Source organism: Bombyx mandarina, chromosome A1 (genome assembly GCF_030267445.1).
Source record: "Bombyx mandarina strain Sakado chromosome A1, ASM3026744v2".
NCBI lineage: Eukaryota > Metazoa > Arthropoda > Insecta > Lepidoptera > Bombycidae > Bombyx > Bombyx mandarina.
This window is the reverse complement of record NC_143234.1, coordinates 1,377,252-1,449,340: the sequence shown is the minus strand read 5'-3', so window position 1 is coordinate 1,449,340 and position 72,089 is coordinate 1,377,252. Positions and strand designations below refer to the sequence as shown.

At 44.5% G+C, this 72,089-nt stretch overlaps 2 protein-coding genes and 1 pseudogene across 3 annotated transcripts; all 3 read left to right on the top strand.

Annotated features, from left to right (window-relative positions):
• The first annotated feature begins 19,940 nt into the window (after positions 1–19,940).
• LOC149499458 (uncharacterized) lies at positions 19,941–20,711 on the top strand (annotated as a pseudogene).
• A 24,057-nt stretch (positions 20,712–44,768) lies between these two features.
• LOC114245000 (uncharacterized) lies at positions 44,769–60,406 on the top strand. Its single transcript, XM_089739606.1, has 2 exons — positions 44,769–44,892; positions 58,507–60,406. Exons 1-2 carry the CDS (start codon positions 44,857–44,859, stop codon positions 60,160–60,162), a joined length of 1,692 nt encoding a protein of 563 aa, XP_089595732.1. The 5' UTR covers positions 44,769–44,856; the 3' UTR covers positions 60,163–60,406.
• On the top strand, positions 50,466–53,105 carry LOC149499457 (E3 SUMO-protein ligase ZBED1-like). Of its 2 annotated transcripts, none has more exons than XM_089739255.1 (2): positions 50,466–50,625; positions 51,051–53,105. In XM_089739255.1, the coding sequence occupies exon 2, from the start codon at positions 51,056–51,058 to the stop codon at positions 52,952–52,954; it is 1,899 nt and encodes a 632-aa protein (XP_089595381.1). In that variant the 5' UTR covers positions 50,466–50,625; positions 51,051–51,055; the 3' UTR covers positions 52,955–53,105. The 2 variants fall into 2 exon arrangements, with proteins under 2 accessions (XP_089595381.1, XP_089595380.1); XM_089739254.1 differs by having other exon boundaries at positions 50,492–50,634.
• Positions 60,407–72,089: the final 11,683 nt, after the last annotated feature.

Genomic DNA, 72,089 nt, shown 5'->3' with positions numbered 1-72,089 from the left:
CCGGCGTCACGACTACCTGTGGTCGGGAGGCGGTCGCGGACTTGGTTTGCTTCGTCACAGAGCTCCGGGACTCCACGACGCGAGTACGCTTTTTACCGCGCGTTACAGTTTGGAACCCATCCGAGGTTCCGGGTTGAGGGCTAGTCGCGGACTCGAAGTCCATCTCCGATTCGGTATCGGAGCCTGAACTAGACGCTATTGAGGTCGCGACGGACGAAACTGACGTGATTGACGCGGGCGCGGGGGTAGCGGGGGCGGGGGCGTTAGACGCTACGGCGGCGGCGTGCGTACGTGCGCTTGAACACGGACCGGCGGCGGGGCACGCGAGGCATGCCTGCGAGGCATGTTTGGTGACGGCGGCGAGAGATGCGGGGGGAGAATATTTACTAAATGAGGCCCTATAGGCTTCGAATTCGGGCGCGATTGACGGATATTTTTCCCGAATGAAGTCGATGAAAAGTTTTTCCTCCATCTTTACGTGATTTTCGCCCGGGGGGGGCGGCCCCGGGACTTAAACACGCGCTCGCCTTGCGGCGAGGCCCCTGCGTCGGTAACACTAAATTGGCCGAAGCGATTCGAGGAATTTTAGAAATTTTAGGAATAGAATAAATAGAATAGAATTAGAGTGAATAGAACCACTGCACAGTTCCCGGGCGGCAATGCCTTGCAATTAGGCGCAGGTACAAATTCCGAGAAACACTTGGGCCACAGATGTGCCACGAACAATGATCTATTATCACCGGTAGTCACTTCCGACAAAACAATGAGCACGTCCACGCGCGTCGGTTGCTCAAATCGGAATGTGAGCGCACATGAAGGGCCACACTATGCGAGGAATGGCGACGGCTTACAAAGCGCACCACCACCCGGACTGATGACCACGACCACTCTGCCAAAAACCCAAACGAATAAGAAAAAAGAAATATTATAGGCCCTCGGCGTTTTGAAGCTCGATAAAATGATTAGGACACATTTCCAAAATGACACCTAAAAAGCGACACTGAAGCAAGAAACAAATATTTACGTATATAGGATTTAGCATGGGTGAGAACGAGATAGAGTGATGTTGAAGGTTTCACGTCTACTTAGAAACAAAATTCGATGAAAAGAATAAAATATATTGAAATATACATGTTTAGGGGGACTACCTATGCTGATAGCCTTGAGAGGCTATTTCAGCTTCTCCTCGACGTGTAGGTGAGCTCACGGGGCTCAAACCAGGTGTGTTGCTAACACTGGCCCTAGCAAGAGCAGTGCTTCACAGAATCTACCACCGGATCGGAAACGCGACTCACTGAGAAGATCCGGCGAGAAACTCAGTGGTCTGTGTCTATGGGTTCATTCAGTCATCGAGCCCTTCATCGCAAGCGATGGGTTCGGCGAGGACGGTGACCGGGACTTATTCATAATCTGAGAAAGTATAGGGGATATTTTTGCTATTAGGCAACCCTATTATTAATTCCATGAACTTACTAAATATATTTTATCCACTAGGGGTTCTGTTTCGATGTTTATCAGATATTATTATTCTCTTTGCGGGTTTGATGTATTAAAAGTTTTAGTATTATGCGGGACAGGCCATCTGTATATATGCGCCTGTACAACAAAATCCCACAAGATGTTCAGAACCTACATATACATAGGTTTAAGAAAATTATTAAAGAACATCTGTGCAATAAAGCTTACTATAAAGTCAATGATTATCTAGAAGATTGCACAAAGTGGGAATGAGTTGCTCGCTCCGGGCATTTCAATGTCGTAATAATTGTTATGTTATTATAGTCATGTAAAAATGAATATTAAAAAAAAAAAAAAAATAATAATAATAATAATCTAATATTAAAAAAAATAATCTAATATTTAAAAAAAAAAACATGCCCGCTGAGTTTCTTGCCAATTCCTCTCAGGACGGAGGCTAGTTCTTGTGAATTGGTGACTTTCATTTATGTTGAAAAAACATTTTTTGATTTGATTTGATTTGATTTGATTTGATTTGATATGCTATGCGAAATTCCATTCTCCACGAATGGCTTTTTAAAAAGATAATATTTAATTAAATATGTATATAAATGATCTGACTCCGACTCTGTGGGCTCTCCTATTGCAGGATGTCTCGCCTTTGTGTTGAAAACAGTTTTTGCTAATAAATTGACTACAAGCAGACCCAGGTGCAGACACTAAAGCTTCCTTTCAAAAAGAGCTTTTGAAATGTTCAAGAAAAATTCTGTTCACATTTCCACAAGGGAGAGTCTAATTTGGTTTTTAAAATTTGTTTTCATCCCAAATGTCTACGTCAATCAGAAGTTCTGGTTAGTAATAATAATAGTGGTCTGCTATTTTAATTGGATCCTATTATTTTGAATCTCTCTAAGATGCAGAGATAAGTGATCATTCATCCATAAGTTCGAGGCTAAAATAGCAAATTTTAATAAAAATACTCTGTCCACTCATTAATGAGCTGTCAGTGGTCATCACTAATATCCTTGAACTATTGTTTTCTGTTAATACTCTAAAGATCCAATTTCTTTAATCCCAAAGTCCCAATGTAAGTACCGTTTTGGACCAATTTGTAGGACATTCGTTGCAATGATTCAATAGTATGTGAATTCTCAAACTGTTCTCTCTTTCGCATTTTTACTTTACTGGTCATTAAATAGATAGAAGTGAATTCATATTAGTAAATACTACTATCCTGCCTTTTTATTCCGGGGCTCCCATGTTTTCAGTTTTAAAGGTGGGGCAGTCAATATTTGATAAAATTGTGTCTCCGATCTCTTCTCGAGCGAATGACAGTTGTGACTTTATGAGCTCCGATAAATTAACAGCAGATAAGCCGGGAGCTCATTCACTGAACTGATTAAAAATCTGAATTGAAAGATTTCTTTTCTTCGTTCGCTCATTGCTAAGTATTGTGATGCCCTCGCCTGATACGTCTCCTTTTTTTTATTGCTTAGATGGGTGGACGAGCTCACAGCCCACCTGGTGTTAAGTGGTTACTGAAACCCATAAACATCTATAACGTAAATGCGCCACCCACCTTGAGATAATAATATAAGTTCTAAGATCTCAGTATAGCTACAGCGGCTGCCCCACCCTTCAAACCGAAACGCATTACTGCTTTACGGCAGAAATAGGCAGGCGGTGGTACTAGGCGCGGACTCACAAGAGGTCCTACCACCAGTAATTACGCAAATTATAATTTTTCGGGTTTCACTTTTATTACACGATGTTATTCCTTCACCGTGGAAGTCAATCGTGAACATTTGTTGAGTACGTAATTCATTAGAAAAATTGGTACCCACCTGGGATTCGAACACCGGTGCATCGCTCAACACGAATGCACCGGACGTCTTATCTCTTAGGCCACGACGACTTCAGAACGACTTTTGATCTGTATCCAGTTATATTGGCCAGTGGCATAGTGGCTTAGTCTTGTGTCCAAGTGTTTGGACACTCGGTCATTCCATCTTTTCGGGTTCCAAGTCCTAGTTCGTATTCCATTCACTTTACACGTCACTATGAGTCTCTGCAGGTTGTCATGGGTTATCTTGCTATATGATCAAAATTCAATATAAACCTATTGAGTTTCGTGACCATAGATTTATAGACAATGCAATTCATAGTATCTATATAGATCGATTTTCGTGAGTGGTAAATATAAAGTAAATAAAAAGTACCTATAAACTTTGAGAAAATTAGAAGATAATTGGTACGTAATTTAAATGTTGACTGTGCGCCTGTACAACAAAATCCCACAAGATGTTCAGAACCTACATATACATAGGTTTAAGAAAACTATTAAAGAACATCTGTGCAATAAAGCTTACTATAAAGTCAATGATTATCTAGATTGCACAAAGTGGGAATGAGTTGCTCGCTCCGGGCATTTCAATATTGTAATAATTGTTACGATATAATACTCCTTATAAAAATGAATATTAAAAAAAAACTAGTATTAAAAAAAATATCTAATATTTGAAAAAAAAATACATGCCCGCTGAGTTTCTTGCCAATTCTTCTCAGGACGGAGGCTAGTTCTTGTGAATTGGCGGTAGTTCTTTTGACTTTCAACGAGTATGTACTTTCATTTATGTTGAATAAAATTTTTTTGATTTGATTTGATTTGATTTGACAATTAGAACCATGGTCGTTCATGACCACGAAAACTGAAAGGTGTTTGAAAAGTTGGAAATAATAAAACGACAAAAAAAATATCCCAATTTTACTGTTTTAATTTTACTTAGTCCCCGGGTAGTCGAAATTCGACTACAATTAATTTGAATTTTAAGTTTGTACACTATTATGATTCTATTGTCAAGGACTATTATGCTTCCCAAATAACAGATTTCGCCAAGACTACACTTTAGACAAATATTAATAAAGATAAACAATATTTAATCTATCCTCAATTTGACCACAGACTATAAGAAATAAGGAAAGTTTGTCAATAAACAAATAGTATACATGCGTGTGCGCGTCAAATACATGGTAGTGTGTGTGATGTCTTTTTTATTGATTTAATGTATTTATAGGTTTGGTGGTAGACATTATTTTGTTGAACACCAAGTAAAACGAAGTCACTTTTTGATTCCCGATTTAATCAACAATATGATAACTTAATTCAATCCAACCTTAACCAGTACGTACAACATTCACTTAATCACATAATGTAACAAGGATATACTAAGTGTACCAGGCAAACGCAGTCGAACGAATGTCCATTGTTTTTTTTTTTTTCCTACCTGACGACGATTCTAACACGAACTCTAGCAAGAGCCGTGCTTCGCAGAATCTACCAACGGATCGGAAACGCGACCCACTGAGAAGATCCGGCGAGAAACTCAGTGGGCTGTGTCTGAGGGTTAATTTACTCGTCGAGCCCTTCGTCGCAAGCGACAGGTTCGACTAGAACGCTGACCGGTGCTTGAAGTACCTAGAAGCACGGTTAGTGGATCGGGAGGATCCGAGATGACGTGTTTTGGGTGACGTCGACTGCTTTCCATTCTTTCCGCAGGATCGGGAATGTAGTTACCGGCGGCCACGATGAGAGGGTTCTCGTGTCGTGCCGCTTTATCGAAGTGGGTCCATTGCGAGGCACATACCGCCTTTTTATAATGGCCGGGGCACCTGGCTTATCTATGAGTCACTCCTGTTGCACGTGCACTATAACAGTAATATCGTTAACGCCGTCATATTTTTTATGCATAGTTTACAAAAAATATTAGAATTTTGCATTCCTTCTCTATATTCTCTATAAATGTGGGAAATTTCATACTCCTCCGTCCGCGCAATTTTCGTAAAAAGGGATACTAAGTTTTTACTTCACGTATTAATATTATATAGATATCGCAATTTCATTTATTATTGCCATTGGAATTTTGCGCGTTGCATATCATCGTTTTGAAGAAATAATCGCACATGGCAATGTCGTGCTACCAAACAAAACTGGTTCAAATATCAGGTTTGAAAATGAGTCTTCTCGGCGCATTCTTCATTACTTCACTACACTTGTTTAATCGTATTTATTCCTTCAGGCGGCTACTACTAAATTGAATTTCAATATAGAGTACGTACAAAGCTGGCGGGGATCCATTTAAAGATAAGATCCTTTGGCGAGACTCTTCAGATGTAGGGTTGGTAGGTTGTGACAAATAATCTATTGCTACAGATTTATGGTATTCGCGTTGAAGTGATTTTTTCGTGATTTTCTGTCTGTATACACAACAAATAATTGAGGTATATAAACGTGCATGACTATTGTTTTTTGTGTAATGTGGTAGCTAATAGACTGGTAATTTTTTATTGCTTATGAAGGCAGGCGTGAATACAGCCATTTGATGTTGAGTGGACCACATCATAGAAGTTAACAAAGCCAGAGTTAAAGCTGCTACTATCGAAGACTTCAATCGTGCTTTTACCGTGTTTATAAATTTCTGACGTCACATGACAGCTTTTTCCAGCGGGATGATATTATCTATTTAGTGAATAACATTGTGAGCACTAGTGAACGATAGTAGTCAGGTGGTAGATTTTGCGAAGCACTGCTCTTGCTAGGATTAGTTTTAGCAACGTCTTCAGGTCTGAGCCCCGTGAGCTCACCTACTTGTTAGTAACACTGACATCGCCTCTCAAGGCTGTCAGTTTAGGTAGAGGAAAAAAGTAGTTTTAATTATCGTCTAGTAGGACAAGGGCTCCTTGTGCATTTGATGAAGGAAAATTTGGAAAATTCTTTTCACATATTTTCGCCGATGAAAAATAAATAATCTGTTGTCAGCCCTATGGTTGCATGATAGGCGGTAGCGGAGGCGGGAGCGTGAGCGTTTCCAATGCAATAGATCGGGTTTTATTTGTTTCTCGTCGGCTGTGTCCGGTCGGTTATTGGTTTTTTTAAGTTCTCTTGTGTGAGACGTTGTTTAATTTCAACTTTATTGTTTTTGTTTAGAATCTCGAGGGAAAGGTTGTCCATGTTGAATTTGTTCTGTCGATAGATAGATCTTGCTATTTTTAGTAGCCCGAAACTACAACTAGGCTGGTGGCTAACGTGAAAATTTAAATTTCACCGCAAAATGGTATACAAGGTACAAGGTAATACAAGATGGTATTGCACCATTGCAGGTTTTTATTACGCCGTGACGCATTTAAAATTAAGGGCAAATTGGGGAGAGGGTAAAAGCTTTGGAGGAAATTTAGGAGAGGGTTCTGGTGCTACGGATGTGCTAAGATAATGAAGTAGCAATAGCTTTGCGGCCAGGAATACGGTTTGTTTTCTAATTGTCCTTGTAGGCAGACGAGCATACGCCCCACCTGATGGTGAGTGGTTACTGTCGCCCATGGACTTCAGCAATGCCAGGGGTAGAGCCAAGCCGCTGCCTACTGCTTAATACTCTCCACAAGCCTCGTTTGAAGAAGGACATGTCATAGCGCTCGGGAAACACCGTGGAGGGGAGCTCATTCCATAGCCGGATGGTACGTGGCAAAAAAGACCTCTAGAAACGCACTGTCGATGAACACAGCGGTTCCAGATAATATGAATGAACTCTGCTCCGATGGCGGGAGGTGCGATGCGATGAGGTCGAGATTTTACTGATAAAAAATTGGATTGACACCAGTCAGTCAAAGATTTTCAAACATGTGTATCCATTTTATCTATTTCTACTACATACGAAGTTGATGTGTTTAAAATTTTTCAAGTGCAACCCGATCTATGAAGACAGGCATTTTCGATCTAGTATTTATGTCCTCATAAAAACATAAGTTAATAAAACCTCAAACGCGAACTCCTTCAAGCACGGACCATTAAAATTATTCGTGTTTTCATCGACTACCCTCCTCCTGCTATTACCAGCCTCTGAAGGGTCGAGATAAAGCTATCGAAACTTTAAAAATTCTCATGAACGAGCGATCGCTGTGATCTAGAGAACGATTAACGATCCAACTTCGGCGATCAAGACGCGGTGTACTGTCACGGATTTGGTAGACGATTTAATAGATTATTAATAAGTTTAAATTTCTTAATTGGTGGCCGTCGTTTGAACTGAAATTTAGTTGTGTCGTCATTCACTATGGGCCTTTTTACAGGGCTCAGTCACCCAAACAGCAACGAAGAGGACTATGGTCAGAATTTCCCTACGAGATCTAATCAGGAATGAGAAGATTAACAGAAGAACCATGGTTACCGACGTAGTTCGAAGGATTGCGAGATTGAACTGGCAGTAGAACAGGTAGCCGATGAGGCCAAAAAGCTCTCGAGTGGCAACCGCGAAGCTTAGATTTTCCACGATATGTACCGCCGATCTGTTGAAGGTCGCGGAACTTCGCTGAATGGGGACTGTGTATGACTGGTGTGACAAACCTTGTGGGCCCAACAGTGGACATGGTGATTATGATGATTTTTGATTGCAATGATGACGTCGGTGTTGTCAATGATCGTGAGAATATTACAGCCTTTTAGGATTTTTGAGTTAATAAGCTGAATACATTATGTATCTTCAAAGCCCGATTTGGCCTTTAACTCATTTAATTTTATAGTTTCCGACCTATCGATTATTTTCGTTTTAGAGAATGTTCGCTATGTTTAAATTGAAACCTTTGGCAAACAAAACTTTGGTCGGATATTGTAAAATGAGAACTGAACATCGAACGAAACTAAGCCGTATTTATTATTAATAGGCAATATTCAATCGAATCGTTTCAAAGCCCTTGTGTATAATGAATGTGAGTTTAAATAGGTAATAAAATAATGGATACTTATCCATAAGTTGATAAAATTAGAATAGAAAAAGGACTTTTGCTTCCGATTTATTGTATGACTTTTTTTCAAACAAATTTAAGTTATAGTTTTTTTTTATACACATTGACATATTATGTATGAAAAAAACGATTTATTTCATACGATCTTTAACCAGAGACTGTCGGCTATTATAAATACAAAAAAAAAAAACACGCGTGGCACTCGGACTGCCGCGGTAAAGCTATTGCATAGCATTTTTTTTTCAACTTATGTAATTGTAATTAGACAATAATAATTTAATATTAAAACAACAATAAAATATGACCACGCTTTATTTATAAAAATTAACAAAAGCATAACATTAACTGTTCCTTTCAAACTCATAAGCTATACCGCACGAGGGAGAGATGGGCAGACTTTTCATGATGGGCATGCAGTGCGACGTCACGCCGCGCGCTTATTCACAAACACTACACAAGCGCAACGTTTGAATGTGTAGAACGCGAGCTAAATGGTAGGCGGAGTGGGGCTGTTAGATTTTATTTTCGTTACGGAATTTCTCGATTCGGTCGCCGCGCTCAAAGGCCGCGACAAAAGCTATGCAATTACTTAAAATCTAATTGGATAAAGGACTGCAGAAGCAGCAATTTACAAAAAACCAAGTCCATAAATAATAATTTAAAAAACAGATCAAGAGATATGAGTAGAAGGACTATTTTGATAATATCCTGAAAAGCACCCCACGCTTTTTTTACAATAAAATCATTTTTTCTTACACTATTTTTAATTTTTTTTAGTTGGATTTTCTTTAAAACTGTATTTTGTTAGCTTTCTTAAACTATTATTTATTTTTAATTTTTTAATTGAATTTCAATTTTTTTTTATCAATTTTTTTTTTAATATTGAATTGTCATCGGTCCTAAGTATACCAAATTTCTAGGTAATCCGACGATTTGAAGAGGGTTAAAAACATGTTCAGAGATTCCATTACATACATACGTCTGAAGCTAATAAAAGCGTATTAAAAACAAAAACACAAATTGCAACAAAAATTTAATAAATAAAATTATAATTTGTACACGTTACACGCCCCGAATACGTACCTGCGCTTCTGTCCGCGTTGTAATACAAGAGCGAAATTAAATTCTCGAATTCCTTCAACACTTAAAACACGGGCCTAACTTTTTTCTTTGGTTTCTATAATGAATAACAGGCAGGGCTGCCCGCGGATAATGAACGGTACCTATGCCAAGTTTTAATTGTGAAACCGGATACGGAGGCCCCGGCGCTAATTGCGACCACTTATCGAGTTACAACCTCTCTAAGGACTTAAGGAATCTTCATAGCGACGTTGATTTACTGGTATTAATAAGTTGAGTTTATTTATTGGGCTTTGTTGATTCGGCGCAAATTAAAGGCTAATAATCTTCATGGACTTTGGTAGGACTTCTTATAAATCCGCACAGGTAGGTACCACCACCCCGCCTATTTTTGCCGTGAAGCAGTGGTGCGTTTCGGTTTGAAGGGTGGGGCATCCGTTGTAACTATACTGAGACCTTAGAGCTTATATATTTAGGTGGATGGCGCATTTACGTCGTAGATGTTTATGGGCTCCAGTAACAACTTAAAACCAGGTGGGCTGTGTGAGCTCGTCTACGCATTTAAGCAATAAAATAAAATAATGGGGTACTTAGTCATTTCTCAAACTTAACCATACAGTTTGAAAACCAAGGACAAACATTTCCTTTACATGTGAGCAAATTTAAAACAGTCCGTTTCGATAACGCAGCTCTTTCGCCCCCCGGGAGTTGCCTTTATTTGCCTTTACACGCATTGTTGGTTACGTAAATAATATATCGAGAAATCTAACAGGTATGTATACATGTGTATATCGAAACATTATGAGTTTTACGTTGATACAAGTGACAATATAAACGGTTTCCTTGTATTGCTGCTGATGCCGAGACAAGTTCGCGGCTTACCAGGCTTTAGGTTGTGGAGGTTTTGGTGATTTTGGTGGTTTTCACTGGTGGTGAGTGGTTACCGTCGCCCATGAACTTCAACAATGCCAGAGCCAGAGCCAAGCCGCTGCCTACCGCTTAATACTCTCCACAGGCCTAGTTTGAAGAAGGACATGTCATAGCGCTCGGGAAACACCGTGAAGAGGAGCTCATTCCATATCCGGATGGTACGTGGCAAAAATACCTCTGGAAACGCACTGTGGATGACCGCAGTGGCTTCAGGTAGTATGGATGAACTCTACTCCGGTCGCGGGCGGTACGATGGAAAAAACAAGATGATGGTATCATCTCGAACAATTCCTCAGAGCACTCCCCATGGAACATACGGTACAAAATATAGAGGGAACCGAAGTCTCTCTGCTGACCCAGAGGTTCAAACGATCCGTGAGAACGGGATTGTCGACAATCCGAACGGCCCTCTCCTGTATGGAGTCAAATTGACGGTTTACGACAAAGGGAAGATCTTAGCTATCCACACCAATCATAGCTTCATTTCCTTATGCCCACAACTCCAGCTGTCTAAAGTACTATTGATTGTTATAGACGGCTTGCTCATTTTCGCACATATTTTGCACTAAATAACAGTGTCCTCGTCAATCGAGACCATACATTTTAAAATGAGACGTGAATTCAAGATATACGTCGTTATAGTTCTGATGTACTCTCGGGTGGAGTAGTATTCGTCAATGAAGTTGTGGAATGCTTAACGATGAAGGGAAGATCTTCCACCGAGCGGGTGATATTAATCGGTAGACGGACGGTCCGAATCTTGTCGTTCGGAACTTGTTTCAATGTAAGCTTATCTTGAAATTGTCGTAGGTGACACAAGGTTTTTACTGGTGGTAGGACCTGTTGTGAGTCCGCGTGGGTAGGTACCACTATCCCACCTATCTCTGCCGTGAAGCAGTAATGCGTTTCGGTTAGAAGGGTGGGGCAGCCGTTGTAACTATACTGACACCTTACAACTTATATCTCAAGGTGGGTGGCGCATTTACGTTGTAGATGTCTATTGGCTCCAGTAACCACTTAACACCAGGGCTATGAGCTCGTCCACCCATCTAAGCAATAAAAAAAAGAAGGTGGATTCTGGAATAACTGGCACTACTATCTTCGTTCTCGAGGTGAGTTCCAATATGTATCACGCCCTTATCTTAATAATAATATACTGTTATTCATAACATTATATTGGCCTAATATATTCTTATTAAGGGAAAAAAACACAAAAACAGTACCATCTATTTGTCTAAATATTTAATACATAATAATGTTCAAGATAAAAAACGATATTACGTGTATATGAAAGAAAGATTTTTGTCCGTTTGTAGACAGACTATCAAAAAAAAAAATGTTTCATTTTTTGACGTGACAATGTCTTATAATTCGATGGAGCCGGCTGCACGCACGAAAAAACATGACTCGTGCGGCGTTACCTCGCTCATAGGCGTTCCATTTAAGGCTTGAAGTGCAAGCGAGAGCGCGCAACGAACGACAAAGAGGCACAATCGGCCTCCGCGTTCGGCAGCGTTCGACATCTGTCTCTCTCCTACTTGAGTGAACGATGCATCTGCGTGGACAGCTGCTATACAATAATACATTTACATGTTTTCGTCAAGTATGAAGTTCAGTGAAAAGTGAATGTGGTGTCAATTATTTATAGCAACGATAATTGCGATAATTGAAAAATGAAACCATTCCATCAGTATTTTCTAATGACGTTGTCACGTTCAACTACCATCAGTAAACCGACTTTACAGTCAACCGATTTTTTTTTAACCTAAATCACGAAAATTTCAAGTTGGACGTCCAACGTAATGGTGAACATTTGTGGTGGCCCATTTATTGCAGTAACTCAGGAAAGAAGCCGAATAAACGTCTCTGGGGTATCAGATATTGATATATCGAAACTCATAAAAAAACCTGACTCGGATCATTGACATCTTGAAGAATTTTTATTCTACTTATCTTACTATACAAAGTTGCTCTTTGATGTGCATTACTTGCCAAATAAAATAAAAAATTAAGGAAATCAAATCAGTTTCATCTAATTTATGTGTGTAGCCATAGAATGTATTTGAAAAAGATCTTAATCGCGCTAACGAGATATTCAACTAAGTTTGGATGTATACAAGTTCCAAACGATATTCTAGATTTTAGCGTACCTAACAATAACATCAATTGTTGCATCTTCCCTTTTCCGCTACCCCTACTAATTGTGTTATTCTCAATGTTATCTTTTGTATCGTGTAGATAATTTTTTACATTAAATTTTAGCCGTCTTGATAATACAATGATACAATGTTACAAATGACAATTTGCTTTTCTCGTTTGAATATATATAACTGAGTTTTTTTTATACCTACCTAAGCCCTGAGAGGCTATTTCAGCGTAAGCTTAACTAGTAGGTGAGCTCACGGGGCTCAAACCGGAGTGATGCAAACACTGACCCTAGCAAGAGCAGTGCTTCGCAGAATCTACCACCGGATCGGAAACGCGACCCACTGAGAAGATCCGGCGAGAAACTCAGTGGCTGTGTCTGTGGGTTAATTCGCTCGTGGAGCCGTCCGTCGCAAGCGACGGGTTCGACGAGGACGGCGACCGGTGCTTGTGGTACCTAAAAGCACCGTTAATCGATCGGGAGGATCCGTAATGACGTGAATAACTGAGGTGTCATTTATTATGTATTTGGTAGTGTCTTATTTTTAACCAACTGTTTTGTTAGTTGCTGGCCTTCTAAGCAAATTAACAAAAACAGATCAATTACTATAAACATTTTTGAAGTGCAAGCTCAAAGTTCGTTCAAAGCAAGTATGAAGTTCTTTAAAGTCGATGAAACGAAAAAGCGACAGTAAAAAGAGACACACATAAATTCATAATATTTAGCGTGAGAGAATGTAAAATAATTATCAAACTTTGTATCACTATGATTATTACTAAAACCTACAATTATGCTCCTCCCGAAATTTTACATTCGTCTCATCGTCTATCTATTAAGCCAAAACTTTTGATAGTTTCACTTCTACCACGATTTGCACACATGTATTTTTGTTTTAATCTTACGTTTAACAAACTTTTTCATGAAAGTTTATTATACTGAGGCAGCCCTAGAGAGAACTCTAAATTTTTCAAAGTCTATTTCATATTTCGCTATAAATTAAATACACAAGTAAACCCGCAAGTCAAAGCATGCTAATACTTTTTTACCTAATGATACATTACATTTAGCGGTAAGCTGAAAGGAAAGTCTCCCGGGGGATTTTTGCTTATTACCAAACCAATATTAACCTTGCTGCATACCCAACCGTGAAAAATGCGAATATTTGCTTTTTTTTTTGGATTTAACTGACTGCTTATAGCTTAGGAAAAAGATTTGCTTTAAATCGATATACGATAGACGCTAAGAAGATTTTTAAGCCATGAGCTTATGGCGAACGCGAATTTCACATCAGATATCTCTGTCTCTCCATTCCGGAGCCTGTAACTATAATGCGGCAGAATTAGACAGGATGGAATCCTCCTGTCCAATTCTGCCGCGTGGGACCGCCTAATACGCCCGACCGTAAATGAGGCCGTCAGCGTAAAAGTGACCTAAGTTTACCACAGTTAGGATGCAGATATGAATTTACATAAAATAATTCGCGCAAAAATAATGTTTACAAAGCCATCTGTTATCTATTTGTGAAACTAGGGATAAACCGTTTTTGCTTCAAAATTTATTATGTTCTAAATTAATTACAATATTTAAGCACGAATATGAAAAATTGTCGGTTAGGCCAATTTTACGCTGACGGCCTCAAATAATAACTCTAGTTTACACACGTTAATCCGGTCGGGTAGTATTCTCTTTTCTTAAGCAGACGCAATAAAAACTGCTTAGTCACAATCATGTTCTGTGTGAAATTAAATGTAAAATTAGCAATATCGAGGGGTGAAAAGCTAATTCTTTTTAAGCGACATATCGCTTTTTTTTCCCTACCTATGCTGATAGCCTTGAGAGGCTATATCAGCGTAACCTTAACTAGTAGGTGAGCTCACGGGGCTCAAACCGGAGTGTTGCTAACACTGACCCTAGCAAGAGCAGTGCTTCGCAGAATCTACCACCGGATCGGAAACGCGACTCACTGAGAAGATCCGGCGAGAAACTCAGTGGGCTGTGTCTATGGGTTAATTCGCTCGTCGAGCCCTTCGTCGCAAGCGACGGGTTCGACGAGGACGGTGACCGGAATTTCGCTTAACACGCGACATTTATCTTTGTAATTACTTAAAGGTGCGTTTTATTTGGTACTTTTTTTTTTTTTTTTTTTTTTGGTCAGGAGGAAATCGCCGGACTTCCGCCCTCCCCTGGGGATGAAGGGCGGGGCATGTCGGAGTCGAACTGACTAAAACCTCCTGTCGCTCAACAACCCGCGTCCGAACCTCGCATGAGACAGAACCCATGAAAAGGCAAAGGGGGGAAAGTGAAGCGTTTAGTGCGGAGCACATCTCTCCCATCACCCTCCCCCTCGGGACGCCGGACCGGTGGTCGTCGGCGCCACGACCACCAGCCCTCTCGGTCGGCAGGCTATCCGGAGCCCGCCTAGATGGCGCCGGTTAGAATGGGTTATCCTACGGAATACCCCGCTGGGTCAAAACCAGCGTGGGTCGAGGATAGCCGGCCTTCCATCACCCGGATGCTCTTGCGTAAAACGCGTGCAGAGCAGCTTGCACGTCGTCTTCTTAGGCCCCCTTTGCCGGTCCCCAGACCGACGTGTAAAGGGGACCCGAAACACTTAGAGGGCCAGGGCTTGGGCGATATCCGCCTCCCTGGCCCCCGCTCGACGGCGGCGGGCTTGCGCGTCTCTCACGCGCCCCGCCGCCTCCTTCTGCGAGATGGTGCACTCGCAGAAGTCGAGCATCGCCTTCCACGACTCGTCGTCGCCGAGCATCGATGCCACAACACTCGGCAACGACAAGTCGTTTCCTATTTTTGCGACGAGGACACGGCGCCACCCCTCCCATGCGGGGCAGGCAACGAGCGTGTGCTCTGCCGTGTCCAAGTCGCAACCACAATGGTGGCACTCTGCCGTCGGCTCGGCTCTGATCCGGTGCAGGAACTCACCGAAGCAACCATGCCCAGTGAGCACCTGCGTGAGCCGGAAAGTGAGGCGTCCTCTGTCACGATTCGCCCAGTCCACAAGGACTGGGCGAATCGCCTCGACGGTCCTACGACCAGCCGAAGGATCGGCCAGCCGCCTGGACCATGATTCCAGCACGGACCGCCGAGATTGGGCCCTCCGCGCTCTGACCACACTGGGGCTGGGGCGCGCCACGGCCCGGGCACGAAAGTCAGCCCGCCACTGATAGTCAGCGGCGAGCGCCTCCGCTTCCAGAACCCAAGGCGGCGTCCCAGCCAGTACACACGCCGCCTCGAAGGAGATGGTGCGATAGCCGCGGATGACCCTGACCGCGATGGTGCGTTGCGGCCGTTGCAGCAACTTTGCTACCCCCACGGCCAGGGACTGGCCCCACACGGGCGCCCCGTATAGGGCCATTGACCGCACCACCCCTGTATAGAGACGGCGCGTCACCTGGTCAGGCCCCCCGACGTTGGGCAGAAGCCGGCTTAACGCGCCGGCCACCCCCAACAAACGAGGGACCAGATTCTGAAAGTGAGCACGGAAGGTCCAACGACTGTCTAGAATGAGGCCGAGGTACTTCAACTGCACCCCGACCCCAATACGGACGCCTCCAACCACGATTTGAGCATCGATAGGTGGCACTCTCCGGGGCCTGTGGAACCACATGGCCTCGGATTTACTGAGTGCCACGTCGAGGCCCAATCTCCTGATTTTGCCGACGACATGCGCCACCCCAACGGTAGCAAGACGGGCAGACTCAGCAAAACTCCCCCCCCGGGCCACGACCAACGTGTCGTCTGCGTAGCAGATTACACTCAGGCCCGGGAGGAGGGCACCTCTTAGCACCCAGTCATACCCGATATTCCACAAAAGAGGGCCGAGCACCGACCCCTGTGGAACACCGCGCACGACCGGGAATCGGTGCACGATCCCATCATGTCCGGTACACGTGACCGATCTGTCCTCTAAGTAGGAACCCACCAGCCGGCGAAGGTAGGGGGGCACTCCGTGTCTTTCCAGCGCCCCCCCTATCACGGACCAGGGCAGGGTGTTGAACGCATTGGCGATATCGAGTGATACCGCCAGGGCCACCCCGCCCCTGGAGACGGCCTCCTCCGAGAGGGCCCGCACGCGAAGGATCGCGTCTACGGTTGAGCGGCCCTCTCGGAAGCCATACTGTTCCGCCGACAGATCGGGTCCCACCCCGGCCAGATGCTGGATGATGCGGGCTGCCAGAATACGTTCCAGCAGCTTGCCCACCTCATCCAGCAACACGATGGGACGGTACCCGGCGGCGGTATCCGCCGGGCGCCCCTCCTTTCTCAACAGCACGAGTCTGCCCGTCCTCCACGATGAAGGAAACCGTCCCGACTCGAGGCAGGAGTTGTAAAGCCTCAAGAGTCGGTCCCCCAGGGCACCAAGAGCCAAGCCCCAAACCCGACCATGGACGCCGTCCGGGCCGGGTGCAGTGTCCTTCGCGCACATTTTGCGTACGGCCACACGGAGCTCCGCCCCCGTTATATGGGGCACCTCAGCAGGGACTTCACCGTCGTATTCCGGCGGCGCGTCCATAGCGGGAGCGATAAATCCATCCCGCTCCTGCGGGAACAGCGCCGAGACGATGTCCCGCAGCTGCTGAGGCTGGAGACGCTCCGTGATCGGGGGGGCCCATGGGCGCATTTTATTGCGCACCATATGATAGGGCCGCCCCCACGGATCCTCATCCAGCGTCTCCAAGAGACCCTCCATGTGTTGGTTCTTGGCTCTTCTGATGGCCAGCTGCAATGCCCTCTGCGCGACGCGAAATGCGCCGTGCAGCCGGACCTCTTCCGCCGCGAATGCAACCGGATCATTGCGTCGCGGCAGGCGGCGGCGGCGATGCCTGGCGCACTCGCGCCTCGCCCGAACGCACTCCACGCGGAGTTGCGCAATTTCGGGCGACCACCAGTACGCCTGGCGATTAGGAAGTCGAGGGCCAATCCGGGGCATCGACGCATCACAAATGCGACACATCGTGTCCCGGAACCACCCTGCCTCGCCCTCGACCTCGACCGGGTGTGGACGCATGGGCGCCCACGCCGCCACCATAGAGGCTTCCATCAGGAGCTCCTTATTCAGGCGCTTCAGTGCCCACTTGGGGAATGACCGGGACGCACCATGGGGGTGGTCCCTGTGGACGTCCGCGACTGCGGAGCGGGCGGAGATATCAAACCGAATATATCGGTGATCTGACAGTGTCTCCGCCCCCTCCAAGACCCTCCAGTCGCGGATACGGCGCGCGATGGCCGGGCTCGCAAACGTAACGTCCACAATAGACTCGCCCTGCCACCGCACGCACGTCGCAACCGAACCTCTATTCAACAAACAGAGGCCGGCCACGTTCGCCCACCTCTCCAGCAGCCTACCACGAGCGTCCGAGCGGGGGGAACCCCATGCGACAGACTTCGCATTGAGGTCCCCCGCGAGAATCACTGGACGGGGAGCGAGGCGGCGAGCAATCGCCCCGATCCCGCCCAGGAAATGCCCGAACTCGACAGTAGGCCTGTTTGGAGAGAAGTACGCCCCGATCACGACGGTCCCTTCCAACTGCACCGCGACGAAACCTTGGCCCCTGGTCACCATCGCCAGGGGGGGGATCGCCGCGTCTCTTCTTATGACTATGGCCGCCAGGCCGCCATCGTCCCCAAACCAGCAATCATTTGCCGGGGGAACGAAGTACGGCTCGGCGACCACAGCCACATCTATGGACCACTCCGCCATGCTCTGAGACAGCATGTCCTGAGCTCTGGCGGAGTGGTTCAGATTTCCTTGGAGGAAGCGATAGGTGCGGTCCATTACTGTTGGACTACATCCATCGCCCCCTCCCCTTCACCACTGCCCCCGCCCTCCGGCACCGGCGCCGCAGCGGGGATTACAGCGTTGGCCAGTGCTCCTCTGGCCAACCTTCTGTTTTGCCGACGCTTTGACTTGCGGCGCCGGTTGCGTTCAGTATTATTACCGGACGAAAAGCACGCCTTGCCTCCCGTTCGGTGGCTTGCCCTGCGCCCGGCCGCAGCACACAGAGCGCAATGCGGGGCAGCCGTGCAGGACGCCGCTTTATGTCCCGGCTGGCCGCAGCGGAAACACAGACCACTGCGGTCAACCGAGCTGGTGCACCTGGCGAGGCCGTGTCCGGTGCTAAAGCACCGGAGGCATCGCCAGGCGCGTGGTTCAAGCAAGTGCACGTGGGCCGCTATCCAGCCCACGCGCAGCATGCCCGGATTTCCCGAAGGTCTCCCGGGAGGAGGAGCAGCCAGGGAGGCGGCCGCTTCCACCGGGCAACGCACCCACACCGAGCTGGCCCCGGTATAACCGCGGCGCGGCTCGCCTACTGTAACATTTTCCAGTGCGCATTTGCCCTGGGCAGCGACGGCCGCCGTCACCTCATCCCTGGTGGTGCAGTCGTCCAGGCCGGTTACTCTTAATTCGGCCATTTTTACCGGCCTGTGCACCCGTACCTCCTCCTCAGGCAGGACCATACGGAGCTTCGCCGCCAGACGCTCCGCGATGCCGGAACTATCGGCACCGGGACATTCTAGCAGCTTGGCCCCGTTGGCCGTCTGCCTGCAGCGGAGGCCCTCCTCCTCCGCCCCGATCTCGCCCAGGTCAACTGCCGCACGCGCCCGGGCAATGACATCTCTGTATGTCATGCCCTTGGCTTCAGCGGCTGGCAGTAGGGTAAGAACCACTGCCGCCGACCGAGGCGCGCGCGGCAACTTCTTTTTCTTCTTGTTTTTCTTGGCGGCTACAGGCGCTCGACCCTGTTGGGGTGCACCCTGAGCCACCATGGCCACCGGCGCTCTACTCGTTTGAGGAGCTGCCGGTGGGGCCTTTTTGGTACCCCGCCGGGCCACCACGTTCCACCCCTCATCCATATCTGACGGGGGCGGAGGCAGCGGGCGGGACTGGGGTGCTTGTAGTGAGGGCTTCGCGTTAGCGCGACCCCCTCGCTTGGTTCTATCCCGTCCCGGGCCCGACCTGGTGACCGGAGCCCGTACGGGAGCAGGACGAGCGGCCAAAGCACCCGACACCGCCGGCCGCCTAGCGTCAGCCGAGGTAGAGACTTTCGCCTCGAGAGCCGCCAACCTGCCGCCCAGCCTTTCTGTTACAGCCTGGATGGTGCGGCTGATGACCTCTTCCAGGCTGAAGTTTGTTGGTTGTAGCGGAGCCAACATCCGTGGCCCCGCGAGTGCTTGCTGTCGCTCGGCAGCGGTCGTCTCCCTAGAGCGCGGCGACGGGAGACGCGGCCTCTGCTGTGCCACACGCGGTGGCGGCAGCACAGGCCATCGGTCGCCAGTCAGCGCCGGGGGACGGGGACCTCGAGGGGCTCCAGCGACCCAAGGCGTCGCTGCGCCATCATTGGGCTGCTGCTGTGCTTGAAGCTGTGCTCGAAGCCTCGAATTCTCCGCCCTCAGCTGCACTACCTGGTCATTGGCAGAAGCAACCGAAGGCAGAACCTTCGAGACTTGCGAGACCACTTCTCGCAGTTTACGGCCAGCGGCTTTGGTCTTGGTGCCGTTGGCCGCATAGGTTTTGATGGTCTTCATGGCCCTGTCTATGACCAAGGCAGGGTCCTGAAGGCCACCCTCTTCCTCCTCCGTCGTCTGCCCGTCCAGTGAGGCGACAGACATCGACACTGATGATGGCGCCGGTGACGGCGCGCCCCTTCTACGGGCGGGTCTTCCTTTAGGGGGCGGCATCTCCTCCGCAGCAGATGCCGCATCGGAGACTACCAGCACTTTCTCCGGCGGGGCATCCGCACCAGAGGACGATGCTGGCTCCCCTACCCCCTCACGAGAGGAAACTCGCCAGGATTTCCTCTTCCGCCTGATCTTCTTGGCGGCTGTCCCTTTCGGATCAACTGTTTCGCCGTCGCTGACGAGCGCAGAACGCGTCGAGCCAACGCTGGCACACCTCGGTTCGACGGGTTTTCCGCTGCCCGTCGCACAGCCCCCTTCATCGTGGCATGCTTTGCCCCCCCCAGAATACGCGGGGCAGCGTGCTCCCACCGAGGTGGAAGCACGGAGGGATTCTCCACCTAAGGTGGTACCCTCCTGGGGTAATTTTTTTGTTAAGTCTGCCATCATTTGTGTTGTTCCTTTGATATTTAACCAGGGGTCGGTCCCCTGGGACGGCCCTCACGACTGGACGCCCTCCAGCCACTCATCTCATCACCGGGCACGTCACAAGCTTAAGATTAGGGCATTTTTTATAGAGGTTCGCATCCTCGCGGCCCCTGCTAGGCAGCGGCCCCCGTCTCCTACTCGGTAGGGATTACGGTATGCTTCTACGAAGCCACGCCGGTAAACCGGTACCCCCCTCTGGAGGGTCTTCCCCTGTAGCCGCCAAGAGGCAGCCGGGGACATGGCGACCAGCGACCGGAAGGGAGTGCCCTCCGGTTCACTTCTCATCCACGTGGGTCTACCATTACTGACAGACCCACCCGTCTGACCACGTTGTGGCCACGCCGGCGTACCGGTACCCCCCTCTGGAGGGCCTTCCCCTTTAGCAGCCAGAGAGCCGCCGGGGACATGGCCTAGCTCCAAGAGGTCTCCATAAGGGAGCCCTCTCCCTCTTCACACACCCTTTGTCTAGCAAAGGTGGGAAACGGGAACACGGTGTGCAGTCTTCTTTGTTCGCGGCACCCCTGTGCAGACAACGCTGCTCCACGGTATCGGGGTGCACGCTTAAGCCCCACCGCCGCGACAAGGCGAGACCACGTTCGGTGGGGTTTATTTGGTACTAGCATAAGCAGCTCGATGTTTTTAATTTGATTTAAAAATAAAAAAAAATTAAAAAAAAAAATAATAAATTGCTGACGAAATTTCAATTATGTTTACTCCATTAAAATAGCCGAAACAGTCTTTTTTTTTGTTACGATATTTTTTCCAAATTTTAAACTTAAATCAGTTCTCCTGTAAAGTTGCAAAAATTCCGCTTAAATTAAATAGGCTTCCAATCAATATAATATCCTTTTTTAAATAAACGGTAGTTTGTAAGCACGATATTCAATTGTCGACGAAAAATACCTTTAGTCGTTCGCGACCACAGTAACTAATATAATTCGAAACGGCTGAAAGAATAAAATGATAATAATAAATGCAAGTTTTTTTTATCTTGCCCGTGTAGGCGGATGAGCATACGGCCTCCCTAATGGTGAGTGGTTACCGTCGCCCATGGAATTCAGCAATGCCAGGGACAGAGCCAAGCCGCTGTGCAACGTTAAGTACTCTCCACGAGCCTCGTTTGAAGAAGGATATGTCATAGCGCTCGGGAAACACCGTGGAGGGGAGCTCATTCCAAAGTCGGATGGTACGTAGCAAAAAAGATCTCTGGAAGTGCACTGTGGATGACCGCAATGGCTCCAGGTAGTATGGATGAACTCTACTCCGGTGGCGGACGGTGCGATGGTAAAAACGATATGGTGGTATCATCTCAAACAATTCCTCAGAGCACTCCCCATGGAACATACGGTAAAAAATACAGAGGGATCCGAAGTCTCACCGCAGACCCAGAGGTTCCAAGCGATCCTTGAGAATTTAAATCGTAGAACTAGTTTTAAATATGGTCGGGTAAGTTTGCCTGTACCGATATGGTCAGTGCGATTATCTATATATAAGTGTATATAAAAATGAATTGCTGTTCGTTAGTCTCGCTAAAACTCGAGAACGGCTGGACCGATTTGGCTAATTTTGGTCTTGAATTGTTTATGGAGGTCCAGAGAAGGTTTAAAAGATATATAAATATGAAAATGCTTGGAATTAAATAAAAATAACAATTTTGTTTTCCCTTTGATGCATCCTCCGGCGGACGGATTCTTTTGATTGTTTTAAGTTTGTTTTATACAAAAGCTTAAGTCTTTTATTTATCGATTGAGGCACTACGAAGTCTGCCGGGTCAGCTAGTTTATAATAAATTCAAAAAAATCAATCAAACATACTACATCTAACTTTAAATGTGTAATGGAAACACACATGAGCTTAGGACACGTAAAGTTCGACAATCTAATAAATCTAACCGCGAAACGATTGTAGAAATGATGGTACGTAGCCCTAGCTTCGTAGAAAACCGACTCTAAAATTGTCGATTTCAAGATTATACATTACCCCATTAAATACTCAATATTGCGTAAAAAGCATCTCGTATAGTACCCCGGAACAGTCAGTAAAGGTAACAATTGACTTTTTAACCCTTATAATAAAGGGTGGCATCGCCAAGGGTCTCTAATGCCGGCAAAAACTCACGTGCGTTAGACAAATGACCGACGCGAAAAAATATATTGCAGGTGAAGCTACACGTCCTTGGCACGGGGTCGGGCGAGTTTAACAAATTGTTCAGTGTCCATTGCTGCTAGAATTACGTTTCATTTTTATAGTTGTATAGTGGACTGACGCATGAAATATCTAATAATAATAATAATAATAAAATAAAAGATAAAAACAATAAAGTCGCCTACATTATTGACATTGCAGTCCCGAATACCCACAACATTCAAAAAACTTTTACAGAAAAAATGACAAAATACACAGAGCTTAAAGAAGAAATAGTTACAATTTTGAAACAGAAAAAAGTTTACATAGCCCCAATAATAATCTCAACTACTGGAGTTGTCCCAAACCACATCCACAACAGCTTAAAGCTTCTAGATTTAAAAGATAACATATTTATTTCACCACAAAAAGCAGCTATACTAAATACATGCAGAATAGTGAGAAAGTTCCTGCAGCTTGAAGAATACTACACGTAATAAAAACTAGCCTAATAACTTATAGCTACTGTATGTTACTTGGCCAAAAGCCCGTATATACAGTTTTGCCGGCTCTGTCGACAGACTGTACTGAGAAAGGGGAAATCTAGAAAAATAATAATAATAATTCATTTATTTCTCTCTGTAGTAATACAAACTACAGTTTCACCTTATAAAATTTTTTTATAACCCTTGAAAGAGTTGAAGTCTGTACTAGGTTCAAAGACCTGTATTACTGATCTCTTCTTCTTAGATTAGGTCAAGTCATTAACAGATGTCGCGGAATCATTTTGAGAGATCATTAGGTGTTATCATTTAAGTAGGTTATTGTGCGTGTGAATGTTTGTGTGTCTGCATCTAAAATCAAAAACCAGTTCCCTTTACAGTCCGGAGTAAGTTCTCTGTTTGTTCGTTGTCTTGGTCATGAAGCCAATTTATTAGTGCATGTTTGCATTGGGTCTGTGTCATGGGTTATATATAGATCAGTTTATTGATTTTATTGTATATCGTGTCTATATGGTCTTTAGCATTCCGGTACACTATGATTGATGACACCGCAAATATCGACGCGTTTCTCAGGGTTCATGGTGCTCAACGCCCAACCAAAGTGTATTCACGTATGTACATACTTAACATTATGTAAACATATCACGATGATAATGCATATGAAATCGAATAGCCCCCACGAAGTGGATGACAGCAATTATATTGTAGTTTTGATAAACTATTTTAACACCACTCTACTCAGTGTAGTAGTCTAATCAGGTAGACTTTCTAGACTAGTAGCTTTTCTTATTCCGGAGAAATTAACTTATCCTCCAACTTATTGCACAAAAAATAAATTTATTAACATTAAAACTCATATTCAGCGAGTAATAAGGATTGCCAAGCGTCAATGTACATCAAAAGTCACTGTATCAAAAAAAAGTTAAAAGCAAGCAATACTGTGTAGCACAAAAAAATCACTAGGCGAAATTTATATTACCCATAGAATGTTCTTTACTCAATGAACAGCTAAATGTGCGATTTTCTGCTAAGTTTTTAGGCTTTGACGAATTATACCAATTGATTTTACAGATTTTGGGATGGATATACAGTTTTATCTATAAATATTTTGGGACAGTTGATATACAACAACTTCTTCTTTCTTCTTTTTCGTAAACAAATCATTTCAAATTCGTAGACTAAGCCAGAAGGGAGTTCAATTATAAGTACTCAGAAGATTGATATGAAAGTGTTGGCAGTACCTGTAAGAAGCCAAGGTAGTATGACGTTCTTGCAGCATCTTATGGTCAAAAGTTCGAAACTATTAGTATGGGCCAAAAATGGCTAAAAAAATTTGTGTCTATATAACAGAATACATCTTTTTTTAGGAAGGCATTTTTTTTTTATTGCCCTTGTAGGCAGACGAGCGTACGGCCCACGTGATGGTGAGTGTTTACCGTCGCCCATGGACTTCAGCAATGCTAGGGGCAGAGCCAAGCCGCTGCCAAAAGGTAGGTGCTATCAATATCTAAACGCAGATGCACTCAATACTGGAATTGCTCACTCACCTCGTATATGTGGCAGTGTGGCAGTATGCAGACGTAGTGCCTTAAGCTCAAAAGTAAGCTCTTTATTAACTTGTTTCACTTAATTTTTTCATATTCACTTCTTGATAGTGATAGATTTTGTTGTTTTGACAAAAGTCAAGTTTTGTCAAGTCAAAAGTTTTGAAAACGTAAATCTATATCTTATTTAAAAATCTAAATTTTGATGTAAATGTTCTCAACAATAAAATGCAAAGCATGGAATAAAAATGAAATGTTAAAATAAGAAACAGAAAAGTCCCTCGCTATGGCACCTCGCAATGAGTACACTACTGAAGATATAGCTCAAGAACGGTTGACGTCAGGCAGATGACCGGTCGTTCCTAAACAGCAACATAATTGAACATGCTGCGTTGACCTAATGGGTAATAAGGGCAAGAAGAAGAATTTTCTAGGACATGACATCTTCACATTAAATTTGTAGAGATTATATTTGTGAATTAATTCAATAGATAATAACATTGGGCAGTGTATAGACATACCAGTTAAATGCTTGGGGAGCTATAAGTCATTGCAGTCATTGACAGAGGACGCCTCACTTTCCGGCTCACGCAGGTGCTCACTGGGCATGGTTGCTTCGGTGAGTTCCTGCACCGGATCGGAGCCGAGCTGACGGCAGAGTGTCACCATTGTGGTTGCGACTTGGACACGGCGGAGCACACGCTCGTCGCCTGCCCCGCATGGGAGGGGTGGCGCCGTGTCCTTGTCGCAAAAATAGGAAACGACTTGTCGTTGCCTGGTGTTGTGGCATCAATGCTCGGTGACGACGAGTCGTGGAAGGCGATGCTCGACTTCTGCGAGTGCACCATCTCGCAGAAGGAGGCGGCGGGGCGCGTGCGAGACGCGCAGGCCCGCCGCCGTCGAGCGGGGGCCAGGGAGGCGGATTTCGCCCAAGCCCTGGCCCTCTAAGTGTTTCGGGTCTCACATGTCGGCCTGGGGACCGGCGAAGGGGACCTAAGAAGACGACGTGCAAGCTGCTCTGCACGCGTTTTATGCAAGAGCGTCCGGGTGATGGAAGGCCGGCTATCCTCAACCCACGCTGGTTCTGACCCAGCGGGGTATTCCGAGGGTAGACCATTCTAACCGGCGCTATCTAGGCGGGCTTCGGATAGCCTGCCGACCGAGAGGACTGGTGGTCGTGGCGCCGACGACCGCCAGTCCGGCGTCCCGAGGGGGAGGGTGATGGGAGAGATGTGCTCCGCACTAAACGCTTCACTCTCCTCCCCTTGCCTTTTCATGAGTTCTGTCTCATGCGAGGTTTGGATGCTGGTTGTTGAGCGACAGGAGGTTTTAGTCGGTTCAACTCCGACATGCCCCGCCCTCCATCCCCAGTGGAGGGCGGAAGTTCGGTGATTTCCTCCTGACAAAAAAAAAAAGTCATTGCAGTCATAAGTATTTAGAAAAGAATTTCTCGTTATTTAATAAATGATTCGAACGAATATTTGTAAAATTAATACTTTTTTGTTCACTTCACGTAATTCTACTGCTGGACAAACCCTCCCCAAGGTTCGTCACAATAGCCGGTCTTGCGCAGCCTAAATCCCCGATTCCCGCAACTTGGCAACTTGTTCAGGATGTTGGTCCACCTTCTGGGAGACCTACCCACGCTGCGCTTTCCGGTACTTGGTCGCCAGTCGAGAACTTTTCGGCCCCAGCTGCCATCTGTTCTAAGAGCAATGTGCCCTGCCCACTACCACTTCAATCTGGCAATCCTTCGGGCTATGTCCGTTACCTTGGTTTTTTCTGCGAATATCCTCATTCCTGATACGATTTCGCATTAATTATATTAAAACACTACGCAAGTATTTCAATTGGACTTTCAACGTAAGTCTTTAAGCATAAAACCTATTAAAATTCCACGAACCAGTATAACTTAGAAAGCGCATAGGGAATACGTGGAGTTTTAAAAATATTCAGTGCAGAAAGTCTGAGCACTGTCGCGTCATTTTGTCAATTATGCACAGCAGTGGTGCGGTGGCCAAGTGGAAGAAGATCTGGGGGCCATAAAGCGGGCGAATTGGTTATTTACCGATAAACAATCTATATTCTCAAGTTACTTATTAATATCGGCCGAAAAGAACCTCATAATTCTGAAACAAGTGGTTTTCATCAAATACCGTTCAAAACTTTCCCAATTAAATTGACTTTAACTTTAAAGCAGCTCCGAAATAGGTTCATCCGTTTTGGAAGCTCTAAGCACATATTATAGGAAGTGAGCCTGAGTAAGCATCAAAATTTTCGACGTCTGGCTTAATAATCTCGAGTTTTATAGCCACACACTGACCTCGCCGAGAAAATTTCACGAAAACTTGCATCAAACATAGTTCGGGGATTTGTGCATAATAATGTGCCTAGCATATTCGCGGCGTGTATATTTCTTGCCGATTCGAAACATTTAATAATTTTTTTGCCAGGCTTAGAATGAAATTTTAAAGAATCATTTACTTTCTATTAAAGCTTAGTGATGGACTGGTTCGGGGCAAATGTTGAGTTTTTTTATTTTATTTTTTATAATAATAATAATAATAATTTATTTATTAACCTTGAAAACATTTACACATAACAGTTTGCTAAAAACTCTCCACACTAGGCACTGCCTGTCTCGTGGAGCGTTTTTTACAGTTTTTTTTATTGCCCTTGTAGGCAGACGAGCATACGGGCCACCTGATGGTGAGTGGTTACCGTCGCCCATGGACTTCAGCAATGCCAGGGGCAGAGCCAAGCCGATGCCTACAGTGAGTGCCCGTTATTCGGAGTTTAGAAAGCTATGTTTGAATATGAAATATTTTTTTCTGTCCATTTGGCAAAATCAACTCTAATATGCAATTTCATTGGAATGACAGCCTTGGTATTCTTAAATCGGAAGCCCATAAACTTCGTGCTAAGCAAAACCAAGCAGTCTATGCATCATTCAATAAGTTTCGGAAATGTAAACATTTAACGCTATCTTCTATATGACAGTCAGACGCCTTCAGCTCTAGCACGAAGGTTTAGGGACCCCGGTAACGGTACTCGTCGAACTCGGCAAAGAGTTCGACGTGCAACTTAACCTAAGCATTAGACCGCTGAATTTCTCGCCGAATTCTCTCAGCGGGCTGCGATTACTATCCGGTAATAGATTCACTCGCGAAGCAGCTGCTTTTGAGTGGTTAGGTTTCCTTTGGAAGCGCTCGGGCAACTGTTAGCAAATCTCACCCCTCCTGGCTGAGCCTTTGCTCGGCCTCTTGTCCCGGTGAAACTGGAAGGCCTCCGGTAATAACTAATCCCTTATTCAAAATAAAAACATCAGTTTATATTACTTATTGGTCATAATTTTTTTTAAGATTATATTTTTAAGCCTTAGTTCCCAGATTCAAATTACGTTCTATATTAACTAGCACTGAGTCGATTTTCCAAGCTCAATTCCACATTACTAAATCTTCAATATAGCAAAATAAAGCCAAGTTCACACGCACGATTGAAACGTAGCGATTTCGCCTAACTCGAAGGAACTCGACTACTTAAACTTCTTTACGAGAGCGTGCCTTTTATGGATTCGGTCCACTTGCACTCAAGTGGTCGTACATTAGATTGCATGTTTAATATCAGACGGTCCTTTTGAAGGCTCTCTTGTTCTAGGGTTGTTCCTTTGTGATTACGAGTTTTGATTTTGTTTTGTGTATTGAAAACCCGCTGAATTATGGCAGCGGTGGCGTCTCTTCGAACAAATATTTTATATTATAGGCTGGTTTAGATCCAGAATGCTCAAAATGTGCACTTGTCCAGTGTTCCCTTATTGGGCAGTCCAGATCCATCCATTGTATTTTAGTATCGGTATAAATAATGCCAACAAAATTGGTATGAATACCAAATTAATCTTCTAAACAAATATCTAGGGTAGATAATTATGGTTTGCATAAGAAATTAAAATAATTTTCATAAATAAACACATATTTATAGGTCGCTAGAAACATTACAAATTTTTCACATGACTTAATTACATCCCGCTGAAATACAATTGGCAGTTAATTCTGAATATTTAAATTTATTTCCACTGTTATAAACCTTATGCTGGGTTGAATGAGCCAATACTTCTTTCTGAATTAATGCCAAATAGTTATTTGCCAGAAAATATGTTTTCGCACACCAATTTGCATCTAAAAACTTCATTAGCGTGGCTGCATAAATATCACTTTTAATATATTTGGCAATTATTCTTTGGAGCAAATCCAAAGATTAGCGTATGTCCAGTAATATATTCCACTCCTCATAGTGAAATTTATAGTGAATTTACTAAAACAATAGTTTAAGTGAAACGTGCCACTTCTAAGAACTTGAAGGTAGGACTTTTATAGATCCCGCAGTTTTTATTTATTTGAATTTTTTTTATTGCTAAGTTGGGTGGACGAATTCACAGCCCAGGTGGTTAGGTGGTGTTGGTGGTTACTGGAGCCCATAGACATCTACAACGTAAATGCGCCACCCACCTTGAGATATAAGTTCTAATGTCTCCGTTTAGTTACAAGGGCTAGTTCATTCGAGGCAAGTACTCTGTGAATCCAAATGTAAAATATCTTAAAGAGACCAAAATAGCTTCAGTCGATACTCCAACTCAGATTACGTGGTACTATTTGCCAGCTCTATTAGCCAGTAGACGAATTATTGTGGCGATCATTAAAGACTTTTGGGAGTTAACGACAAAGGGAAGATCTTCCACCGAGCGAATGAAAATGTCCGGTAGACCAATGATCCAGTTCTTATTGATCGGGACTTGCATATTTGCAAGCTTTTCTTGAATTTGTCGTTAGCTGGACTCAGGCATAGGTCAAATATTTTGTGTGATTTCTGCCGCTATAGGCTTAAAGAGGGTCTTAATTAGCGGCTTTTTTAATGACTTCGAAAAAGGAGGAGGTTGCTAATTCTACCGTATGTTTTATGAGTATTACCTCAGACCTTTGTTTCTAGAGAAAGGCTTTTGGTGAATCTTTTTTTTATTGAAAGCTAACGTAGAAACACTCATGTGTAGCAATCTTATCCAAGATCTGACCGGTGACTTTTGAGTTATCCTTAATAATACATACACTCGTAATTGACTTCGATTACATTAATGGAATTCTCATTTTGTGTTGTTGTAGTTTCTGATGAAAAATTGTAATATCTTGTATAGCAAGAGTTATTAGTTGTAAGTAGACTTCAGCATAGTCACGTGGTTGTCCCCATCTACGGATAATGTTAACCAACCATCAGTCGTATGAGAACACTAACGCTAAATCGAAAGCCCGCTTTTAATTAAGACCTAAACTCGCGTAAGCCGGTTAAAAATTCAATCTTCCATCATTCAGATGAAACATAATAATCAGAATATGATTTTCCAAAAATATTTTCAATTTAGGAAACAAAGGCAATCGTAACAATTTCGCAGGAAAACGCGATAGGGTTGACGTCGGCTCTGTGACGTCGGACCTGGATGCAGGAAAACAGTAGAAGTTCGTGTAATTTATCTGTAGACGGCGCGACGGGCGATACGCGGGACGCTGCGTTTCGAGGCGGCTATTATGTATAGGGCTTTAACAATTAGGAACTGGATTTAAGTGTAGTTGTGGCGAGCCTGTTTTTTTTTATTGCTTAGATAGACGAGCTCACAGCCCACCTGGTGTTAAGTGGTTACTGGAGCCCATAGACATCTACAACGTAAATGCGCCACCCACCTTGAGGTATAAGTTCTAAGATCTCAGTATAGTTACAGCGGCTGCCCCACCCTTCAAACCGAAACCCATTACTGCTTCACGGCAGAAATAGGAAGGGTGGTGGTACCTACCCGTGTGGACTCACAAGACGTCCTAAAGTATACGTAAAGTACTTGAATGATTCCGTTACATATATAGTTAGATAAAGGTCTAGTATAGATCAGTATAGTTACAACGGCTGCTCCACCCTTCAAACCGAAACGCATCGATCGACCTATGGCCCATGACCGTCAAAGGAAGTATAGATGCCGATACATAGAAGCACCTTATGGTCCAGGTCGGGCGATGGTAGCAGTTTTGCCACGTACCATTGGGCAAAACTGCTACGTACTTTTTGAAAGGTTTAAATAGATACATATTGTTAGGTTGAGGCTTGACTATGGTCGTAACTATGGTCAGCTAGTTACGATCAACTGACCCACGTGTTTATGATAGGATTGATGTTTGAATTGCTTTGAAGTAGCGATCCCTTGAATCGGAGTGGAACGTTTCACCGTTTGAAATAGTCATTGATAATGATAGCAATTTTATGGCCATTCATGACATACGAGGATACGACCTATCTGATCTTATATTATTAGCACTGCCTATAGCCGGTGTTGATCGAAGGGCTACAATAAAGTCGTAAGAATAATATGTGATTTTAAGGGCACTAAAAATGAACAGTAAAACACTAATTGTTTAAAAGAATAGCATAAGAAAGTTGAAATCGTCTGCCTGTCTATACTAATATTATAAAGCTGAAGAGTTTGTTTGTTTGAACTAATCTCAGGAACTACTGGTCAGATTTGACAAAAATATTTCAAAGTTAGATAGCCCATTTATTGAGGAAGGCTATATTATATATACTATATGTGGCGGGTAGCCATCATACAACGCAAGATAATTGACAGATGCCTGAATCTCGCTTACGACATTTTCAAGATAAAACGCATATATACAAGTTCCGAACAACAACATTCGGACCGTCGGTCTACCGAGCAAATAACATTCGCTCGGTGGAAGATCTTCCTTTCGTCGTAAATCCCCCAAACTGGTGACCTGCGACGAGATGTGAACACGCAACCTTCTGATTCATCATCAGCGCATCAAGAACTTCGGCTACCACAATCCCCGCATTCACGCAGATAAAAGCACGTCATTGACAGTCGTCCCACAGCAAGCCAGCATCGCAGCCTCAACAGGACCATCGCAGCCGACTCACCGCGCTTCCTGGTCCTACGGCACGCAACTTCACTGCCTCATCACGCCGCTACAGTTCATCGCAGCCCACGACCGGATCATCAACGCTTGGGGTCACACATCTCCGGCGTGGCAGCTCTGCATCACATGGACTACGCACGACACGCACGCAACATTCAAGCTCAGTCTCGACTCACCGCAGACTTCGAGCAGCACTGGCGACAATCACGCAGCATTCAGCTCAGTTTCGACTCACTGCAAACTTCGAGCAGCACTGGCGACACGCACGCAGCATTCAAGCTCAGCCTCGACTCACCGCAGGCTTCGAGCAGCACTGGCCCTTGCAAGCTAATCTCAGCACGGACAAACGCTAACTAAAAAATGACACGACCTCCAGTCTCGGAGGGGAGTGATGAAGCGGGTAGCCATCATACAACGCAAGATAATTGACAGATGCCTGAATCTCGCTTACGACATTTTCAAGATAAAACGCATATATACAAGTTCCGAACAACAACATTCGGACCGTCGGTCTACCGAGCAAATAACATCCGCTCGGTGGAAGATCTTCCTTTCGTCGTAAACTCCCCAAACTATATAACATTACAGTAAGACCAATACAAGTGGAGCACCAATAAATAATGTTTCAAAATATTGGTTTAAATAGCTCCTTAACATTCTATAATTCAAAAATATTTTCACTCTCTACGTAAATGAAGTGGGGGGTAAAATTTAGCGTTATGCCGAAGTAACTATTCCACGCGGACGGAGTCGCGGGCAAAAGCTTTATTATAAAATATTATAAAAACGTGGAAATAAGACACAACAACAATAAAAACCAAAATTTTAGTAATTCTGTATTAACTACGGATAATAAAAATAAAAAAATTAAGCGATAAAGCAACAGAACAGCGATAGCAAATCCTGCTCACGTAATAGCCTCGCTACACGTCACCACACATACAGACGCAAACAAAACCCTTAAACGTAATTGTTTTGACTCCATTGGTTTTTACGTTCCGCCGATATTTCCTTTCGGCGACTGAAAATATTGTTTCCCCGAAGTTTTTGGCTGTAAATCAGCGTATCTATTCGGAAAGTGATTTTAAAACTTCTATTAGAAGGAAACATAAAAATGACTTACTACTATATTTATCCATTGTTTCGGAGATTCACCGGAAAAATACATTGGCATTCACTGTCACATAGGCGTGTTGTGAACCTGTACGGATGCATACCGATGTACTGCTTAATTCTGCCCGCGAAGCAAATGTATGTACAGGTTTTTGCTGGTGGTAGGACGTCTTGTGAGTCCGCACGGGTAGGCACCACCGCCTTGCCTATTTCTGCCGTGATGCAGTAATGGGTTTCTGTTTCAAGGGTGGGGCAACCGCTGTAAAACTGAGACCTTGGAACTTATATCTCGAGGTAGGTAGCGGTTTACGTTTTAGATGTCTATGAGCTCCGGTAACGACTTAACACCAAGTTTTTTTGAAATATTTTTTATTGTTTAGATGAGTGGACGAGGTCACAGCCCACCTGGTGTTAAGTGGTTACTGGAGCATATAGACAAATGCGCCACCCACCTTGAGATTTCAGTTCTAAGGTCTCAAGTATAGTTAGTTACAACGGATTCCCCACCATTCAAACCGAAACGCATTGCTGCTTTACGGCAGAAATAGGTAGGGCGGTGGTACCTACCCGCGCGGACTCACATGAGGTCCTACCAGCGGTAATTACGCAAATTAAAATTTTTGCGGATTTGATTTTTATTACACAATGTTATTCCTTTACCGTGGAAGTCAATCGTGAACATTTGTTGGGTACGTATTTCATTACAAAAATTAGTACCCACCTGGGATTCGAACACCGGTGCATCGCTCAACATGAATGCACCGGACGTCTTATCCTTTAGCCCACGACGACTTCAATCAAGGTGGGCCGTAAGCTCGTCCACTGACATAAGCCATAAAAAAACACGTAACTGCCTGAAGGGGGAATAGCCGTTACGTATGAAATGTGAGATGGCTTCGAGTCTCAGAATGGGTTTCATATCAAGATTTTAAGGTCACTGAGCTGTGGTAACTAATTTATGTGGTGGATTGATTTACCCATCTACAAATATAAAAGAGTTTTCTAACTAGATCACTCGATGGATATTATATTCATTATTATAATCAGGGGATATTAATGACAGTAGTTTGTCCTATTTATTAACAGAAAAGCAGCTCCGATAATCTCGAACTATTTTTACCCTAATTTTTCTATTATCCATTCATTGGAACAGTATCCTTGGTTTGTATTTTGATCCCATACATCATGCGGCTGGTACCTTGATGTTATCTTGGCCATTTCGCGGCGTAACAATTCTGTTCCTAATTCTTTCCGTTCCTGAGCTAGTATTATTTAATGTTTAAGTTAATTTAAAACAATATCAACTTGAAGTCATAGATGACTATCTACCTCTACTGTCAAGAAACCTCTTTAAGAATCTGACCATAGCCACAAATCGAACTGGGACCACATTGTTCCATAATCACTAACTACTTGATTATAAAGGCGATGAAAGATTCGAAATAATTGCCTTATTGGAAACATCAAAACACATTGAAGGATATTTTACGAATCTGGTTTTACGAGTGTGGTATGATAAGGGCTAGCAAATAAATTGGCTCTATGCACTTAAAATACATAAACACACAAATATAGATATTAGAGTATCTTTGATATTGCTGAACGCGTGCGTAATAATTATATTATTATTTTTTACTGGTGGTAGGACCTCTTGTGAGTCCGCGCGGGTAGGTACCACCGCCCTCTCTATTTCTGCCGTGAACCAGTAATGCGTTTCGATTTGAAGGGTCGGGCAGCCGTTGTAACTATACTGAGACTTTAGAACTTATATCTTAAGGTCGGTGGCGTTTTTACGTTGTAGATGTCCATGGGCTCCAGTAACCACTTAACACCATGTTGGCTGTGAGCTCATCCACCCATCTAAGCAATTAAAAAAAAATAGAAGCTTTACGGATCACTAGGCCTTTAAAGTTTTCAAGGATTAATCACATAGGGTCTTAGAATCCCAAGCCAGGATTCTTTGTGCAACCTGAATCAGTGACGTCACATACTATATAGTATAGACGTGTAAATGCATACGTAGGTACTGCAGACCCAGACAAAGGCTAAACAAATCTGTTCGTCACATAAATATAGCTCACGAGCCTAGCCAGGGGCGCCAATATCAGTATCCAGTACTTATTTGAAATTGTTACTATTTTGTTATTTTATTTGTTTATTTATTAAATTTTGTTGGTTCGCTTTGACATTAGTGTGGTCACCGGTTATTAAATTCTACAGTAAATCCTGTCGGAAAAACATATCAGAAATAATTGACGGCAATTAGATGTAGTGCATGTCCGCACGGGTTGCACATACAATCCGCTTATATTTGCTACAAGACCTCATGTACTTCGGTTTGAAGTAAAGTCCTTCTATAAAACAATGACTACGAGCTTACATCTAAAGCTTGGTTGCAACATTCAGCTTTCCAAATTCCTGAAAGCTTCAGCTTGAGTAAAAGAAAAATTACAAATGCCGCTAAAAGCTGTTTGACGCTTTCAACATTACTAGAGGTCCCGCAGTAGTCGAAATTCGACTATAATTAATGGGAATTGTAAGTTTGTACACTATTATGATTATATTTTATACTTCTATAATCACAAATTTCGCCAAAACTACACTATAGAAAAATATTAATAAAGACAAACAATATTTAATCTATTCTGAATTTGACAACAGACGTCAAGAAGAAAAGTTTGACAATAAATAGTATGCATGCGTGTGTGCGTCAAATACATGGTATGTAGTGTGTGTAACGTTTTCTTTATAGATTTAATGTATGTTTTATGCATTATTTAAAAAAAATATTAGCATTGTGCACTTCTTCTCTATATTCTCTATAAGTGTGGAAAATTTCATACTCCTCCGTCCGCGCAATTTTCGTAAAAAGGGATACAAAGTTTTTGCTTCACGTATTAATATATAGATTATTGTCATGACACAGGACAATCATTTTTGAAACATCCGCAATCAGTCATTGTAACACTACGCAGTAAAACGAACAACGTCAGAAACCAATTTGTCTGATTCAATGAACGTAATTCTGTGCGAGAATTGGAATATATTTTAATTAAAATAACAGAGGAGAAACAATAGCGGGTTCGACTTTTTTTATTATTATTGAATAATAGGGATGCGTAAATCGATTTGTGATTTGGATTAATGATATTTTATTTTGCGTAGATGGTGTAGGAGTTCGCGGTTTGTCTTATAAACCGCTTCCAGTTTTAACCCTTCGACTGTCGCGTAGGTCACCGGTGTCCTACGCGGCGCACTGAAGTAATAATATCGATTTTTATCTTCGATACTTTTATTAAGGCATCGGAATATATAGTAGATTCTAGGAAAGACGAATCCGAAGATACTGAGAATTAATATATTTCTGAGAGACTTAAAAGACTAAAACAAATTTTAACAAACAAAAGTAAGCAAAGTTAATTGAACGTGTTAATAAATCAAGATGAAGCTTTAACTGTTTAAGAATTTGCTGATACTGTTTATTTTACGTGTAAGATGTGAACGCGCGTGGGTCGGTCTATTCGCTTCTTTTTGATTTGAATCTCATTAATATATCCGGTTCTTAAATTCTATTACAAATCCAAGACGAAAACATATTTGTATTTTTTTATTGCCTATGTAGGCAGAAGAGCATATGGCCCGTCTGATTTTTTTTTTAGATGGGTGGACGAGCTCACAGCCCAACTGGTGTTAAGTGGTTACTGGAGCCCATGGACATCTACAACGTAAATGCGCCACCCACCTTGAGATATAAGTTCTAAGATCTCAGTATAGTTACAACGGCTGCCCTACCCTTCAGACCGAAACGCATTACTGCTTCACGGCAGAAATAGGCAGGGCGGTACCTACCCGCGCGGACTCACAAGAGGTCCTACCACCAGTAATTACGCAAATTAGAATTTTTGCGGGTTTGATTTTTATTACACGATGTTGTTCCTTCACCGTGGAAGTCAATCGTGAACATTTGTTGAGTACGTATTTCATTAGAAAAATTGGTACCCGCCTGCGGGATTCGAACATCGGTGCATCGTTCAACACGAATGCACCGGACGTCTGATCCTTTAGGCCACGACGACTTCTCAAAAGATAAAGATTTGATTCTTGTGAATCATTCCATCAATCACTCACTAGTCACTCTTTCGCGTCACCATTAAAACAGGCTTGCAAAGAGGCAACGTCGGTCCATCAAATTACAATCGGCTCGCGTATAATCCTCTGGCCGCAATTACCCCTCGCTCTGCACTCTGAGGATCTGCACTGAGCCTCTTTCGGAAATTCAGTAATGATTGTCTTTGTATAATGAAAAATTGTGATCGATGATCGTGGTTGAATTTTTTTTTGGTTTTGAAGCTCTTTTTGTAAGGATTTTTTGTGCAGGGCTCAGGATAATGATACCGGTGGTATCCTGTTTATATTTGGATACTTTAAACTTACTTCTACATCTCTCTAAAACTTCCTCCTATTCTTTTTTATCGCTTTGATGGGTGGACGAACTCACAGCTCACCTGGTATTGTGGTTACTGGAGCCCATAGACATCTACAACGTAAATGCACCACCCACCTTGAGATATAAGTTCTTAGGTCTCAAGTCACAACGGCTACCCCAGCCTTCAAACCGAAACGCATTACTGCTTCACGGCAGAAATAGGCAGGGTGGTGGTACCTACCCGCGCGGACTCCCAAGAGGTCCTACCAGCAGTAAATATCATTCTACGTAGTTTAACATACTGCTTAGCTGGGCAAACCATCAACTAGGTACTTATTCACCTGTCTTTAGTTAACAGATTTAAGCATGTTGTTATGACTTATGCTTGCAGAGCCGGTTTTAATTATGGTGCAAAGTGTGCGTTCCACACGGGCGCATCAGTGTTAGGGGGCGCCAACTTCACCAATGAACCTGTTACCGTACCTATTCCATTTTACCTATTCCTCCATACTAGAGCCCGCTAGAGTAATTACTGCACACGGGCGCTACATGGGTTAGAGATGCTTTTGTTCACTTAAGATAGTGTTTAATTCAAAAGTTTCAATAAATATCGTTATTTTATATCTAAATTAACCGGATAACCGATAACCGTTGGGGTAAACGTGTTCTTGAGTGGAGATCGCGAATTGGAAAATGTAGTGCAGGACGCCATCATGCTTGATGGAGTGATGATCTGGATGGCTGGCAAGAGCTGGATGAGAGAAGCCGAAGATCGTGCTTAGTGGCGTATATTTGGAGAGACCTATGTCCACAGTGGACTGCCATAGGCTAATGATGATGATAATGATGATTATGAAGTCTAATATGGATTCTACAATGTTTTAACCCTTGATACCAGAAGGTAACTTGCATTTTCCTTCTTCAAACGAGGCTTGTGGAGAGTATTAAGCGGTAGGCAGCGGCTTTGGTCTGCCTCTGGCATTGCTGAAGTCCATGGGCGACGGTAACCACTCACAATCAGTTGGGCCGTATGCTCGTCTGTCTACAATGACAATAATAATAATTGCCTACAAGGGCAAAAAAAAAATCGCCTCGGACGTAGTCAGGACGATGGTAGCTATCCCTGTGGACTTACAATATGTCCTACCACAACCGTCTGATACGATATCGCCGGTAGTAATCACAAAATCCACTCCATAAAGACTGGTAGTTTATTTCCGTAGACTGCCACAAATCAGTTTAAAATACGATCGGTTTCGGAAGTCTGGGAGTGGTTTTAAAAATGTATTATTTCAGCGTTAGGGTTCGAACGGTTGTGCGTGGATCGAGGCTGGAGCACAGCGCATAGAAGATAATAAACTAAACGACCGCGCTATATTCTAATTTAGGATATTTAGAGATATATTTAGGATATTTAGAGTGTTTTTTTTAAATATTTCTTTATTTATTTCCGGTATGAGAGAGAGAGAGAGAATACACTTTACTGCACACCAAAACACAATTTACATAAAAAAAACAGTCAAAAAGCAGATACATTTGTACAGTAGGCTGTCTTATCGCTAAAAGCGATCTCTTCCAGACAACTGGTAAATTTACAAAAATTCTGGAAAATATAAAAATATAGAAGGTATGTTGCGGTGTACTAAAGACAATACATTATTATAGAAAATATATACATATACATACAATAAACAGATATATACCGTTTACCTATAATATGAAATATATATCTAATTGATATATATATACCATTATACATACTTACATACAATACATACTAATATACTTACATACACATAATAAATCATCAGTATGAAAATGATAAATGATAATCATGCAAACAAACAGCACTGAGCAGATACGTAGTGTTCCTTCACCATTCTTTTAAAACAGTTTAAAGTTGGAGCACTTCTCACTGCATCCGGCAGAACATTCCACAATCGAACCGCCTGGACGGTGAAAGAATTATTGAAGAATGATGATGAGTAACGCCATCTATCGCCAAATAGCCGAAACTAATATCAAAGTAGCGTCTAGAACACTCGAGCACACATCGAAAATACTCGAGTTGTGAGGAATGTTCTCGACAATTCTAGGGATGTCGTCGTATGGCCTATAAAAGCGTTACAGAGAAGGCACGAGTCAGTTAGTAATCGGAACTATTCGAAGCGAAACAGCGAAAGGGTCACCTGAAGTGAAGCGGAAGAAGTGAATTGAGAATTTAAAAGTTTTCTGTGAGTGTTCTAAGTGTGAATACAGTTTTAATTTGTTCGTCGGTAGAAATTTTTATTTATCTCGAACCCCAGCGCGTATGTAACAATATGTATAATTATAGATAATAAACACCCGGAGACCAGAATGTTTCCTGATACGGGAATCGAACTGGTAAGCGGTAGGCAGCGTCTGGGCTCTGCCTCTGGCAATGCTGAAGTCCATGGGCGACGGTAACCACTCACCATCAGGTGGGCCGTATGCTCGTCTGCCTATAAGAGCAATAAAAAATAAATAAAAAAAAACACACGGCCCTCGTCGCAAGAGTCAGGGACGCTAGTTACTGCACCATCGAGTCAGTCATAGCGATATAAATAGACTAAGTGTCTACAAAGCGAAATCCCCCCATTCCGACAGGAGCCCTCTTCTTCGATATAGCGAAGGCGTTCGACAAAGTCTGGCACAACGGTTTGATATACAAACTGTATAACATGGGAGTGCCAGACAGACTCTTGCTCATCATACGAGACTACTTGTCGAACCGTTCGTTCCGATATCGAGTCGAGGGAACGCGTTCCCGGCCCCGTCACGTCACAGCCGGAGTCCCGCAAGGCTCCGCCCTCTCCCCGTTACTATTTAGTTTGTATATCAATGATATACCCCGGTCTCCGGAGACCCATCTGGCGCTCTTCGCCGATGACACCGCCATCTACTACTCGTGTAGGAAGAAGGCGTTGCTTCATCGACGACTTCAGACCGCAGCTACCACCATGGGACAGTGGTTCCGGAAGTGGCGCATCGACATCAACCCCACGAAAAGCACAGCGGTGCTCTTCAAAAGGGGTCGCCCTCCGAACACCACGCTGAGCATCCCCCTCCCGACTAGGCGCGTTAACACCTCCGCTCCCGCCATTCGCCCAATCACGATGTTCGACCAGCCCATACCGTGGGCCACGAAGGTCAAATATTTAGGCGTCACCCTCGACAGTAGGATGACATTCCGCCCTCACATCAAGACGGTACGCGACCGTGCCGCCTTCATTCTAGGACGTCTCTACCCGATGATATGTAGGCGAAGTAAAATGTCCCTTAGAAATAAGGTGACACTCTACAAAACTTGCATACGCCCCGTCATGACCTATGCAAGTGTAGTGTCATTCCAAATTATTCAATCCCGTTGTTGCAGGATAGCCGTCGGAGCCCCGTGGTTCGTCAGGAACGTCGACCTCCACGACGACCTGGACTTAGAGTCCACCAGTAAGTATATGCAGTCGGCGTCGATGCGCCACTTCGATAAAGCGGCACGACACGAGAACCCTCTCATCGTGGCCGCCGGTAACTACATTCCCGATCCTGCGGACAGAATGGAAAGCAGTCGACGTCGCCCAAAACACGTCATCTCGGATCCTCCCGATCCACTAACGGTGCTTCTAGGTACTTCAAGCACCGGTCACTGTTCTCGTCGAACCCGTCGCTTGCGACGAAGGGCTCGACGAGTAAATTAACTCTCAGACACAGCCCACTGAGTTTCTCGCCAGATCTTCTCAGTGGGTCGCGTTTCCGATCCGGTGGTAGATTCTGCGAAGCACGGCTCTTGCTAGGGTTCGTGTTAGCAAAGTCATCAGGTTTGAGCCCCGTGAGCTCACCTACAAAAGTTAGGGTTACGCTGATATAGCCTCTCAAGGCTATCAGCTTAGGAAGGAAAAAAAAAAGAAGCGAAATTAGAAGTCAATTTTATAGCTTAGTTCGTCTAATGTGACACAGCCTTCCTCGTCCATACCGTGGCGACGGCAAGGCGTGTGCACATACTTGTGTTGGAAACATAGTGCGGTGGAATTTTGTTAGTCTAGTCCAGGAGCTGGATCGCTTCAAGTTTTCTTTGTGTTTACTGCCTTTTGTTGACTCAGTGACTACACAGTTGCTCTTAAGGTCACATATAGATGCATTGGTAAACAATTAATTCAATTTTTAATAAACGGTAATCATTGGAAAATTGAGTCTTAATTACTGTCACTATGGCAGGCAATGATAATTATGAAGAGAATGGCGTCAGCGACGCTGACGTCATCATTTTAAAAACACCATGGAACTAGCCGTCTCCGTCATATATATGTGTGTGTACGTTCGTGTGTGAACATTCAACCTATCACTTATAAACATAAAAAAAAGATGTGTGGTGTCGTAGGGCACAGGATAAGAACGAAGTTCCTCATTATAAAAATATTAATTTTAAATTCTATTCGAAGTATAAAGACAATAATTATTCGAGTATACATTTTTTATTATGATTTTTTATTGATAAAAAAAAACCACTTTGCAAAGTTATCAACTTTATATTATTCACAATGATTTATAAAAAATATATAATAAAAAAATATGTTATTTTTTGTACGTTATTACAAATTTAAGTCGTACACTGTGCATTTACTAATAAAAATCTTACGTAACGGACGTTTTTTCCCGGTTAGGGTACCCCTCCGCATCGTCCCATAAGGAACTTCGTTCCAAAAACATCAATGACAATGCCGGTTGCTTGTCTGTAGTCGTTATCGTCGCGTGGGGGTGAGAACTTCGTTAAAGTCAGTCAGTTAAATTAGTACATGCGAGAGCAGTCATCTCACGAAAGGCATCTGTTACTATTCTATTCACCGATCATAAAATAATTAGATAAAATATTGATTAACTATCTCTGATGTTATTTTGCATCTGAACAAAATAAATATTAAGTAATAATGTCAAATATAGAAAACTTTGCTGCCATTTTCCGATAAATTATTTAATAGCCAATACATAATATATCCAACAAGAATAATTATCGAAAATAAATAATAGGGTCAACTTAACTTTGGGTGAACTTTGGGTAAATTATTCAAGCTTTACCACACATTCTGTACTACAAAAGTTACCCAAGCTCCTGAACTATATCGCGAACGAAAACCGATCTCAGTTGAGTGGTTCATAAATATTTGAGGACACATGTACGCGTTGAACGCGAGTCGATACTTCCCCTTATTTTCATACACCACTAATACATACGACGTTTGCTCCGTAATGGTTTCCTGCTTATCGTATATATTTTTAATTAGATTTACGTATTTTTTGGCTTCAAAGTCAATCGTCACTGTCTTTGTTTTTACTACCCTCGTAGCTAGATAAGCATACGGTCCACCTGATGGTTACCTTTTAATGGTTAGTTATGCCATTGAGACAGTACGCCTCAATTACCAGTGGGTACGACGTGAGTAGAGTAATTACCAGTGGTACAGAGCACGTGGGACGAGCTCTCAGCCCAGCTGGTGTAAAGTGGTTACTGGAGCCCATAGACATCTACAACGTAAATGCGCCACCCACCTTGAGATATAAGTTCTAAGGTCTCAAGTATAGTTACAACGGCTGCCCCACCCTTCAAACCGAAACGCATTATTGCTTCACGGCAGAAATAGGCAGGGTGGTGGTACCCACCCGCGCGGACTCACAAGAGGTCCTACCACCAGTAAAAAACTGGAGGAATCCTTCGAAATTAATCAAAATATCCGCAAAATCTTCGTTTAAAAGCCAGTGTAACGGAAAAATTACTCTCAATTCTCAATTTTAAGGCAGATTTCCTTTATATAACTCGAGCATCATTAAACATCATCAATCACCGGATAGTTCGATCTGCGCCTTAAAGCCCTCGTGTGAAGAAATGAGGAGAACGTGTCATATTTGTCAACGTCTCCGCTAAATTGCCGAGGAATTTGTCTTGAATACAGCTCTTGAGTTTTATGAGTGCCTGGTACTTTTTTTTTTTTGTCGAGTGTGCTGTTTTATGAAAGGATACATTCGCCGTTGATGCGTGGTGTGATCAGGATGTCGTGAATACAGTTACCACCCATATTAGTTTGTGGATGAAAATCGATTATTTCTTTTCGAAGGTTTGGATTGGACTTTTATTGGTGGTAGGACGTCTTGTGAGTCCGCACGGGTAGTTAAAATCACCCTGCCTATTTATTCCATGAAGCAGTAACCCTATTCGATTTGAAGGGTGGGGCAGCCATTGTACTGTAAAAACTGAGACCTAAGAAATTATATGTCAATGTGGATAGCGGCATTTACGTTGTAGATGTCCATGGGCTCCGGAAAGCACTTTACACCAGATCAGCCGTGAGCTTGTGCAACCCAAGCAATAAATAAATAAAATGTTTGTCAATGATATGATCGATGGTCGTCACCTTTGATATTTTCGTTTGAAATTGAACCTTAAGTTAAATTCGTGTAGAATCCAAACATTCGACTAATTGGTCGTAATACTTATGTTAATTTTCGATGTTTTAAAAACTCGATTGTACAGCGCTCGCCGATTTTCTTTAATCTCTTAAATTTTATCGGGTCCTGGTACCTGCATTGGTTGATACAAGAAATAATTAAGCACTAGAGGTCCCGCAGTAGTCGAAATTCGACTATAATTAATTGGAATTGTAAGTTTGTACACTATTATGATTGTATTTTATACATCTTCACAAATTTCGCCAAGACTACACTATAAAAATATTAACAAAGACAAACAATATTGAATCTCAATTTGACAACAGACGCCAAGAACAAAAGTTTGACAATAAATAGTATGCATGCGTGTGTGCGTCAAATACATGGTATGTAGTGTGTGTAATGTTTTCTTTATTGATTTAATGTATCTTTTATGCATTATTTTAAAAAAATATTAGCATTGTGCACTTCTTCTCTATATTCTCTATAAGTGTGGAAAATTTCATACTCCTCCGTCCGCGCAAATTTCGTAAAAAGGAATACAAAGTTTTTGCTTCACGTATTAATATTAAGCATTCTTTTATGTGTAAAATATAGCTATTAAAGTTGTGAAAATACTGAATGACAGACGTAAGCTAATCCAATTTCTATCTGACATTTTTATCAAACGTCAAAATGCCTCCATTGATTCATTCAAATTCTTCAGAATTACATCTAGATAATAAATTGAGTATAATGATTGACGTCTAAAGTACCATTTGATTATCGTAAAACGCGCTTATAATAGCTACAACATGTTATAGTTAAAGGAGCGTGTTCAACAAAAAAGTGTGTCTGTTTTTATTATACTCGGTTGATATCATGCCCATCGTAAAGTTTATATTTCAAATCGAACATCTAGTTTTCCAACTACAATATAAAAATACAAAGCAAACATAAGAATGATATAAGCATTGGCGAAAATTGTACTAGTTTTTTGTGTCCCTCATACGAAAAACCGGCTTCATTTTTCACGTATCAATCGCTCCGTCATACTTCATTAATACATCGGTGCGGTAAGATAAATTTTATCATTTAGATAGCTGTGTCTTTATCGATCGTATTCAAAATGACAAAAATATTAAAGAGTCTGGGAATGTGCATGTATATATCACATATTAATATTGGCTTTCAACCCAGTTGACAAACAGTAATGTTTTTGTTTAGTTTAATCCAAATGCGGATTTTGGTAAGTTGCCTCTGTTATATTAATCCAATCGGAACATTTAGAAGTCTGATAAACAATATATGAGCTCTAGTTTCATAAATTATAAATATAAAATTTAATTCGATCACACCAAATGTATAGATTCACTATTAATTCAATTGTTGCAAACAAAAAATGCGGATTTTGGTAAGTTGCCTCTGTTATATCAATCCAATCGGGACATTTAAAAGTCTGATAAACGATATATGAGCTTTAGTTTCATAAATTATAAATATAAAATTTAATTTGATCACACCAAATGTATAGATTCGCAATTAATTCAATTGCCGCAGCTAATTTACCCACAATAAGAAGACAAATGATGTCTTCAATTTTTTATTTTGCAATTTTGCAATTAGACAAGTCACCTACTTAAGTGTCGCGGACACCGCTATTTCTTCATGAAATATATTGTTATTATGAAGACTTTGAAGAAGTTAATGTAGATTTACTTGTTATAGGGCGTTTCGTAAAATTTCTTGACTGAGTGAGTATTCTGCGAATTTCCGTTGCGAATCAGTCATGCGTTATTTTAAAGGATGGGGATTTTATATTGTGGGACTAATGCCCGTATCTTTAGACGTTTCGTAAAATAGTCCTCCACTCTTAACTCATCCGATGATGCTCGAGCATTCCCTCCAAACTTACTCGAGTTTGGTATTTTTAGTCGACCATTACAATATTCCTCAACTGTCCTCGAGTGAGGTAATAATGATGAAAATTTGATCAAGCTAGCATCAAACCTATAGAGTTCTGTGGAGTCTATGGTCATTGTTTAATGTCAAAGTCAAGCTGCCGCTGTCTGTTTGACACTAGATGAACTTGTTTGATGTTTTTGTTGCTGAGTTATTCGTAAATATGTGTGCGTGCGGTAAATCTGAAAGTGTATTATTTATTTTCTAACTTTTGTGTTGTCCAGCTGGAGCACTGGGTATGAATACTCCAGAGGGTCCCACAAACAAGTTCGAAAAGGAATGGTAGCGAGCGAGGTGCGGACGTATTCTCGTGTGTATGCTTCGGTGGTTGCGGGTGAACTGTCGGCGCCAGTAAAGGCGCACGCGCGGCTTGCCAAAAGGAAAGCCACTCGGTCGCTACTCTTTGAATCGCGCCGGGAACCGACAACGAGAGTCCCTGATTGGTCGCGGCGCGCGATCAGACGCGGCTGCCGACGCGGCAGGCGTTAGGGTTGCTATATACTCCCCCTCTAGTCTTGGAGAACGCCCTCGCTCCTGGACTAGGACATTAACAGCTTTAACTGGGCGTCCACGTTTCCTTTTAGGAATCACGGGTTTGGGTAAGGAGTCTTTGTTACCGTGGTAACAGGTAAGGTCTTGGGTATGGTATTTCCCTAATATAATATCAGGCGGTTTCTTCGAAGGATTTAAACAGTATGGGAGTACTGATATTGGTGTATGCTCACCTGTTTCGTTGCGATGCTCTGCAAACGGAGTTGGACCTCCCCCTGCTCTGAAGATGTGTGCGTGCCTGTCCAGTATGTCGGCGAGCGCTTGCCGCTCAGCTGGCGTAAGGTGAGTACCTTCGTCATCTCTAAGGATGTCTGTAGCGGCGCAGGAAACTTTGCGCGACTTAGGTTCGAAACACAGATTATACTTTACCATCGCATCATCACTGAAGAACCAAACCTCTTCTTTGAAGTCGATTACTACTCCAGCTGCGGTAATAAAATCTATTCCTAATAACGTTTCATTATTGGTGGATTCAGGAAATATGAGGAATGGAGTGGAAATAATTGTCGTCTCTAGGCGTACATCGAGTGTGGTGGTAAAAACGTCCATAATGCGCACCACACCGTCGGCAAGTCTGACTCGTTGAGAGGAAACGCGGAGAGGGTGGTTGTTCTGCTGGAGGAGAGCGTATAGCGTATGACCCGCGATGCAGTGTTTTGCAGCTGTGTCTATTAAAGCGGTGCCGTCAAAACCCAGTATATTTATGTTAAAAATCGGCCGTACGTCACGACCAATAGGGAGTCCCGCAAGATCGTCATCGCCGCCGCAACCATAAAAACAATCAAATCCCATTACATCACGCTTATTCCCATATTTCGGAGACCCCCAACGGGCACTTCAGAGGAGGGAATAAACAATTCCATCCCCTGGAGCACCACGTCTTTAAGACGGTCCGCACAGACGTCAGGATCAGCAGAGGAAAAGCAGAACCGCCCCCATGGGTAGGATGCGTAAAATTCACGCAATCCATCCCAGTCTGCTGACATATACCGCCAAACTCTTCGATACCCGGTCGTCGTTCGACGATCAGGACGAGAGAGTGGTACGGCAGCACGGATAAGGCAGTGATCAGACGATCCAAGCGGAGCGTCGACCACCACACTGTATCCGGCCGGATCTGTGGTCAGCAGAAGGTCCAACAAAGAAGGCTCGTGCCCCTCGATATCTGGGACACGGGTGGGCTGTGTCACCAGCTGGGAGAAGCCGTAGGCCAAGGCGAAATCGTAGGCAGTCCGACCCGGGAGGTCAGTGGTTCTGGATCCCAACCACTCTTGGTGGTGAGCGTTAAAGTCTCCAAGAACCACCACCTCCGCAGATGGGTACTGCTCAAGCACGCGGTTAGTCCCCTCTTGCACATGCTCAAACAGAGCTGAACCTGCATCACTGCTGTGGGACCTGTACACGCACGCGTAGATTCGGCTACGGCCCCCGTGATCTACGCGCAGCCACAAGAGGGACAGGTCCCGTTGTTCGAGGCCCCGAAGACGGCGACAACAGACATCAGCCCGGACGAATACGCACACCCCGGCTTTACGCAGGAAGTTGTGCTCCAATACGTAGCCGGGGTATTCAAGGTATGAGGTATCATCCGGAGCAGATATCTGCGTCTCCGTTAAAAAAAGCAGGGCAGGCTGCGCCGTCTCAAGGTGGTGGTGTACGGCGTCAAGGTTGCTATGTAGGCCCCTGACATTGCTGAAATCCACATTAAATGTGGAATGGGGGACCGCCTGTGAAACCCTTTTCTTTTTTTTTGTCGTCTTCATGATGTTTAAGTTTTCGGAGAGTAGGATTAGGAGAGGTAGGATGTTGGAGGTGAGATCGAGGCAACACCTGAATGAAGCGCGGAACATAGTACGTGCTCGACCACGGGTTGCGTGAGAGACTGACGCAGGGCATGGAAGGGCCCCCAGTCCACTCTGCGTGCGATCGCCGGGATCCACTCCGGTCTCCGACTCCGGCACGACGACCGCACGGCAGGATTTTACACCGGTTGGCGGGACAGCTTCCCGGGGCGGAGTTTAGTAGAGACACCCGGGTTCAGGTCCCCTACTGACCGGCGGGCGGCAGCGGGTACCGTTTCACTGGGTCTCCCTATACCCCCGTCAAACAATCACGCCCCGTGAGTTCGCACGCACGTCTGCTCCGCAAGTTCCAGGCGTCACCAAGACTCAACCCCAACAAGGAAGGGGAAAGGGAAGGGATAGAACTGGCTCTCCAACCCACACGCCGGAACACAGCTAGGCTATTTGGCGGCGGACTCTAGTTGGAGGGTGGTCGCCATCATTATTTTGGCTATCGTCACTCGATCGATTACATGTTATGCATTTCGTGTTGCATGCAGTGATATTGTGGTTCTTTTCTCGAGAAGAACCTGGGCGATCAATACGAGGTCGATCGGAATTATCACTGTTATCAATAACCTTAAACCGCGAACGATTTGAATTATGGGCAGCAAAATTATAATTTTGTGGAATTCGCCGCTGTTTATACTGTGTGTAGGTATCAGTGCATGCATCACTATTTGGCAAAATAGGTATACAAGTTTCATGCACTAAATTAGAACTATGAATATGGTCTTTTACTGATTTGTCGTTTTCAAATTCAAAACACACTTTTGAATCGACACAATAAAATGACTGATCACTTTTAACTTCACTTTCACTAGATTTCGAGTGAGTTTTATTTTTAAATAAGTTAGTATGAGATTGATCACCTTGTTTTGAATCTAATTTACGACACTGGTTCTTCTCGTGACCGAAGAAATGGCAATACGAACATTTCGGGCGTCGCTTCCTTTCGACGGAGTCAAATACACGCGGCGTTCCGGTAACAAGCGGCGGCTGCGTCGCGGGCTCGTGGCCGGGGGCGGCGCCGCTCGGAGCGCACGCGGCCGTGCGCGCTGCTACTGCTGGCAGAGGGCGAGTGCGTCCGGTGCCGGTCGTCGACTCGTATGGTTTTCTTGCTAATTCTCCCGTCGGTCTTGAGGCATCGTGCTCGTAGCGAAGTTCGTCCGTCGCGTCTTCAATTTGGCGCGCTCTTTGCAGGAGCACGTCGAATGAACTTACTTCGTCGCGGCGAAGTCTCTCCCGTACGCGGCGGCTGAGGAGTCCGTAGATCATGTCCAGCTGGACTTTCTCGCTTAGGTCGCCGGCAGGTAGCTTCGCGAGAAGAGCGCGCGTCGCAGCGATGAAACGGTCCGTTCTTTCATCGTTTTGTTGACTTCGTTTGAATAGTTGAGCGTATATACAGTGTGGAGGTCTGCGATCACCGAAAGCGTCTCGTAGGGCTGATACGGCATCGCACCACGAAGATATGGAGGACTTCACACCCAGCCACCAGACGGCAGCGTCGCCGCACAACATCATGGACAATCCCCGGACGGCGTTCTCATCCGAGATGTCGGAGCAGTCGCGATACGCCTCAGCCGCATCCAGGAAGGCATCAAGCGACTCACCTGCAGTCCCACTAAAGCGCGCGGTACATCGGGCGAAGTTCGCGTGTGCATGTGATGCGGGCACTGGTGTTGATGTGTTGTGCCGTATCGTTTCAAATAATGATTTCAAAACCTCTGTTTGGCTCCGCTGTAGTGCCTCTACTATTGTTGACACGTGCTCGCTTGAGAAGGTGGCTTCGGCGGGGGCCACGTGGCTGTCGCCGGATCGGTTGTGGTGATTGGAGCGCGAGGCGTCAGCGGCGCCGATTTCGCAGGCGGGAGACGCGCTCGTAGATGCTTCTCGAAAGGACTCGTAGATTGTGCGCGAGGCGTCGCCGGCGCCATTTTCTTGGGCGGCGGACGCGCTCGGGGAGACCGATCGCGGGACGCGGACAGACGACGGGTCCGTTGCATCATCATCCCTGCGATTTCGGCTAGCACGGTTATCACTTCGAGTGTTCACCATGATCATGAGTTCACAATTTTATTGGCAAAACCGGTACGATTCGTCGACTCACCGCTAGATTTTCCTTACCACGTTGAGGCGCCAGTTTTGTGTTGTCCAGCTGGAGCACTGGGTATGAATACTCCAGAGGGTCCCACAAACAAGTTCGAAAAGGAATGGTAGCGAGCGAGGTGCGGACGTATTCTCGTGTGTATGCTTCGGTGGTTGCGGGTGAACTGTCGGCGCCAGTAAAGGCGCACTAGCGATGGACGATATACATCGATTTATTTAAAATACTCGATGTATAGTAACGATGCATCGTCTTGAACCGATGTATTGTAAATACTTCAACATCGAATATATATCGATGTTTTTCATTCGATGCATCGATTAGGTACGCAAATTATGAGATTACTATACTATGAGTGAAAAGAGAAACGAAACGTTATAATCAGTGCTGCCAATATTAATTAAACCAAAACAACAATATGGCCGACCGAGTTTCTGCTGTGTAAATGTATATTGTGTTTTTGTTACGATACGAGTTTTTGCCTTGTTTAAATCTAAAAAAGAAACTAATTTATGAACAGGTATGTCAGGTATGTGTATTAATAAATAGAATAATGTATTTAGTGATAATGATAATGGTTTTGCTAGTGAAACTTTACTGGAAATGACACATTGTTTTGTTGTCAAAAAGTACAAAGCAATTATTATATTTTACGTTTTATATTGCGCGTGCTTATAACTAAGATATAAAAGAGAAGATTATGTACCTACTTTACGACGAATGCATTAATTTCGCAATATGATACGATTTGATTGAAAGGTTATATTTTTTACCGTGAAATAATAATACTATCTATTGTAGTGATGCCAAGTTATCGATAATTACTATATTAATATTATCGATTAAAATGCGGCTTATACTTATTTGTATTCTACTAGGCAGTTAATAGGTATTATTATAAATTCCCTGTAAACAGTCCTATATAGTTTTGTTTTTTACTTTCAGTTATAATGGGACCTAAGAAAAAAAGTTCCGTTTGGCAGTTCTTTAACAAAATTGACGATAAGAAAACGAAATGCAAACTATGTCAAAAGGAAATTAAGTCTGCTGGAAACACTACGAACTTAATTGGACATATTCGTAATGTTCATAAGGCTGCTTATCTCGAAATTCAGCCGAAACAAACTACATTCAATGCAGTAACTACTACAGACGAAATATCGAATCCTCTGGATCTGGATACCAAAGTTACGCCTTATAATAAAATGGATGATGGAGTACTTCAGTTTCAACCTGTTCCAAGTTGCAGTGGCAGTCAAAGATCCGGTGCACCGTTACCAAAAACCGTAAATGAAACCATTGATTCAGACTTAGACGAAAACGTTACACCTTTAAAACGCCAAAGAACAATACAGGCCGCTTTTAAAGATATTTCCTCTTACTCAGAATCTGGAGCGAAGACAAGGAAACTGAACAACTGTTTGTTATTCATGATTTGCAAAGACCATCAGCCATTCTCAATCGTTGAAAACGAAGGCTTCAAAACTCTAATGAAAACAGTTGCTCCTCAATATAAGCTCCCGAGTAGAACAACTCTAAGACGCTGGCTGGACGATAAATATGAAGTAATTTCAGAAACAATTAAGAAAATGTTGTCCTCTATAGAAGATATAACCCTAACAACAGATATTTGGTCGGATACCTTGAATATGAAAAGTTTTTTGGGCATCACAGCACATTTCGGAATAGACATTGAACTATATTCAGTCACCTTAGGTGTGTACGAATTGGATGAAAGACATACATCAGATTATCTTTCTGAAATTCTCTTAAAGGTATGTCAAGACTGGAAAATCGATCAAGAGAATGTAACAGCTGTTGTTACTGACAACGCAGCCAATATAGTTAAGGCGATCGAATTAGCGTTTGGTAGAAGGAAACACATCCCATGTTTTGCCCATACTCTGAATTTGGTGGCTGAAGGCACAATGATATGTATTGAGTGGAGAAACATTGTTTCTAAAGTAAAATCAATAGTGACTTGGTTTAAACAGAGTTGCATTGCTAGTGATGAATTACGTAAAGCTACTGCTGCGGCTACGGAGTCTTCTGCTGGAGCAGCTGAGGTAAAATTAATACAAAGCGTGGATACTCGCTGGAACAGTACATATTATATGTTACAAAGATTTCTAGAACTCCGTAGTGTCATAAATGATATTCTCTTCCGCCACCCTAGAGCACCTGCAATGCTGAGTGCATCGGAAATATCTACTGTATCGTCTGTCATCATGGTATTGCGACCCTTAGAAGCGGCTACAAAAGAAATTTCAGGTGATAAATACTGCACAAGTAGTAAAATTATTCCCTTAGTTCGTTGCATGCTCTCTAAAATAACTTCAGCTGTTATAGAAGATCCCGTAGCGAAAGAGGTGCAGAAACTTGCTATTAATGAAATAAATAAAAGAATGGGTTCAATAGAACATGTGAATGCTCTGGCTATCGCAAGTATTTTAGATCCACGGTTTAAAAGAATGCATTTCAATGATCCGATAGCTTGTTCGAATGCTGTTACGAAAATTAAAGATTTAATGAAGAAGAATTTGCATAGCAATGAAGAACCTGAGTCCGATTCTGACAAGTCCGATAAAAATGAAGAGGCCTTTTCATTATGGACTGATCACCATAAGTTAGTGCATCGTAACTGGAAAATTAACAAATCTGAAGACGTTTTGTCTGACGAACTTTCCGTTTATCTCCGAACTCCTGTTGGAAGACTTAAAGAAAATCCGTTAGAAATTTGGAGAGATTACAAAATACAATTCCCGAAGCTGTACAAAATAGCTTTTAAGTATTTAACAATAGTTGGCACGTCAGTCCCTTCAGAAAGATTTTTTCACAGGCAGGGCTAGTTATGACTGAACAAAGAAACCGGCTGAAGGGGAAGAGATTAAGCAAACTTTTGTTTTTACATAGCATTGACAAAAAATATTGGAATATGTAAAAAAAATGTGTTGTCTCGGTGATTTTTAATTTTAATACATATATTTCCTGATTAATACATATTTTTGTTTTAATTAATGCCTAACCTAAAACAATCGATATATAAGAAACATCGATATATTTCCCAATACATCGTATTACCATCGATGTGACCGATCGATGCATCACATCGAAAAAAACATCGATGTATATTTTAAACGTCCATCCCTAAGGCGCACGCGCGGCTTGCCAAAAGGAAAGCCACTCGGTCGCTACTCTTTGAATCGCGCCGGGAACCGACAACGAGAGTCCCTGATTGGTCGCGGCGCGCGATCAGACGCGGCTGCCGACGCGGCAGGCGTTAGGGTTGCTATATAACCTAATATTATTTTAGATTTCGGATCCGGCTTTGTATTTTTATTCGCCGCTTTTGTGTGATTTTGGTTGAATCGTGTTGTTGAAGTGCTTTTCCACAACCACCAGTTTATTATTATATAAATAAAACTTATAATCGCATTGACTTATCTTATTTCTCAGGTTATCTTATTTATCAGGTAGTAAGCAAAATATGACTCTTATGTAGGTAAATAAAATAAAGAGTTTCAAATGTCTAACTTCGAACTATTTACTTTATTAATAAATATTATCAAACTTAAATTATCAAAATATGCGGGAATCATGCACAGATCGAGGCCATTGCACAACAATATCATATATTTCCATTTGCGGTCCACATACTATTTGGACATTGATAGAAAACTAGCCTTGAGGAACGTTCAAGGTACGTCGCGACGTACCTTGACTTGACAGTTCGCTTACTTCACTCCGGTTAGGAAAATTTTCCAAGGACGTTTGAGTGGAGTTTATTTTTACAACTAAGCATACCAAAACGCGCGTTGGAGGTTGAGTCGAGTCGAGTTAAGCTCGTGTAAACGACTAAAGATACGGGTGTAAGACTTCAAGTTAGCGTCTTAAGTTGGTTTTTACTGGTGGTAGGACCTCTTGTGAGTCTGCACAGGTAGGTATCATCGCCGCGCCTATTTCTGCCGTGAAGCAGTAATGCGTTTCGGTTTGAAGGGCGAGGTAGCCGATGTCACTATACTGAGACCTTAGAACTTAAATCACAAGGTGGGTGGCGCATTTATGTTGTAGATGTCTATGGGCTTTTTTTTTTTTTTTTTTCGGGCCGGGGGCCGAACCTCCTACGAGGTCCCCGCGCCTAGGGGGCGCGCGGGGTATGTGAGACTCAACGATCTGCAGGTGTTGAGAGCAGATCGCAGGCCCAAGGATTTTAGGGCCCACCCACTAAACGACTCCCCTGCACTCTTACACCCGAAGTCCGATCTCCGTCCGGGGTCAGAACCCGTTCAGAGTAGGGGGGTTCCCGCGGTCAACACTACAACCAGACACGCGGCGCCACCCCGAGGACGCCCGACCGACGGGTCGTCGAGGCGATAGTCGACGACCAACGACGTCAGTCTCCGCGGTACGGCGGCCCTACCAGGCCGCCCGGGCGATGCCGCTGGTGTTCCGGGATACCCGCTGGGCCAGAACCAGCCTGCCGGGTCGGAACGCGATACACCGCCGACCGGGTTGCTCTTCAACAGTATGTTCGGCGACGACAACGACGACGAAAATGCGGACCGCATCGCAGTCCGCAGCCGCCGACGCGCCGTCCCGTCCTCCTGGTGCCAGCGCGCTAGAGTGACGGTAGCGTGCGGCGCAGCCTCAACCCCCTAAGGTCGCCCCGTGACCATCACCGGGAGGAGACTGCCTCCTCATAGGGGCTGGAGCTGGACAAACGCCCTCCTCCGGCCCCCGGCCCGACGGCGGCGGCACGGCGCCGAGAGGGAAGAAGAGCTCTCCCTCTCCCGTTCCGCCGCCTCCTTCTGCGAGATGGTGGACTCGCAGAAGTCGAGCATCGCCTGCCAGGACTCGTCGCTGCCGAGCATCGTAGCCACGATGGTCGGAAGCGACAAGTCCGGTCCTATTTTTGCAACGAGGACGCGGCGCTGCTCCGCGAAAGCGGGGCAGTATGCGAGCGTGTGCTCCGCCGTGTCCTCGTTGCAGCCACTGCAGTGGTGGCACTTCGGCGTCGGCTCCTTCCGGGCGACGAGGTGCAGGTAGCGACCGAAACAGCCGTGTCCCGTGAGCACCTGCGTCGCTCGGAAGGTGAGACGTCCTCGGTCGCGACTCACCCAGTCCGAGAGGACCGGGCGGATCGCCTCGACGGTCCATCTCCCGTAGGCGGGGTCCGCCAGGCGGCGAGACCACGCCTCGAGCACGGAACGCCGAGATTGAAGCTTCCGCGCTCGAACTTCCGCCGCGCCAGGACGCGGCTCCCCCCTGGAGCGGAGATCGCATCGCCACGCGTAATCCGCAGCGAGCGCCTCCGCTTCCAGGTCCCAGGGAGGCGTCCCAGCTAGCACGCACGCCGCCTCGAACGAGACGGTGCGGTATCCACGAACCGCCCTGACCGCAATCGCGCGCTGCGGACGTCGCAACGCCGCAACGTTGTCGCGGGTCAGGGCGTGGCACCACACGGGAGCCGCGTACAGTGCCATCGACCGCACCACCCCCGTGTAGAGGCGGCGCACCACCACGTCAGGCCCCCCGACGTTCGGCAACAGCCGACTCAGCGAGTCGGGGACCTAATCTCTCAAAGTGAGCGCGGAAGCTCCAACGACCGTCCAGTACGAGACCGAGGTACCGCAACCCGGTCGCCTCGATCTCGACGCGAACGCCTCCGATCACGAGGTGGGCCCCCTGAGGCGGCGCTCTCCGGGCCCCGTGAAACAACAGGGCCTGGGATTTATCGAGCGCCACCTCCAGACCCAGCCTTCGGATCCTGCCGATGAGGAAGGCTACCCCCGCGCAGGAAAGACGGGCAGACTCTCGCAAGTCCCTCCCCCGGGCCACGACCAAAGTGTCGTCCGCGTAGCAAACTACGCTCAGACCCGGGAGAGGAGTGCTTAGGGCGCCACGCAAGACCCAGTCGTAGCCGATGTTCCACAAGAGAGGGCCAAGGACCGACCCCTGTGGAACACCGCGCTGGACGGGGAAGCGGAGCACCGCCCCACCGTGCCCGGTGCACACGACCGACCTGTCCTCGAGGTAGGACCCGATCAGCCGACGGAGATACGCAGGGACGCCGTGATACTCCAGCGCCCCTGTGATCACCGACCAGGGCAAGGTGTTGAACGCGTTGGCGATGTCAAGAGACACCGCCAGTGCAACCCCGTCCCGGCCGACAGCCTCATCAGAGAGGGCACGCACGCGCATCACCGCGTCGATGGTCGAGCGGCCCTCCCTGAATCCAAACTGCTCCGCTGACAGATCGGGACCCACCCCCGTCAGATGCTGGACGATGCGGGCGGCCACCACCCGCTCGAGCAGTTTTCCCGCCTCGTCCAGCAACACGATGGGACGATACCCCGCAGGTGAGTCCGCAGGGCGTCCCTCCTTCCTCAGCAGAACAAGTCTGCCCGTCTTCCACTGCTTTGGAAACCGTCCCGACTCGAGGCAGGCTTCAAAGAGCCGCACGAGCCGGTCCCCAAGGGCACCGAAGGCCAAATCCCAAACCCGACCGTGAACACCGTCAGGGCCGGGGGCCTCGTCTTTCCTCCGCATCCTCGACACGGCCGCACGAATCTCCTCCTCCGAGATGCTCGGAGGGACCACCTCAGCAGGGGCATCACCGCTCACGTCATTGCGTCGCGGCACGCCCATGAAGGGGGGCTCGAAGTCCCTCTCCATCCGCGGGAACAGCCCGGAGACAATATCCCGGAGCTGCTGAGGCTGGAGACGCTCCGTCACCGGGAGCGCCCACGGTCGCAATTTCTTGCGTACCGTCTGGTACGGGCGCCCCCAGGGATCCCGATCGAGCGTCTCCAGGAGCGTCTTCATGCTCTGAGACTTGGCCTCGCCGATGGCCCGCCGCAGAGCCTCCTGCTTCTCACGGCAGTCGGCATGCAGGCGGGCCGCCACCTCCGCGAAATCTGTATCGCGAAGACGGTGACGGCGGTGGCGAGCGCTTCGGCGGCGTGCCCGCACGCACTCCTCTCTGAGGAGTGCGATCGCGGGCGTCCACCAATACGCACCGCCACGTGAAGCGCGACCGCTGACCCGGGGCATCGCAGCATCGCAGACGCGACGCATCGTACCCCGGAACCAGTCGGCCTCCGACTCCACGTCCACTAGACGCGCGGGCATCGGCGCCCACGCGGCCACAGTGGCAGCCTCCACCGCAAGGGCTCCAATAACCACTTAACACTAGGTTGGCTGTGAGCTCGCCCACCCATCTAAGCAATAAAAGAAAGCTATATTCATGCTCACCCATTAATTCAAATACATATAAAAACAAAAGTGAATTCTACCCAAGAGTACTTAACGGTAGGCAGCGGCTCGGCTCTGCCACTGGCAATGCTGATGTCCATGACCAACGGTAACCATTCACGATCAGGTGGGCCGTATGCCATCTGCTTACAAGAGAAAAAAAAAATACAGGACTATTATAAGGGTAGTTATGAGTGGTTTCGAATAAAGTTGTGGCGTGGAGAATCACATACATACGTGCGAAAGAGACCTATAGAGCTGCCCTTGTTCCCTATAGGTATAATAATAATATTATTTCCTTTTTATTTCTGGTTAGTCTTAGGTGGATTATAATATAACATTAAACAACAAATTATTTGTAGTAGTAAGGTAGCTTAAATTATGTTAGTAATGTAAGTGCGTGCGTTAAAATAATTATAAATTTTACAAGAAATCCCGGTTTTGGCTAAAGGCCCCCTCCAAAGGGGCCTCCATTTTTGTCTTTTTCCTATATATCACCAACTAAACTAAAAGAAGCAGTTTGTTGGCTTACCTTTTTATTTATTGTGTGGATAGGTGAATGAATACACAGCCCGCCGCGTATTAAGCGGTTACTGATGCCCATAGATATCAGAACTTGAATGTCACCACGCACTGGTAATTGAGGCCTACTGTCTCAATTGCATGGTCATTTTACAAATTGCAGCTCTTGTATTTTATTAACTGTGTGTTCAATAAAGAATAAAGATTACTATCTGCGTAATTTGGGCATCAGCACAGTCGCGTCGTTTGATACGAGTACTTCTTCTTTTTCGCTTTCTTCATTACTGAAGGTCCGTGTCCTTGAAACTTGACCGTGGCCGTTGTCTCGTGAGTTGTTTTCATATGTGAGTGTATACCATACATGAGTATAAAGTGTGCATTTTATTGGAAACCTTATTTGATCAAAGCCGCTTCAGATGATGAACTAATCTACTGTTTTCGACAATAGCAAAAGGTCGCATGAACCTACACAATGCTGTATCAGTTGCTACCGTTATCAATTCAATTAAGTTTAGTAGGTTCCTTTCCAATGACCTATGGTGGCCTATGACCAGCAGTGGACGTCTATGGGCTGGAGACGATAATGAAGTTGAAGAGTTTTTAAAATGGTGATTTTAATTTCCAGATACTGCTATCCATTTCCGCGGAGCTAGCGCTGACTGCTTCCATAAATGGACGATTATCCAACGATGACGATTTCAAAAGTTATGGAAAAAATGTGAAGCATCAAGAACCTGAAGAAAAAAGAGACTATAATATCCTAAGTGGATTTCCAGATAAGCCTAAAGAGCTAGCCTTTCCTTCAAAGCTTGATCTCTTCAACGAATTTGAACCAACGTTAACTGGTAAACTCCAAGACCCAATACCACTGAAACAAAATCATCGTAACGCTACTACAGCGCCAGGGGTTCCAGATGAGTCTCAGTTATCAGCACTGACTTTAACCCTGACAAAACATATCTTCCCGGATCAACCAGATCACCCCGTGAAATCACAGCGTTCAAAAAAGCCTGATCATTCAGAGAAACCGGACAAACTTGGTCATCAGGGGAAACCGAACAAGCCTGGTCATCACGAGAAACCGAACAAACCTAGTCATCAGGTGAAACCGGACAAACCTAGTCATCAGGAGAAACCGGACAAACCTGGTAATCAGGAGAAACCAAAAAAACCTGAATCTGATCATTCAGAAAAACCCAAGAAACCAGGTAATAATCACAAATCAGAGAAATCTGATACTTCAGAAAAACTAGAGAAGCCAGGCCACCACAAAGAAACAGAAAAATCAGAAAAATTGAGTCCACTAGAGAAACTAGAGAAACCTAGTCATCACGAAAAACCAGATAAGCCTTATCATTTAGAGAAACCAAGCGTTCACGAAAAACCAGAGACGCCTGACCATTCAAAGAAACCTGGTCATCACGAAAAACCAAAGAAACCTGATCATTCAGAGAAACCAGGCCATCACAAAAAACCAGGGAAACCTGATGATTCGGAAAAACTAAAGAAACCAGGACATCATGAAAAACCAGAGAAACCTGATCATTTAGAGAAACCAGAGAAACTAGGTCATCACGAAAAACCAGAAAAACCTCATTCAGAGAAACCAGAGAAACCTAGTCATCACGGACAACCAGAGAAATCTGATCTTTCAGAGAAACCAGAGAAACCTAGTCATCACGAAAAACCAGAGAAACCAGAGAAACCTAGTCATCACGAAAAACCAGAAAAACCTGATCATTCAGAGAAACCAAAGAAACCTGATCATTCAGAGAAACCAGAGAAACCTAGTCATCACGAAAAACCAGAGAAACCTGGTGATGAAAAACCAGAGAAACCTGGTGATGAAAAACCACAGGAACCTCATCATTCAGAAAAACCAGGGAAGCCAGGTCATAACGAAATACCAGGGAAACCAGGTGATGAAAAACCAGAGGAACTTGATCATTTAGAGAAACCAGAGAAACCTACTCATTCAGAGCAATCAGAGAAACCAGGAAATGAAAACCCAGAGAAACCCGATGATTCAGAGAAGCCAGAGAAACCTGGTGATGTAAACCCAGAAAAACCTGATCATTCAGAGAAACCAGAGGAACTTGAGAAGCCAGGTGATGAAAAACCAGATAAACCAGGCGCTCATGAAAGGCCAGAGAAACCTGATAATTCAGAGAAACCAAAAAACCCTGATAATTCAGCATATCCAAATTTGTTCGAAAATCCAGATAAACCAGAGAACGACGCCTACGGTTTACCTGGTCCAGAAAAACCAAACCATCCTTAATCAACCTCAACAGAATCCATTCTTGAAAAGCCAGGGAAACCAACATATGGCCTTAACATCACAGAGAGTACAGTTGACTCAGCTGATAAACCGCTTAACACGAACAGCCTTGTCCCGGCTCAGAGCTCAAACAACACAGAACCCACCCAGGCGAACCAATAAACGGTCCTAGCGCCACGGAAAACCCAGCTGCGATTGTGGACGAATCATTTCGATCATACGACAAAATTATGCAGGATTAAAAGTATCTAGTTTGTACTTAGCTTCCAATGCTTGATTTTTTCTTTCTTATCTCTGATTATTTGTTAGCTTTCAATAGTTCAGTTTACGATTGCTACGTAGTTTGAATTAAATATTTATTTACTGTGAAAATTGTTTAATTTTGTTTCCTTTATTATATTAAAGTAGCGTGGATAGGCCTCCCACAAGATGAACCGACGATCTGTTGAGGTTCACGGGGATCCACTGGATGCAAGCAATGAAGAACCAATCTTTCTGGTGAGGCTTTGGGCAGGCCCGTGTCTAACGGTGGACGTCTGTGGGCTGATAGAATAGATTACATTTAAAATTATTTTGATGGTATTAATTTGATGTTTGTTATCGCGGTGCTCACATTGAATGTCTGGATGCCGCCACGCACCTTAAGGCACGATTTTGGAATCTCTTTCATATTGGCTATCTAATGGTAGAAATACTGTTTATTTCTAGTGTGTTTAGTGGTGGTACTTACTACATTGGGCTCAATATTTAGTCCAATAATACTAAATATTGCTGATACTCCATAATAATAGTTCCAATATTTTATGACTATAGTATTCTCTTTGTTTTTCGTTAGTCGTAGAAATGATTAAAATGAATTTCACGTTATTAAAAACACTTTAAAAGAAACGCGCATGTCATGAATTATACTATAGTTATCACAATATTCTAATGTCGACGAATATGAATACACGGTTTAAGTAGTTTTAATCATTTTATTTTATTTTTATCTGGTGAATATCGGTCCGTCTTGAGGAAAACATACCGTATTCCAGTGGAAATAAAAATCAGACAAATCTTGTTCCTATTTATAGTACACAATAAAATCAATATCGGTAAAGCCGTTGACAAGGGATATTATTCTCTTTAGCTTGGTAGCAAATGTTTTTTTTAATTATTTATTTTATTTTATTGCTTAGATGGGTGGACGAGCTCACAGCCCACCTGATGTTAAGTGGTTACTGGAGCCCATGGACATCTATAACGTAAATGCGCCACCCACCTTGAGATATAAGTTCTAAGATCTCAGTATAGTTACAACGGCTGCCCCACCCTTCAAACCGAAACGCATTACTGCTTCACGGCAGAAATAGGCAGGGCGGTGGTACCTACCCGCGCGGACTCACAAGAGGTCCTACCACCAGTAAAAAATAAATAAATTTAGAAGCAATTTGATTTCCAGGAAACTTATTAACAAATCAGTTATTGTGTGGATTCCAATATTGAGATAATATTTTTTTTTATTGCTTAGATGGGTGGACGAGCTCATGGCCCACCTGGTGTTCAGTGGCTACTGGACCCCATAGATATCTGCAAAGTAAATGCGCCACCCACATTGAGATATAAGTTCTTTAGTTACAACAGACACTACAGACTTCTACAGAACTTCAACATCTACAGAATAGGGATAAAAAAATAAATGTTAGCTCTTCATTAAAAAACATCTGTTTTTTAGTTCACGAAACTATCATTCTTTTAACGTTATCTCTACTATGGAAATAAAGTAATTAATATCAGATTTAACGAAACAAGACATCCAATTAAGAATCATCAAAATGTTATTTGTTAATTATCCAATCTTAAATTAATTACCTACTTGTTTCCATATAAATTCGAAGAGAAACCATTTTATTCATATTAGTTTCAAGATGCGGTCGTTGGTAAGACCTCATTTCTTCTATTTTCTCTATATTCTTATTGTACTTTTTTTAAATTATATTATAGCTATTACAAGTATTATCTTTTTGTTAAGATCCCTCTGTAAAGTTTTGACCTTGTAAGTTCATTGTACCTCAGTTTATTTTCACAGTTCTTTTCCGGTGTACTTGTGTTGGCTGTTGCCTTCGCGGCACCAACTGAAAAGCCTGATGATGCTCAAACCACTACAGCTCTTTCAACCCAGCACACTGAGGCTTCGGTACATGATATCGGAAACCTTTCAGACGAGGAAGTTGGAGAATTTAATGAAGGTTTTAACACACCCTTCCACTCTTTATCTGGTTTCATCACGCTGTTTGTGCCTTTTGGAGTAGACCGATGGCCATTTTCACGAAACTACCCGTTTTGATTCCCAATTATTTGCCAGGGTTTCAGTGAGAATACGGATTTGATTTTCCGAAATTATTTTAGCAAAGATCATTGAATTAAATGAATTATTGACTTGAAAATTCTGTGTATTATTTTTTTATGTTATGGCCGCTCTTAAGTTGCGAAGATTACGTTGCATTATCGAAAACGGTGTTTTGAATGTTTTTTGACACAATTTTAACGTATCGAATATTGTTTTTATGAATATTAGTGTTATATTTACTGTGGTCACCTTACCGAGGATATCACCAAGTATTAAACGTATTCAGATAACAATCATGATCATATACGATACAACCTGAAGATTACTTCCCAGCAAAAACAGACAGAATTCAGATAACTACTGGTCCCGCAGTAGTCGAAATTCGAGTATAATTTATTGGAATTGTGAGTTTGTACACTATTATGATTGTATTTTATACTTATATAATCACAAATTTCGCCAAGACAACTCTATAAAAAATATTAATAAAGACAAACAATATTTAATCTATTCTCAATTTGACCAAAGACGTCAAGAACAAAAGTTTGACAATAAATAGTATACATGCGTGTGCGCGTCAAATACATGGTATGTAGTGTGTGTAATGCTTTCTTTATTGATTTAATGTATCTTTTATGCATTATTTAAAAAAAAATATTAGCATTGTGCACTTCTTCTCTATATTCTCTATAAGTGTGGAAAATTTCATACTCCTCCGTCCGCGCAAATTTCGTAAAAAGGGATACAAAGTTTTTGCTTCACTTATTATTATATAGATAACTTACGCGACCTGACAACATGTCAGAGTTAATCATTACACGAATTGAAATATGTCGTCAGTTTACTTACACTTACGTAGTATATAAGTAAGTTAATTTTAATGTTTATATTTGACTATGTAGATTGTAAATAGATGAGCATATGGTCCATTTCATGGTCAGTGGTGAATGTCACTCACATACGTATGTAATGCTGCGGGCACAGTTAAGTCACCATCTACCGGTCAGGACTCTCCTCCTACCTTTTTTGAAGAAGTACATGTCATAGCGTCCATAAAACATCACTCATTGATAGAATAGAGGAAGAAGATGGAAACGAGAAGAACGATGAAGATGGTGAAAACGAGATGACGGGTTCATCAAACAATAGCTGCTTACAAAAAATAGCTCTTGGCCAACCCTGACATCAAATGGTTAAACCACTTTTATCTATTAAGTGGCAGTGGTCTTCATCTATACGGGCTCACAAAATATACTCTCATCAGTAAAATATTTTCATGTAAAGTTACTCATTCTACCTATCCCATCCCACACCATAGAGAATCATTTGTTCAGAAATGTATTGGAAAAAAGTCCCCGATATATTGAACTCAAAACATCATTAATCAACATATCGGCCATACTCATAATGTGTATAAAGAATGATAAAACCAAGATTGGGAAGGCATAATGACGCGTTTTATAGGCTTTACGGTGACGTCACGTTAAAAAGATGGATGGCAAGTATAATAAAGGGGGTAGGCTTTGTGCCAGGGTGGGGGATGACAACAATGATACTTTTATGCCGGGGTTTAAGAATCAAAAGGCTTTTTGGCTGTTAGACCTGTCGCTTGCATGGCGCTGGGGCGGCTTTAGGCGAAAGGGGCGCGATTATTAAAATTATTCGTCAACACAGTTTTAGAGAATAGTTACTTTTTTGTGCACATGAAAATCGCTGCATCTATGCCTACGCACTGTGAAGTGAGCAAAACGTGACGACGACGTAAGATCGAAACAATATTTTCAACCGCGTAATGTATGAAAACGTCCTAATAATATGTTATAGACATTTTATCTTTTTTTATCCTCATCTCTGTTCAGGTAGATTGTGTTCTCTGCACTTACAGTCTTCTATGGCAAATCCTCTTTCACCAAATCCATTCTAATATGTTTAAGATGACTTCTTCATATTGTCTACTCTAACACCAAGGGTCTTCTTGGATACATGATCATCCTCTCTTCGCTTAGCATACCCATCAAAAAATAGCCTTCCAACATTTATATTTTCTGTCACTGGTGCTACATTCAGAATTCCTTCTATAAACATGTGGCGGGTAGCCATCATACAACGCAAGATAATTGACAGATGCCTGAATCTCGCTTACGATATTTCCAAGATAAGCTTGCATATATACAAGTTCCGAACAACAACATTCGGACCGTCGGTCTGCCGAACAATATCACCCGCTCGGCGGAAGATCTTCCCTTTGTCGTAAATTCATACAACTTCATCAAGTTGTTGTTCGGAACTTGTATATATGCAAGCTTATCTTGAAAATGACGTAAGCGAGATTCAGGCATCTGTCAATTATCTTGCGTTGTATGATGGCTACCCGCCACAAACACATTTCTAATTATATCTATTCTTGTTACTTTACGCATCCATCGTAACATTCGCATTCCTGTTGCAGGCACTCTGTTTTAATCCACGACTTTTGAAGCCCAGCTCTCTGATGCATACAATACGTCAGAACTGAGCTGATGAGAGCGTAGCTGATTTGGAGATTTTCCCATTAAGTTCAAGGGGCATTTCGATCACAATTTGTCCCCGAAACCTGATTGATAAACATTTTATGTGTAGTATTAAACATCTCGAAGAATCATTAATAGACCTTTTGTACCGAATATTTACGCTTCGAACTATACGTAAGATTCGTGATGAGATTTGTGAGCTCTCGATGGTACATTATTATTCAATCCTTCCTAATATTATTCTGGCAATACAAAGATGTGAAACGATGGAATACAAAATATGCTCGGGCATATCTCCCGTGAAGCAGTTTCTCTTAAGAACAATCTAAGTTTCACAAGTACTTTGACTTCACGGTTCAAGGTGACGCTGACAATGACATGCCTACAAGGTTTGTAAGGTTTACATCTTTATCAACCATTGCAAGTCGAAAGTATGCGTATTTATGCCACTTGATAGCAACTAACGATAGAAATGTACACGGTAAGCTAAAAACGAATAACTTTTCAGATGAATACATAAAGTCTTCCTAGGAAATTGCAATTATTCAGTTATACAAAGGGAGATTTTTGCTACAAAGGACTGCGTTGCGACGGCATAGAGGAAAATGAATTGTATTTTTTTCGTTTTGAATTGTCCGCCTCTAACAAATTAGACAATAAATCTTTGGGAGACTGTAAGGGCTAGTTTAAACAAGTATGTATGTTTAGGTGATTAGTTGTATGGCGCCACCGAAATCGCAAGGATTTTGATTTAAATTTATCAAATTACAAAACAAATATTTAATTGGTAACATTTGCATGGAGGTTAAGTCGCGAACTTTATTTTTGGACCTTATTTTTGAGTTTCCGACTCTAATCATAAAGTGGGCAACTTCTCAATACCATGTATTTCTTGAGATCAGAATACCTTAAGGAAGGAGCAACTTTTTTTTGTACTAAGAAACCAGAATAACACACGTCCCAATTAAAAACTACCCATATAAACACACCTTAATAATGACGTCACAAATTTTATTGGTCGATACCATCTGTCAAATTTAGAAAAAAAAATACTCAAGCGATACTCGGCCTAAACACCTATAACTCAAATTCCAAATTACCTGCACCTTCATACTTCATAGTGTATAAGGCTCGATTTTTGATTCTCGCGTAAATAAATATGTGCTTTCTGTTCTGTGGAATAAGAGCGAAAGTCGTTTGAATCATACAAATAGAATTGGTGATTTTTAGGACATGGGAGCCATGGAAACGTTCTGCTCGACGTCACCGCTGTAAGATTAATGCCTCGGTTTGTCTTGTGGAGTGACAGACGTATAAAAAACATTATTGCCTAGCAGGTCTGTCTGCTTGGGGACATATTTCGTTGTCAGGATTACACTAATTTCGGTATGGTTTTTAGGCTGATTAAAATTTATGTACATTTTTATTAGTGCGCATAGCAGATTCCATTACCTATTGGTTTGCATAGCAGATTCCATTGGATATTAAACATTGACAGACTCTCAAAATGTCAACACAAGTGCCTTAAGTGTGAAAGAAATCTGATTTGGTTATAAAACTCATTTGCAGTGCATTGCCATTGTTGCACTTAAGCTGAAGGCTCATTAAGGGTATCGCTAAATCAAAAACCATTTGAAACTGAGTCATCTGAATGACTACGAAACTCTACTAAAATCTCTAAAATCACTAAAGTGTTAAGTTAGGATATTAGATTCTATTTATAGGATTATTAAATCCAAAAGACATTACAAGAACCACTGAAACACTAAAATTAATAGACATCTGCAGGCTATTTGTACTAAGTACAGGAAAGTATTTAGGAAATTCAGTATTTTAGGACATAATAAATTACGTAAAAAAAAAGTCGTAATTCAAATTATCAATTAAAATTGACTCAATAAATCATGAAGTTAATTCTTAAATCTTAAGTTACTAATAATAATAATTATTTAAGTAAAGCTACTTATAAATAGAAAATCTGCGTTAGCTAACTATTAATTATTATAACTCAAACTATTGCCGTGTCTATTTGTATTAAGTTCTTTATAACTCAAACTATTGCTGTGATATTAACTTAATTTGATATAATTATAATAAGCCCACCTCATTAGGCATCACTAATTGATCTTACTGAGTAATTGAGCCGAACTTAATTAGTATTACTAATGAATGTACCAAATATGGTTTAATATTAGTGGCTTTAATCGATAATATTATTAAAATATTTTGCTGAGTCAAATAAACCTTTTATTTTCTTTTTATTGTCTCCAAGGAGTCGACTCTTAACGAAGTCCATGAGTACTAAAGGGCATACGGCTAATGAAGTAGACTTTGCTGTGTGTAAATACCGCCACCCACCTTGACATTTGAGGTCTAACGTCTCAAATGTTAAGTAATTACGCGCATTACAATTTGTACTGTACACGATTCTTCATAGTGTAAGCCAAGTGTGGAAATTGTGTTAAACACGTTATTCTTTTAAAAAAATTTGCACCTGTTTGCGGGATTCGAACACCGGCACAGTTGCTTCGCTCTATCCGAGTATACCGGACGTCTTATCCTTTAGGCCACAACGACTTATACTTTTTTGAGGGCTTGATCCTCCTGGCGTCGATAATCCTCAATGCTGAGGATCGTGGCTTCCTCTAATAACTTTCTCCTGGATTGTCCTGCGCCACTCCTGCCTATACTCGTCTGTGTGGATAGCAACGTGCACAGAAGTGTTGAGAGTAGAGTGTATCTGGTCCAAACTGGTGGTATGAGTGCTTGATACTTTCTGCTAAAAATTTTTTTTTTTTTTTTAGTTGCTTAGATGGATGGACGAGCTCACAGACCACCTGATGTTAAGTGGTTACTGGAGCCCATAGACATCTACAACGTAAATGCGCCATCCACCTCGAGATATAAGTTCTAAGGTCTCAGTATAGTTACAACGGCTACCCCACCCTTCGAACCGAAACGCATTACTGCTTCACGGCGGAAATAGGCGGGGTGGTGGTACCTACCCGCGCGGACTCCCAAGAGGTCCTACCACCAGTGAGTATTAATTGGACCAATGATCTATGATAATGAAAAAATAGTACTTGACGCGGTTTCTTTGCCTGTTAGTGTACTAGCTACCTCGTACTTCGCTAAGCATGTAATTCTCTTTCAGATCAGTATCTTTGTTAAAGGTTTTCGTTATTGCTGACCTGGATATATATTTACTTACTATCATACTGTACTCACCTGTACTCATACAGGAGCAAATCTGGATAAGAGTAATCAACAGCTAAATTATTTTCTGAAAGAGTTTTTGCATATAATGCTAATTAGAGTTATTCAAAAAGAGATTTACATGCTGAATTCCGCTACACCCAGCGTGGCCCCACACAACGTGGTCTCGCCTTGTCGCGGCGGTGGGGCTTAAGTGTGCACCCCGATACCGTGGAGCAGCATTGTCTGCAGAGGGGTGCCGCGAACTAAGAAGACTGCACACGGTGTTCCCTTTTCCCACCTTTGCTGGACAAAGGGTGCGTGAAGCGGGAGAAGGCTCCCTTCTGGAGACCTTTTGGAGGCTAGGCCATGTCCCCGGCAGCTCTTTGACTGCTAAAGGGGAAGGCCCTCCAGAGGAGGGTACCGGTACGCCGGCGTGGCCACGTCGTGGTCAGACGTGTGGGTCTGTCAGTAATGGTAGACCCCACGTGGATGAGAAGTGAACCGGAGGGCACTCCCTTCCGGTCGCTGGTTGCCATGTCCCCGGCTGCCTCTTGGCGGCTACAGGGGAAGGCCCTCCAGAGGGGGGTACCGGTTTACCGGCGTGGCTTCGTAGAAGCATACCGTAATCCCTACCGAGTAGGGGACGGGGGCCGCTGCCTAGCAGGGGCCGCGAGGATGTGTACCTCTATAAAAAATGCCCTAATCTTAAGCTTGTGACGTGCCCGGTGATGAGATGAGTGGCTGGAGGGAGTCCAGTCGTAAGGGCCGTCCCAGGGGACCGACCCCTGGTTAAATAACAAAGGACCAAAAAATGATGGCAAACTTAAAAATAAAATTACCCCAGGAGGGTACCACCCTAGGTGGAGAATCCCTCCGTGCTTCCACCTCGGTGGGAGCATGCTGCCCCGCGTATTCTGGGGGGGGCAAAGCATGCCACGATGAAGGGGGCTGTGCGACGGGCAGCGGAAAACCCGTCGAACCGAGGTGTGACAGCGCTGGCTCGACGCGCTCTGCGCTCGTCAGCGAAGGCGAGGCGGCTGGTCCGAAAGGGACAACCGCCAAGAAGATTAGGCGGAAGAGGAAGTCTTGGCGAGCTTCCTCTCGTGAGGGGGTAGGGGAGCCAGCGTCATCCTCTGGCGCAGATGCCCCGCCGGAAAAGGTGTTGGTAGTCTCCGATGCAGCCTCTGCTGCGGAGGAGATGCCGCCCCCTAGAGGGAGGCCCGCCCGGAAAAGGGGCGCGCCGTCACCGGCGCCATCATCATTGTCAATGTCTGTCGCCTCGTTGGATGGGCAGACGACAGAAGAAGAAGAGAGCGGCCTTCAGGATCCTGCCATGGTCATAGACAGGGCCATGAAGACCGTGAAATCATACGCGGCCAATGGCACCAAGACCAAAGCCGCTGGTCGTAAACTGCGAGAAGTGGTCTCGCAGGTCTCGAAAGTTCTGCCATCAGTTGCTTCTGCCAATGACCAGGTGGTACAGCTGATGGCGGAGAATTCGAGACTTCGAGCACAGCTCCAAGCTCGGCAACGGCCCGATGATGGAGCAGCGACGTCCTGGGTCGCTGGAGCCCCTCGGAGCTCCCGTCTCCCGGCGCTGACTGGTGATCAGTGGCCTGTGCTGCCACCACCGCGTGCGGCACAGGAGCGTCCGCGTCTCCCGTCACCGCGCTCTAGAGAGACGACCGCCGCCGCGCGGCAGCAAGCACTCGCGGGGCCACGGATGCTGGCTCCGCCAGAACCGAAGACCTTCAGCCTGGACGAGGTCATCAACCGCACCGTCCAGGCTGTAGTAGAAAAGCTGGGCGGGAGGCTAGCGGCTCTCGAGGCGAGAGTGACTGTTTCGGCCGACGTTAGGCAACCGGCGGTGACGGGTGCTTTGGCCACCCGTTCCGCTCCCGTACGGGCTCCGGCCACCAGGTCGGGCCCGGGACGGGATCGAACTAAGCGAGGGGGCGGCGCTAACGCGAAGCCTCCATCACAAGCACCCCAGTCCCGTCCGCTGCCTCCGCCCCCGTCAGACATGGACGAGGGGTGGAACGTGGTGGCCCGGCGGGGTGCCAAAAAGGCCTCACTGGCAGCTCCCCAAATGGGTAGAGCGCCAGTGGCCATGGCGGTTCAGGCTGCACCCCAACAGGGTCGAGCACCTGTAGCCGCCAAGAAAAACAAAAAAACAAAAAAAGGGAAGAAGTCGTCGCGGGCGCCGCGATCAGCGGCAGTGGTTCTAACTTTACTGCCTGCCGCTGAGGCCAAGGGCATCACATATAATGATGTGATGGCCCGGGCGCGTGAAGCAGTCAACCTGGACGAGATTGGGGCGGAGGAGGGCCTCCGCAGCAGGCAGACGGCCAATGGGGCCAAGCTGTTAGAGTGTCCCGGTGCCGATAGTCCCGGCATCGCGGAGCGTCTGGCGGCGAAGCTCCGTATGGTCTTGCCTGAGGAGGAGGTGCGGGTGCACAGGCCGGTAAAAATGGCGGAATTAAGAGTGACCGGCCTGGACGACTGCACCACCAGGGATGAGGTGAGAGCGGCCGTCGCTACCCAGGGCAAGTGTGCACCGGAGAATGTAACCGTGGGTGAGCTGCGCCGTGGTTATAACGGGGCCAGCTCGGTGTGGGTGCGTTGCCCGCTGGAGACGGCTGCCTCCCTGGCTACTCCTCCGCCCGGGGGACCGTCGGGGAATCCAGGCAGGCTGCGCGTGGGCTGGATAGCGGCCCACGTGCGCCTGCTTGAACCACGCGCCTGGCGATGCCTCCGGTGCTTTAGCACCGGACACGGTCTCGCCAGGTGCACTAGCTCGGTTGACCGCAGCGGTCTGTGTTTCCGCTGCGGCCAGCCGGGCCATAAAGCGGCGTCCTGCGCGGCCGCCCCGCACTGCGCTCTGTGCGCTGCGGCCGGGCGCGGGGCTAACCACCGGGCGGGAGGAAAGGCGTGCCTCCCGTCCGGTGATAACACCGAACGCAACCGGCACCGGAAGTCAAAGCGCCGGCAGAGGAGAAAGTTGGCCAGAGGAGCACTGGCCAACGCTGTAATCCCCGCTGCGGCACCGGTGCCGGAGGGTGGGGGCAGCGGTGAAGGGGAGGGAGCGATGGATGTGGTCCAACAGTAATGGACCGCACCTATCGCTTCCTCCAAGGAAACCTGAACCACTGCGCCAGAGCTCAGGACATGCTGTCTCAGAGTATGGCGGAGTGGTCTATAGATGTGGCTGTGGTCGCCGAGCCATATTTCGTTCCCCCGGCAAATGATTGCTGGTTCGGGGACGATGGCGGCCTGGCGGCCATAGCCATAAGAAGAGACGCGGCGATCCCCCCCCTGGCGATGGTGACCAGGGGCCTAGGGTTCGTCGCGGTGCAGTTGGAAGGGACCGTCGTGATCGGGGCGTACTTCTCTCCGAACAGGCCTACTGTCGAGTTCGGGCATTTCCTGGGCGGGATCGGGGCGATTGCTCGCCGCCTCGCTCCCCGTCCAGTGATTCTCGCGGGGGATCTCAATGCGAAGTCTGTCGCATGAGGCTCCCCCCGCTCGGACGCTCGTGGTAGGCTACTGGAGAGGTGGGCGAACGCGGCCGGCCTCTGTTTGTTGAATAGAGGTTCGGTTGCGACGTGCGTGCGGTGGCAGGGCGAGTCTATTGTGGACGTTACGTTCGCAAGCCCGGCCATCGCGCGCCGTATCCGCGACTGGAGAGTTTTGGAGGGGGCGGAGACACTGTCAGATCACCGATATATTCGGTTTGATCTCTCCGCCCGCTCCACAGTCGCGGACGTCCACGGGGACCACCCCCGTGGTGCGTCCCGGTCATTCCCCAAGTGGGCACTGAAGCGCCTGAATAAGGAGCTCCTGATGGAAGCCTCTACGGTGGCGGCGTGGGCGCCCATGCGTCCACACCC

Bases quoted from the DNA above. Each gene is read 5' to 3' on its own strand.
- LOC114245000 (XM_089739606.1), top strand. From the start codon at position 44,857: ATGTTTTTGTTTAGTTTAATCCAAATGCGGATTTTG. The intron at 44,893-58,506 runs GTAAGTTGCCTC...TTTAATTTCCAG, and splicing joins TAATCCAAATGCGGATTTTG to ATACTGCTATCCATTTCCGC.